Here is a 50,720-nt window from a genome sequence, read left to right as displayed (position 1 = left end):
CCAAATATCAAATCAATATCTTCAAGCATGAAGAAAAAAAGTGTGGAAAACTGATTTGCCGGACTGACAGAAGGACAGACAGACGGACAGACAGACGGACAGACAGACAGACAGACGGATGGAGTGCAAACCTAAAGACCCCTTCGACTTCGTCGGTAGGGGATTAATAACCAACAAGAGGCTGTCAGAGTGACAGCAAACCAGATTTTCCTGCAGAGGTCAAACCCTGAACAGTTGAGCAAGTATGGACACTTCATTTAAGCTTAAAACTGCTCTGAATTTGGATTGTGGTTGAATATTTGACACAGCATAGGTTTGTGACACAAAATGAATGTGGTCAAAGAACTGAAATATTTGAAATTGGACATTTATTTAATTACCTACTATGGTCCAATATCCAAAATCCAAGTACATTGTCAGAATCAGCATATCAAAGAACTCCAAAAATTCATTTTTCAATGAAATCAAACAAAAGATTAATTTAGGACCCTTTCGACCACAATGTAGACCAATTTGATAAAAGAGCTCACAATCCAAAATCTCTCAATACATGGTAAGATTCAGCATTTCAAGGAACCACATAAATTCAATTTTTGTGAATCAAACAAAGTTTAATTTTGGACCCTGATTTGGACCAACTTGAAAACTGGGCCCAAAAATCTAATTTTTAAATACAGGTTTAGATTCAGCATTTGAAAGAACCCTATATATATTTAATTTAAGTTGAAATGAAACACAATTTAATTTTATCCATATATTTTCTGTGCAAAGGGAAATAACTCAAACTTGATAAATAGATATGATTATAATGAATAAAGTGATGACTAAGTTCTATAAAATTTGATATGATGTAATTTTTCAAATTATAATCAATAGTATAATAACAACAACCAGTGATGACTAAGTTCTCTTAAATTAGTAATGATTAAACACTCAAACATTGTTAAAATCAGCATATCAAAGAACCCAAGAATTCAATTTTTGATTAAACAAAAGTTTAATTTAGGACCCTTAGTACCTCGATGTGGTATTATCTAACTAATAATGAAAATAAATACAGGTTTAGATTCAGCATTTCAAAGAACCCTATATATATTCAATTTATGTTGAAATCAAACACAGTTTAATTTTGGACCCTAATTTGGACCAACTTGAAAACTGGGCCCAAAATCAGAAATCTAAATATATGTTTATTAATAGACAATCTAAGCTAAGTTTTAAAAGGAGTTCACCTAATCCAAAAAATATATATAGCATTCAGAAAATTAGTTTTTACAGAATAACAAACAATTTACAATTTACCAAAGTAAAGAAAAAAAAATCAAAAATTGTATTTATCATTAATACAATGTCTTTTAAAAATCTATAAAACTTATCTGTAATTATCTTCAAAATGTCTAATAATGAACAGTACATTTCTAACTATATTTACTACTATATAGCTTTTAATCATCAACACTTAGAAAACAGAAAATTTTCAAATAAATCTGTCACTCAAGATAAGACATTAACCATATGTTTAGTAAACTGATTACAGGACTTATAAACAGGTGAAAATTTTCTATAAAGGCTTAGTGTAATCAAACTTAATGCATATAATTAACAATTTCTGTTCAAAGGAAAATAACTCAATCACAAAAAAGACCCCAGGGGACTCGACTTTTATTTCATTTGATTTGTTTTATTGTAATATACAAGAAGAAAAATGGTTTCAGGGTGGAGATCTTGACTGTTTACAAGTTTTCAAAAAAAAGAGGGTGAGGGTTACCCCAGGGGACTCACCTTTTATTTCATTTGATTTGTTTTATTGTCCCATAAAAGATTATATATGGTTTAGGGGTGGGGATCTCAACCGTTTACAAGTTTTCAAAAAGAAGGGGGTGGTGTTTACCCTCGCGGACTTCCCCTAAATTCATTTGATTTTTTTAATTGTCCCATACAAGAATATATATGGTTTAGGGGTGGGGATCTCAACCGTTTACAATTTCTCAAGCAGAAGGGGGTGGGGGTTACCCCAATGAACTTCCCCTATATTTCATTTGATTTGTTTTATTGTCCCATTCAAGAATATATATGGTTTAGGGGTGGGGATCTAGACCGTTTACAAGTTATCAAAAAGAAGGGGGTGGGGTTGACCCCAGGGGACTCCCCCTCAATTTCATTTGATTTGTTTTATTGTCCCATTCAAGAATATATATGGTTTAGGGGTGTGGATCTCGACTGTTTACATGTTATCAAAAAGAAGGGGGGTGGGGGTGACCCCCATGGACTTCCCCTATATATCATTTGATTTCTTTTATTGTCCCATTCAAGAATATATATGGTTTAGGGGTGGGGATCTCAACTGTTTACAAGTTCTTAAACAGGATGGGGTGGGGTGACCCCAGGGGACTCGCCTTTTATTTCATTAGATTTGTTTTATTGTCCCATACAACAATATATATGGTTTCGGGGTGGGGATCTTGACCGTTTACAAGTTTTCAAAAAGAAGGGGGGTGGGGTTGACCCCCATGGACTTCCCCTATATTTCATTTGATTTGTGTTATTGTCCTGTACAAGAATATATATGGTTTAGAGGTGGGGATCTCGACCGTTTACAAGTTCTCAAACAGGAGGGGGTGGGGGTGACCCCAGGGGACTCGCCTTTTATTTCATTTGATTTGTTTTGTTGTCACATAGAAGAATATATATGGTTTCAGGGTTGGGATCTTGACCGTTTTCAAGTTATCAAAAAGAAGGGGGGTGGTAGTTACCCCAATGGATTTCCCATATATTTAATTTGATTTGTTTTATTGTCCCATAGAGAACGAAAACCAATTTTGGGATATACAGCATACGTACTTACAGACAGACAAGTGTAAAACTTAATGCCCCCTCAACTACAGCGCAGGCATAAAAGTGTGGCAAACTGATTTGCCAAACTGAAGGACAAACAGACAGAGAGACAGACAGACAGACAGACAGACAGACAGACAGACACACAGCCTATCATTTATACAGTAATACTAGTAAGTTTCAAACTATATATACAGTCCTACAGATCTTATCAGAAAACATAAAATTTTCAAATAAATCTGTCACTCCAATGATTATCATATGCTAAAATATTTCAAAGATCTAATTAATATTGAAAATAAATCATTATCACATGCTGAAATATTTATAATATCTAATTGAACAGAACTATGGTTGTTTAACATATATATAGTACTCTAACATAATTAATAATGAAATAATCTTCAAAATGTCTAATGATATAGCTTATAATCATTACCACTTAGGAAATAGATAATTTTCAAATAAATCTGTCACTCCAATTTTTATTCGAAGATAAGACAAATCATAACATGTAAAAATTCTACTTTTGGATATTAAAAATGGCGATAACTCACAAAGGAGATATACTAAAATCTTGAAAATTAATAGAGACCTTCATTAAGTCCCAGGAAACATATTCAAATTTGAAAAAAATGTGTTAAAGCGTTTTCATGTTATTGTGCTGACGCTGTTTGGCAGCCGCCAGAAACGCCCAGCCGCCCGCCGTATATCACCATTTTAATAACCGATATTTCCTTCGAAAATCCGGTTAAAAACTGCAAAATTTCCTTAAAATTACTAATTCACGGCCAGCAACCCAACAACGGGTTGTCTGATTTGTCTGAAAATTAAATGGCAGATAGATCTAAACCTGATGAACATTTTTACCCCATGTCAGATTTACTCTAAATGCTTTAGTTTCAGAGATATAAGCCAATAAAATGCTTCGCTGGGGCGCAGCTTGATACGACCGCAGAGGTCGAACCCTGAACAGTTGGGGCAAGTATGGACACAAAATTCAAGCTTGATACAGCTATGACTTTGGATTGTCATTAAATATTTGACACAGCATAGGTTTCTGACACAGGATGAATGTGGTGTAAGAACTGGAAAAAATTTAATTTACCTATTATGGTGGAATATCCATAAACTAAATTGTTTGTTAATTTCAATATATCAAAGAATATGTAGAATTCAATGTTTGATGTAATGTAATAAAGTTGAAATTTGGACCGTTTTTGTTCAATGTGGACCAATTTGGTAACATGTATAAATAATCAAAAATCTAAATACATGGGAGCCCATTTAAATACATCATAAAGGTATTAAAATAGAAAGTGACATCATAGTCATGGCTAAAAATAAACAAAAATCCTTAATCAGCAACATTTAAAGTAATATCTAAAAATAAAATTCCTTTGTAACCATAAAAGCTCATTTAAATACATCATAAAGATATTAAAATAGAAAATGACATCATAGTCATGGCTAAACATAGCAAAAAACCCTTAATCAGCATCATTTAACAGTAATATCTAAAAATGGAAATTACACCATAAAGGTATTAAAATAGAAAGTGACATCATAGTCATGGCTAAAAATAAACAAAATCCTTAATCAGCATCAGCAACATTTTATAGTAATATCTAAAAATAAAATTCCTTTGTAACCATAAAAGCCCATTTAAATACATCATAACAGATATTAAAATAGAAAATGACATCATAGTCATGGCTAAACATAGCAAAAACCTTAATCAGCATCATTTAACAGTAATATCTAAAAATAAAAATTTCTTTGCAACCATAAAAGTAAAATAGAAAATGACATCATAATCATAGCTAAAAATAAACAAAAAATTTTTTTTATTGGCAAATTTTAAATGGAGTTTATTATACTAAAACAATAAATTTGCAACCATAAACATGATAAAACCCCATTTAAACACATCATAAAAGTATTAAATAATTCAACTACATCATAAGGCTATAAAAATAGAAAATGACTTCATAGTCAAGGCTAAAGGTAAACAAAAAACCTTCATCAGCAAAATTTTATATTGGCAAATTTCCAATGAAGTTTATTACACTAAAATTGTTGGCAAATTTCCAATGCATTTATTAACAATAAAGTTATTGGCAAATTTCCAATTTACATAATTTAAAAGCAGTGTAGATGAGATATTTAAATGAGTTTGAATTACCAACCTTACACTGCTTTTAAATAATGTTCTTTACTCAATTATTTGTCTATTAAAATGGAAACCCTTGTTTTTTAACCTTTTTTCCCCTTATTCCTTAAACATTAGAGCCATAACCACCACCCCCCCCCCCCCCAAAGCCAATTATTACTTTCCAATGTAACCTAAATTTCCAATATACATAATTTTAAATTTCAATTCCTCATGATATATAACCGTATCATTATTATTTTCTTTCATATATAAATCTGAAACAACCATCTTTAAAAGGAAAATTTTAAAGAAAAAAAAAGGAAAAAAAAAAACCTACCTCCCACACATTTTTTCAACCCCCTTTTGATTCATCATCCCCCACCTCAATCACAACCTTCAATATGTGGTATGGTACATTGCAATACAATTTCACAGAGATCCATACACTTGAACACAAGTTTTTGTTGCAAACTAAAAAAATCCTTATTTTTGACCAATATTTGGCCCCTTATTCATAAATGTTTGAGCAATTAACCCCAAAACTCAATTCCTACTTTCTCTTCGTGATAAAAAATAACTAACTTAAAATGTAAATTTTAAACAAAAAAAAAAGGAAAAAAAAAAATTACCCCTTTTTTGACCCCCGCCCCCCTTATGATTCATCACCCCCCACCCCCCTTTCCCCCCAAACCAAGCTCAATAACAGCCTTGCCTTTGTGGTATGGTACCTTGTAATACAATTTTAGAGAGATCCATACACTTGAACACAAGTTATTGTCTAGAAACTAAAAAATGCTTATTTTAAACCCCTTTTTAGGCCCCTTATTACTAAACGTTTTGGGCAATAACCACAACACTCAATTCCAGCTTTCCCTTTGTGAAATGGAACCTTGTAGTAAAATTTCAGAAAGATCCATACACTTACACACAAGTTATTGTCATGAAACTAGAAAAATGCTTAGAAAAATGCTTGTTTTTTGCCCCCTTTTGGCCCCTTATTCCTAAAATTTTGAGGCAATTAACCCCAAAATCAATCCCAGCATTGACCCTTTGTGATATGGAATCTTGTGGTACAATGTCAAAGAGATCCATATGCTAACACACAAGTTATGTCTGGAAGTTACAAAAATGCTTATTTTCGGCCCCTTTTTGGCCCCTAATTCCTTAACTGTTGGTACCATAACCCCCAAAATCAATCCCCACCTTCCTATTGTGGAATTGAACCTTATGGTAAAATTTCATAGAGATCCATTCACTTAAACTAAAGTTAGAGTGCGAAAACCATTGTGTATTCGGACGACGACGCCGGACGCAACGACGACGACGACGACGACGTCGACGCCAACATCATACCAATATACGACCTCAAAATTTGTTTGCGGTCGTATAAAAACTGCATTTTACCCTATGTTCTATGTTTAGCCATGGCGGCCATGTTGGTTGGCAGGTGGGGTCGTCAGACACATTAATTAAACTAGATACCCCAATAATGATTGTGGCTAAGTTTGGTTAAATTTGGCCCAGTAGTTTCAGAGGAAAAAATTTTTGTACAAGTTAACGGACGACGAAGACGACGGACAATGGACGCCGAGTGATGAGAAAAGCTCACTTGGCCTTTCAGGCCAGGTGAGCTAAAAATGAATTATATGGTACAATATGAAAATATGTGTCATGTTTACCCTGTGTCATATTCTTTTAGCTTCGGCAACCATGTTTGTTGGTAGGTAAGATCATAGGATTTTTTTTTTAAACAAGATACACTACGGATGATTGTGGTCAAGTTTGGTACCATTTGGCCCAGTAGTTTCAGAGGAAAAGATTTTTGTAAAAATTAAGGGATGACGACAGAGATTTTAGTTTGAATTATTTTAAAGTCTACAATGTTGGAGATTGCCATTGTTGAAGATACACTAAGATCCAGGTGAGCAACACAGGCTCTTTAGAGCTTCTAGTTAAGTATTTTAGAATCTTTACACCTCAAGCAGCCGTAGCAATGTTGTTGGCTGCTTTGTAAGTAGGAACAAACACAAAGAGTTTTCCATGAGTATTTTATTTGTGTCTCTTTGACTATGTTTTAACAGGCATACTCTAAAATACAGTTCAAAAACCCAACCTATGTGGTTTTATATTAATACAAAAACGGCTATAAATTAATAAATTCCTAGACAATGTAATAAAGATGATTTAGACTGTAAATAACTATTAAGTTTTTAAATCTCTGGTAAGAATATGGACTATGACAATATTGCAAAATAAACTGCTTCGCTGAGCGCAGCTGGATACGCCCACAGAGGTCCAACCCTGAACAGTTGGGGCAAAAATGGACACAATATTCAAGCTTGATACAGGTCTGAATTTGGATTGTAACAAGAAATGATTGTAACAGGATGCTGTTACGAAGTCTCCCAAACGAAGCTCCCATAATTCGTAATTCCCAGGGTCGCCTGACATTGGGCGAAGTCCAGTGAAAATTGGTTTGGTCCAGTAAAGTTATATGCATTAGTGATGCCTGTGGACTAACCCTGTATATCATTCAAATCATCTTGGCATGACATACCAGAATGTATATGGTTTAGGGGTGGGGATCTCGACCATTTACAAGATACTAGAACATTGGGGGTGGGGGAACCCCTGGGGACTGACCCTATACGTCATTCAAATCATCTTGGCATGACAAACCAGAATGTATATGGGTTAGGGGTGGGGATCTCGACCATTTACAAGATACTAGAACATTGGAGGTTGGGGAACCCCTGGGGACTGACCCTATACGTCATTCAAATGTTCGAGACATGACGAACAGGAATATATATGGTTTAGGGGTGGGGATCTCGACCATTTACAAAATATTAGAACATTGGGGATTTGGGGAACCCCTGGGGACTGACCCTATACGTCATTCAAATCATCTTGGCATGACAAACCAGAATGTATATGGTTTAGGGGTGGGGATCTCGACCATTTACAAGATATTAGAATTTTCTCAAATGGCAGGGGGTCGGGATGACCCCTGGGGACTAACCCTGTATATCATTCAAACCATCTTCGCATGACAAACCAAAATATATATGGTTTAGGGGTGGGGATCTTGACCACTTACAAGATATTAGAACTTTCTTAAATGGCAGGGGGTGGGGGTGACCCCTTGGGACTAACCCTGTATTTCATTTGATGTGCTTTATCATGACAAACCAGAATATATATGGTTTAGGGGTGGGGATCTTGACCACTTACAAGACATTAGAACTTTTTTAAATGGCATGGGGTGGGGGTGACCCCTTGGGACTAACCCTGTATTTCATTTGATGTGCTTTATCATGACAAACCAGAATATATATGGTTAAGGGGTGGGGATCTCGACCATTTACAAGATATTAGAACTTTCTCAAATGGTAGGGGGTCGGGATGACCCCTAGGGACTAACCCTGTATATCATTCAAACCATCTTAGCATGACAAACCAGAATATGTATGGTTTAGGGGTGGGGATCTTGACCACTTACAAGATATTAGAACTTTCTTAAATGGCAGGGGGTGGGGTGACCCCTGGGGAGTAACCCTGTATTACATTTGATGTGCTTTATCATGACAAACCAGAATATATATGGTTTAGGGGTGGGGATCTCTACCATTTACAAGATATTAGAACTTTCTCAAATGGCAGGGGGTCGGGATGACCCCTGGGGACTAACACTGTATATCATTCAAACCATCTTAGCATGACAAACCAAAATATATATGGTTTAGGGGTGGGGATCTTGACCACTTACAAGGTATTAGAACTTTCTTAAATGACAGGGGGTGGGGGTGACCCCTGGGGACTAACCCTGTATTCCATTTAATGGGCCTTATCATTTAGAACATTTTCAATTAAAAAGATTGTGTCTATCACAAAGAAGAAGAGAAGAAGAAGAAGAAGATTGTGTCTATCACAAAGAAGAAGAAGAAGAAGAAGAAGAAGAAGAAGAAGAAGAAGAAGAAGAAGAAGAAGAAGAAGAAGAAGAAGAAGAAGAAGAAGAAGAAGAAGAAGAAGAAGAAGAAGAAGAAGAAGAAGAAGAAGAAGAAGAAGAACTGAGCAAAAACAATAAGTCTCCCCAAACTTCGTTTGGGAGACTTAATTAAATATTTGACATATTTTAGGTTTCTGAATAAATGTATTCAAAGAACTTGAAATTGGTTATATGAATTTAATTTATATTAAATTAAAGATTTCTTGCTGTTGTGCAATACACTGTGCTGTTGTGCAATACTTAGTAAATCTGTTGTCAGACTATAAACAAATAAAGTTCAATTTATTCTCAATGTCATATTTGAAATTTATGAAAATCAATAGGGAGATTACATTAATAGCTATAAACAATTCACCAAAGTTTTATGAGAACTGCTGAAAGCATTTTTGAGTTATTGTCCAAAAACTGGAAAATCCCCCCTTTTTTAATGAATAAAACCCCATAACTCAGAAATGTAAAATATAAAATTTATAAAATTCTAAAGGGAGCTTACATCAACAGATATAAACAATTCACCAAAGTTTCATGAGAACTGCTGAAAGCATTTTTTAGATATTGTCTGAAAACTGGAAAATCCCCCTTTTTTTATAAATAAAACCCTGTTACTCGGAAACATAAAATCTAAAATTTATAAAAATCCAAAAGGGAGCTCATGTCAATAGATATAAACAATTCACTAAAATTTCTTGCAAGTTGGTGAAAGCATTCTTGAGTTATTGTTGGAAAACTGGAAAATCCCCCTTTTTTAATGAATAAAACCCCAAAACTCGGAAACGGTAAATCTGAAATTTAAAAAAAACGAAAGGGAGCTCACGTCAATAGATATTAACAATTCACTAAAGTTTCATACATACTGGTTAAAGCTTTTTTGAGTTAATGTCCGACATGTTGACGACTGACGGACGGACAGACGGTCAATGGTATACCATAATACTTCCGGTAAACGGGCGTATAAAACATAAAAACCAAAATTAAAATTATCAAACTAAAATCAAACACAAATATGATATGGATCCATTGTCAAAGTCATGATGAAGACAATTGAACTTCTAAGAGATGAAACCGACCTGAGAACAAACTTTGAACTCAGCTTTATTGTATAAAACCCCTTTAAAATTTTGGGCAACAGTTATTTTGCTCCATACACATCTCTTAATGGTCTTCTTCCATTGTATAAAGATTTATTGATATTCTTCACCATTTAGAAGGATGGATGGATGGATGTTGAACGTCCAGTGGCAAATTAAATGCATATTCAGGATGACCATTAAGAAGGAGTTATGCTTTATACAAGAAGACAGAAGGGTGATTCACCTATCCATCCCCACCTGGTCAACTCAAAAGAATATAAATAACAGTTACATTTTGATTTGATCAATCATGATCTAGTCCTCTAGAAGTGGTTCAAAGTCTTGTTTACTTTATTTGTCATATAATTTATGTTTATTTTTCTTTTAATTTAAATAAATTTAAAACTTTTACCAACACTTTAAGGTCGAGGTACAGTAAATGGGCTACATGTATGTCACAGTTTTTTTTGTAAAAATTTCATACAACTTATGCTTGTAGAACTGAAAATGAAAATTGAAAAAATTAATAGGTTGTTTATACATAATTGACCATTTTAAAGATGCAAAATAATAATTATAGAGTCACAGTGGTATTGTAGAGGAAATAAATGGGTATGTGTCCATGGGACATAGATGATGCCCACACTTGCATATAACATTATAAAGGGACACAACTCAAGAATAGTAAAAGTGACGCTACCCAAATTTGAACTTGATCTGAGTTTTGAGGTAATAAGCATTGTGCATAAGTTTCATAACATTTGGTTGAGGTAAACTAAAGTTAGAGAACAGAAACGAAAAAAATCAGCAATTTTTCCGTTTGTAAAGGGGCATAACTCTAGAATGGTAAAAGTGACGCCACCAAAATTCAAACTTGATCTGTGTTTTGTGGTAATAAGCATTGTGTATAAGTTTCATAACATTTGATTGAGGCAAACTAAAGTTAGAGAAAGGAAACCAATTTTCGGACGTACGTATGTACAGACAGACAAGGGTAAAACTTAATGCCCCCTCGCTAAGGCGGGGGCATAAAAATACCACAAAATGTTGAAATAAGCATTATGTCATCCCATTTCTAAGTTATAAAAGGTTGATTTTAGGGTTTTTTTCAACACCAACTAGATAACAGATGCACCAAAATCAAAGTCAGTGACCCTATGATTATTTTATATCAATAACATATCAATTTTTAAGAAATAAAATGCTTCGCTGGGCGCAGCTTGATACGACCGCAGAGGTCGAACCCTGAACAGTTGCGGCAAGTATGGACACAACATTCAAGCTTGATACAGCTCTGAATTTGGATTGTGATTAAATATTTGACACAGCATAGGTTTCTGACACAGAAAGAATGTGGTCTAAGAACTTGAATTTTTTTAATTTACCTATTATGGTACAATGTCCAAAATCAAATTACATGGTTAGATTCAGCATATCAAAGGACCCCATATATTCAATTTTTGTTGAAATCAAACAAAGTTTAATTTTGGACCCCAACTTGGACAAACTTGAAAACTGGGCCCATAATCAAAAATCTAAACACATGTTTAGATTCAGCATATCAAAGAACCCCAAGAATTCAATTTTTGTTAAAATCAAACTAAGTTTAATTTTGGACCCTTTGGACCTTAATGTAGACCAATTTAAAAAACGGGACCCAAAATTAAAAATCTAAATACACGGTTAGATTTGGAATATCAAAGAACCCCAATAATTCAATTTTTGATGAAATCAAACAAAGTTTAATTTTGGACCCTTTTGACCTCAATATGAACCAATTTGATAGTGGGGCCCACAAATAAAAAAACTAAATACATGGTTAGATTCAGCATATCGAAGATACCCATATATTCAATTTTTGTTGAAATCAAAAAAAGTTTAGTTTTGGACCCCAACTTGGACCAACTTGAAAACTGGGCCCATAATCAATAATCTAAACACATATTTAGATTCAGCATATCAAAGAACCCCAAGAATTCAATTTTTGTTAAAATCAAACTAAGTTTAATTTTTGACCCTTTGGACCTTAATGTAGACCAATTTAAAAAACGGGACCCAAAATTAAAAATCTAAAAACACGGTTAGATTTGGCATATCAAAGAACCCCAATAATTCAATTTTTGATGAAATCAAACAAAGTTTAATTTTGGACCCTTTTGACCTCAATATGAACCAATTTGATAGCAGGCCCACAAATAAAAAATCTAAATACATGGTTAGATTCAGCATATCAAAGAACCCCATATATTCAATTTTTGTTGAAATCAAACAAAGTTTAATTTTGGACCCCAATTTGGACCAACTTGAAAACTGGGCCAAAAATCTAAAATCTAAATACATGTTTAGATTCAGCATATCAAAGAACCCCATATATTCAATTTTTGTTGAAATCAAACAAAGTTTAATTTTGGACCCCAACTTGATCAACTTGAAAACTGGGCCCATAATCAATAAACTGCTTGCTGAGCGTAGCTAGATACGCCCGCAGAGGTCCAACCCTGAACAGTTGGGGCAAAAATGGACACAATATTCAAGCTTGATTCAGGTCTGAATTTGGATTGTAATTAAATATTTGACATATTATAGGTTTCTGAATAAATGTAGTCAAAGGACTTGAAATTGGTTATATGAATTGAATTTATATTCAATTAAAGATTTCTTGCTGTTGTGCAATACTTGGTAAATCTGTTGTCAGACTATAAACAAATAAAGTTCAATTAATTCTCAATGTCATATTAGAAATTTATGAAAATAAAAAGGGAGCTTACATCAATAGATATAAACAATTAACCAAAGTTTCATGAGAATTGGTGACAGCATTTTTGAGTTATTGTCTGAAAACTGGAAAATCACCCCTTTTTTTAATGAATAAAACCCCATAACTCAGAAATGTAAAATGTAAAATTTATAAAATTATAAAGGGAGCTTACATCAATACATACAAACAATTCACCAAAGTTTCATAAGAATTGCTGAAGCATTTTTGAGTTTTTGTCCAAAAACTGGAAAATCACCCCCCTTTTTTATGAATAAAACACTGTAACTCGGATACGTAAAATCTAAAATTTATGAAAATCAAAAGGGAGCTCATGTCAATAGATATAGACAATTCACCACAATTTCTTGCAAGTTGGTGAAAGCATTCTTGACTTATTGTCCGAAAACTGGAAAATCCCCCTTTTTTAAATGATAAAACCCCAAAACTCAGAAACGTAAAATCTAAATTTTATAAAAAACGAAAGGGAGCTCACGTCAAAAGATATAAACAATTCACCAAAGTTTTATGCAAATTGGTTAAAGCATTTTTGAGTTAATGTCCGACATGTTGACGACGGACAGACGGACGGACAGACGGACAGACGGACGGACGGACAGACGGACAACGGTATACCATAATACGTCCCGTAAACGGGCGTATAAAAATCTAAACACATGTTTAGATTCAGCATATCCAAGAACCCCAAGAATTCAATTTTTGTTAAAATCAAACTAAGTTTAATTTTTGACCCTTTGGACCTTAATGTAGACCAATTTAAAAAACGGGACCCAAAATTAAAAATCTAAAAACACAGTTAGCTTTGGCATATCAAAGAACCCCAATAATTCAATTTTTGATGAAATCAAACAAAGTTTAATTTTGGACCCTTTTGACCTCAATATGAACCAATTTGATAGCGGGGTCCACAAATAAAAAATCTAAATACATGGTTAGATTCAGCATATCAAAAAACCCCATATATTCAATTTTTGTTGAAATCAAACAAAGTTTAATTTTGGACCCCAATTTGGACCAACTTGAAAACTGGGCCAAAAATCAAAAATCTAAATACATGTTTAGATTCAGCATATCAAAGAACCCCATATATTCAATTTTTTGTTAAAATCAAACAAGGTTTAATTTCGGACCCTTTGGACCTTAATGTAGACCAATTTGAAAACTGGACCCAAAATTAAAAATCTAAATACACGGTTAGATTCGGCATAACAAATAAATAAATGTGGTCAAAGATTTTACAAATCTAATGCGCCATACTGTGCAATTAAAGATTACTTCTTGAAATTTTTCAATATTTGAAATTTGAAAAAAAAATAATATTTGAAGAATAATTCTTTTTAATTTCTGAAATCTGAAATGAGAAAAAAATGACCCCCCACAATTTCTTTTTACCCCCCCACCTTTTTTTCCCCCAAAAAATTCTTTCCCTCAAGATATGGTAATAATCTCAATTCAAATTTCCAATAATTACCCATTTAAATTTACCATAGTGCTAACTTAATCTATTTTATAATAGAATTTAAAATATAGTGTCAAATCTTTCATATGGATTCTTTTGTAAAAAAAAAAGATGCAACATTTGCAAATATTTTTACTGGTCTTCCTTTATAAATATGCATTTCTTTAAACATAATTTAAAAGCAGTGTAAGGGTAGTAACCATAACGTTGTATTTGGATTACCTCCCTTACACTGTTTTAAATTATCTTAATTGTTCATTAACCATTACTTTATACATAATTTAAAAGCAGTGTAAGGGAGATAATTTCAATGATGTATTTGATTTATCTCCCTTACACTGCTTTAAATTATGTTTTGTACTAAAGTATTTGTCCATTAACCAGGACAACCTTGTTTTTCCCCCTTTTTTGCCCCTAATTCCTAAACAGTTTGAGCCATAACCCCCCAAATCAAATCCTAACCATCCCTTTGTGGTATGGAAACTTGTAGTATAATTTCAGAGAGATCCATACACCGTTCCAGTTATTGTCTGGAAACTAGAAAATGCTTATTTTTGGCCCCTAATTCCTTAACTGTTGGTACCATAACCCCCAAAATCAATCCCCACCTTCCTTTTGTGGTATTGAACCTTATGGTAAAATTTCAAAGAGATCCATTCACTTAAACTAAAGTTAAGAGTGCGAAAACCAATGTGTCTTCGGACGACGACGCCGGATGACGACGACGCCAACGTCATACCAATATACGACCGCAAAAATTTTTTGCGGTCGTATAAAAATCTATGCATTTTTAATTGGAGATTTCATGATGCCCAAAGCATAAGCAGGGGCGGATCCAGGACATTTGAAAGGGATGGCGTAATTACTGTTTATTGAATATACATGTATACTATTGATGGGATTGAAGCGAAATTTTTTTGGATGATTTTTTTACTAAAACTTTATATATATTGTGTAAAACATGAGATTTTTAATTTTGTTACACTTCCTGGATTCGCCACTTACAAGTATTCAGTAAAAAGGATGTTGATGAGCAATGGATGCAAAAACGCATCACACTGTATACCATGCTCACAGGAGGCTTGATTCTAAATTAAGAGCCCTGATTGTAGTTCCTGAGATAAGTTCAACTAAAATTTCATTGGACAAAGGGATGGACGGATGACAGACTTGAACCAGTATACCTTCTCCTTTCGGAGCATGTATAATAACAATAAGGAATACTTAACAATAATTCAAATTGTAGAATAATTCTATACTGAGCATGTAGTTGCAGTGTTTTCTAACAGAATTTTCAGAGTTTTTGGACAATCAAAACAGTAATTTGTCTCAAAAATAAAAACTATCTTATTCTCCAAAAGTATATTTCTGAAAAGTTTGTGTCACCACATGACATATTTCTTTGTTTATTTTTGTTAATAATGTTTTTTTTAAATGCAAATCAAGCACACCTTTTTACTTGCATGCTTTCCAGTTATTGCAAAAAAATCCATTATTACCAGTAATATCTTTTCATACCTGTATTCTGTATTCAGATGTTGGATCCTGCATATGGCTAGTTGTATGGTTGTATCATTAGCTATATATTTACAGGTTGGTTTTTCTATTTCTTAGTTTTAAGGTTCAGTTCTAATATTTTCGTTTATAACTGTTTTAATTCTTTGAGTACTATTGTTCAATGGTATATTTATACTATTTGTAACTATCATTGAATATATGTTTACAGAAAAAATATTAGTGGGCACTTACAAATTACTTATATAGACATATGGGAAAAATACCCCGCGACATTTGGTCTGAATTTCAAGAAAAATTGAATCCAGAATATAACAACAAAGAGCTACAAATAAATATATATACAAAGAAAGATGACAATCAATAAACCCTAAACAATTTGAGCAAAAATGAAAAGGTAGGTTCTAAAATTGAAATATATTTACAAAAATGAACCTTGTTATGAAAGTAGACACCTATTCGCATAATTCAACTCTACCCTTTTCTTTGAATGAAACAACTTTAGCTGTATTTTAATGATTTATTTTAATGTTTTACTGAGTCACATGTAAAAAAACTAGAGGCTCCCAAGAGCCTGTGTTGCTCACCTGATTCTACATTGGTTTTGGAAATCATGTAAAAATAGATTAAAATCATAACAGATACCCTAATAATGATTGAAGCTAAATTTGGTTTAATATTGGCCCTGTAATTTAATCAAAAGCAGAAGACTTTTGTAAAGTTTACAGAAATTACCAATAAATTCATTGGAATTGTAAAAATGACTTTATAAGGACAATGACATATCAGCTACAAAATAACAACACTTGGTCAGCACCTCAAAAGAAACATTCATACCATGTTTGATTTCAATCCATAAAGCGGTTTTCTAGAAGAAGACATTTGTATATATTTCCCATAGGGTCCTTTGTTAAACTAAGTCCCCTGTTGGCAGCTATCTTGGTTGATGGATTTGCTACAAAGTAACAACACTTGGCCAGCACCTCATTAGGAACATTCATGCCATGTTTGCTTTCATTTTATTCAGTGGTTCTCTAAAAGAAAACATTTGTATGTATTTGCCATAGGGTCCTATGTTAAACTAAGTCCCCGCTGGCGGCCATCTTGGATGATTGATCGCCTACAAAGTTACAACACTTGGTCAGCACCTCATAAGGAACATTCATGCTATGTTTTATTTCATTCCATTCTGCGGTTCTCTAAGAGAAAACATTTGTATGTATTTCCCATAGGGTCCTATGTTAAACTAAGTCCCTCTCTGGTGGCCATCTTGGATAATGGATCGGCTTCAAAGTAACAACACTTGGTCAGCACCTCATAAGGAACATTCATGCCATGTTTGGTTTTATTCCATTCAGTGGTTCTCTAAAAGAAGACATTTGTATGTATTTCCCTTAGGGTCCTACGTTAAACTAAGTACCTCTCTGCCGGCCATCTTGGATGATTGATCGCCTACAAAGTTACAACACTTGGTCAGCACCTCATAAAAAACATCCATGCCATGTTTTATTTCATTCCATTTAGTGGTTCTCTAAAAGAAGACATTTGTATGTATTTCCTGTAGGGTCCTATGTTAAACTAAGTCCCCCTCTGGCGGCCATCTTGGATGATAGATCGGCTTCAAAGTAACAACACTTGGTCAGCACCTCATAAGGTACATTCATGCCATGTTTGGTTTCATTCCATTCAGTTGTTCTCTAAAAGAAGACATTTGTATGTATTGTCCATAGGGTCCTATATTAAACGAAATCCCCTGCTGGCAGCCGTCTTGGATGATGGATCGGCTTTAAAGTAACAACACTTAGTCAGCACCTCATAAGGAACATTCATGCCATGTTTGGTTTCATTCCATTCAGTGGTTCTCTAAAAGAAGACATTTGTATGTATTATCCATCGGGTCCTATGTTAAATGAAGTCCCCCGCTGGCGGCCATCTTGAATGATTGATCAGCTACAAAGTAACAACACTTGGTCAGCACTTCAAAAGGAACATTCATGCCATGTTTGGTTTCATTCCATTCAGTGGTTCTTTAGAAGAAGTTCAAAATGTAAAAAGTTAACAATGACGACGACGGACGACGATGGACGACGGACACCAAGTGATGAGAAAAGCTCACTTGCCCCTTTGGCCAGGTGAGCTAAAAATGTGTTTAATCATCATTAGCTGCCATATCATTGTCAAAATTTGAGCCATAATCTGATGTTCCTGAACTAAGTACATCTACTAACATATGTTTTGGTATTTCTGATCCTCGTACTTGTAATGTATAGCATGCTGTTTCTACTTTCTGAAGACTCTGTCTTAATGTGTGCAGTTTCCTTCCAATTTCACGTCCACAGTTTCCAAATGACACAAAGCCAGACTGCATCAATTGTAAAAAGTCACGAACTTGAAAAGGTGTATCTAAATCCCCCTTCCCTACACTTCCCACAGCAAGTCTCATTAACTCTCCTGTCAAATCAGCTAGCCCTAATATATACTCTGTTGGTGGTACATGTACTTGTACTTCTCTTGATTCTGTATCCATTTCAGATTCACTACAAATAACTTTACACTGTGTGTCCAGAGTTTCAGTCTTTTCAATTTTTTGTGTAGTGAGTTGTGAAAGTCCATTATCTATTCCATCCACAGATGAACAAGTAGTAATGAAAGTGAGGTCTTTTTGTACTTCTTCTAAAGTAACTAGTTTTTTGTTCTTTAGATAATGATAGAATGAAACTGCTTCAATGTATTCTTGTAATCCTACAACAAAGAAACATTAATATTGATCACATATATTTTGAATTATATATCATGAGTTTCATCTATATGTATGTATCACACAATTTTCTAAACAATTACTACCGTATCTATTCATATATATCTATAACAACCTATTCACTTTTTACACATGTTGAATTTTAAGCGTACACCTAAAAATGACACTTTTTTACTCTAGAAATTTTACACAGATATTAAGAATATGTTTTTGCAAAATAGAATGTAAAGGAATATCCTTAAACTTATTAACACTTCTAGTCCTACATTATGTTGATACAAATATTTTGGTCATGCTTTTCTCCGACAGCTTATGAAGTCTTTGCACTAAATAATCTTTTTACTAAAGCTTTCAGAGGTCCACTGATTGACATATATAAGCTTGGGAAAATATGATTTGTTTATTAGTTGAAATTGGGCTTTAACTAGCTTTCAATAACTGGGAATAATCTTAGATCGGTACTGTGTGTCTTTTATCATTTGTTTTAGTGCTATGTACTGATATGATGAGTCAAGCCCTTTCCAACAAATTATTACTACTGTTTCTTCACTTCTGTCCAAGATTAGAACCTTGTGAGAGGGGAGAGAGCTCATTCTTTGTGTGCCTGTCCCAAGCCTGGAACTTGTGAACCAGTTGTTGTTGTTAGTTGCTGTCTGTCATATGTTATTCATCCATTGTTGTAGTATAAATTCAGCCTTTGGATTTTCTCTTTTGAATTGTTTCACTTTTTATCATACCAGTGTTTTTTAAAGCTTATTAAATGTTATGAGTTTGCTTAATGTTGAAGGCCTTAAATGGTGACCTTTAATTGTTCACATCTTTGTCCTTTGGTCTATGGATAATCATCTCACTGGCAATCATACCACATCTCCTTATTCTTATACACATGATATTAGTGCAGTTTAATTAATCTGTGAAATTTTAAAATGTGACTTTAAGGCAATTGGATATCAAAATATCTATCAAAAGCAATAAGTAATTGATTAAATATACAATGCAAAAGTACTTTTTTTGCTTTGTGTTTTGCATTATACTCAAATGGTTACCATAAATCTGACTGACTGACTTCCCAAGCAGAAATTTGATTTATATGGAATTAAAAGAAAATGATGTTTCCATATTTTAATAATAATGTCATTGAAAGCAAATGGTTAAAAGTTGATACAGTTTGTTTTGATAATTGCAGTTTATGGATATCCCAGGATAAATAAATGATGCTTTATTTGATCACTTGACTGTGTTCTTCTACAGCAGTTTGTTAAAATTTCTGACCATTTAAACAATATGATTTGATAAAACAAACTGCAATTTTGTCAGAATTTTGAATAAACTGCTATCGATGGAGATAAATGCTTACAATCAAGTCACTGTTATATTGATTCACTAATTTACACCTAAAGCATTATAAAAAGATTCATCTATTTGTTTTAATTTTAAAAATTTTAGTGCAAAAAGTTACTTAAGACTACATGTAGCATAAGTAGATATAAGAAGATGTGGTATGAGTGCCAATGAGACAAATTTCCATCCAAGTCAAAATTTTTAAAAGTTAACCATTAAAGGTCACAGTACAGTCTTCAACACGGAGCCTTGGCTCACACTGAACAGTAAGCTATAAAGGGCTCCAAAAATTACTAGTGTAAAACCATTCATTCAAACGGGAAAACCAACGGTCTAATCTATATAAAAAACGAGAAACGAGAAACACTTATGAACCACATCAACAAACGACAACTACTGAACATCAGATTCATAAGTACATGTTCTTCTGCACTACTCATGGCATTGCTATTTGTTATCTACTTTTGACTACAATTTCTGAAGATGTATATGAGCCCTGCTGCATCATTATTGTTTATACCCACCTACTACCACTAAAACTAATGCAAATATGGACCGAAATATATTTTCCTAAGAAATACCTGGTGAATAAGCTCTCAGAAACTTGTATGGATCTTCTTGGTCTAGCTCCTTTGCTATTGACAAAAGTTTTATGTTCTCTATTGCCTTTAATTTCTCCCAAGCTTCTTCTAGTATTTTGATGTCTGGTGAGGACCTTGTTATAAAAGATAAACTAGCTATAAGATTTATTGAGTCCATCATGATAACTAGATAATACACTGTTAATACAACATTCATTTAAAATTGATATTACATTACTACTATATCTTGATATATAAAAGTTCCAATGTCCCCTGCGTTGCACATATTTTATCTATCCAAGGTACAAGAGCAATAACTATTAAAACACCTTTTTTTGGTTCTTTAAAACTTTTTATTAATATCTTAGCACAGGAATGAAGGCTTCAGAGCAAATGCAATGTGATTTGCATTATAATTAATATTTCCAATGGGCATAACTCGTTAAAAATATTTGATCAGAACAAACTTTCGAAAGTGTCAAAGACATTGCTGATATAAACCTATGATATAAGTTCATAAAATTCTGGCAAGAATTGAACACATGAGAGCGCTAACTATGCAATTTTCAATATAATCAATATTTCCAAGGGGCATAACTCTTTCAAAAATAATTAATTGGCACTGATTTTTGAACTCATCAAAGACATGCTGATATAAACCTCTTAAAATTTAATTATAAAGTTCATAAAAATCTGGCAGGAATTGTATACATTAGACGCTCATAAGGCAATTTTCCATATAATTAATATTTCCAAGGGACATAACTCTTTCAAAAATAATTTATCGGCACTGATTTTCCAACTTGTCCAAGATATTACTGATATAAACCTATGATATAAGTTTCTTTAAAATCTGGCAAGAATTGAACACATGAGAGCGCTAACAATGCAATTTTCCATATAATTAATGTTTCCAAGGGGTTCTTTTAAAAACAATTGATTGGCACTGATTTTCGAACTCGTCCAAGACATTGCTAATATAAACCTATGATATAAGTTTCATAAAAATCTGGTAAGAATTGTACAAATGAGAGTGCTAACGATGCAATTTTCCATATAATTAATGTTTCCAAGGGGCATTACTTTTTTAAAAATAATGGATTGGCACTGATTTTCAAACTTGTCCAAGACATTGCTGATATAAACCTATGATATAAGTTTCATAAAAATCTGGAGAGAATTGTACACATGAGAGCGCTAACAAGACTGGACGGACAGTCGGACAGACGCCCGGTATTTCTATGTCCCCTGCAACGCATTGTGCGAGCGACAGAAATTCCAGTGACTGATGAGTATGTGAAGATTTAAAGCAGATAAGTGTTAATAAAAAGGCATAAAAATAAAAATTAGATTGGAAGTTTAAATTTAAACAGAAATACTAAAATGTGGATAGTGTCCACATGTGGACACAGATGATGCCCCCGCTTGCATATCATATAGTTATAAAGGGACATAACTGAAGAACAGTAAGTGACGCTACCCAAATTTGAACTTGATCTGAGTTTTGTGGTAATAAGCATTGTCTGTAAGTCTGATAACATTTGGTTGAGGCTAACTTAAGTAGAGAACAGAGACTAAAAATTCAGCAATTTTTCTATTTGTAAACATGCATAACTCTAGAACGGTTGTGTATAAGTTTTATAATATTTGGTTGAGACAAACTAAAGTTAGAGAACGGAAACTAAAAATTTATCAATTTTTATGTTTATTAATGGACATAACTCAAGAATGGTAAAAGTGTCGCCACCAAATTTCGTACTTAATCTGTATTATGTAGTAATAAGCATTGTGTATAAAAGTTTCATAACATTTGGTTGAGGCAAACTAAAGTTAGAAAACAGACACAAAAAATTTGTACTTGATCTTAGTTTTGTGGTAATAAATATTGTGTATAGGTTTCATAACGTTTGGTTGGGGCAAACTTAAGTTACAGAATGGAAACTAGAAATTTTGCAATCTTTCGATTTATAAAGGGGCATAACTCAATAATGGCATACCTGTCAACTGACCCGGATCCTGCGGGTGTGACCCAAGATTTTCACAATTCTGAAGGGTCACCCGGAACACCTGCCGGGTGACCAAATAACCTGGGAATTCGGAAAATAACCCGTTCCCAAGCTTTCAGACTGATTAGATATAAACTGATTTCTTTAAAATACCGGCAAATTCGTAATTCTTCCTGGACAAGAAGTTCAACTCGCTGTGTAAACTCAGCTCAAGTGACCCATTTCAGTGTATGGCTTCACTTGACAGCTTTGATGTCAAACACACTGTTAATTAACACCAATTATCTTAGCTTTAGGTCGTAAATAATTTGTGTATTTCAAAGTTGTTTTAAAAACAATTTGAGTTACTTCCCCTTGTCAATTCACAATATACTCCTTAAACTTATGTTTTTTTTGTAAAAAGATTAAATCTAAAATGAATTGAATGCAAAAACATATTAGAATAATACTTTTACTTATTGTTCTACCTTAGAACAAAATTAAAAATTTTGAAAATTACTTTTTTCATCTATACCTCCTTTAATTGTTTAACTTTATTTTATTATACTCTAATATCAACCTCTGATATGTTCTATTGTTTAAAAGCTGCACAAATGTATGCAAAGAAAACACAAATAGGCACATTGTATGTCATGGACTGAATATGAACAGGAATAAAGGCAATGTAACACAAATCTATCAATGGCCTCCAAATGCAATGAAATAATAAAATGTACAATTTAAAATTACTTAACCATGTGGACATGTTTTGGAAACTTTGATATAAATTATAAGAAAAATGTCCCCTAAATACTGAAATTCAGCTTGAAAAAGTTCGTACGCGTTATGACCTGAGATTTCATTCTTTTATGCAGGTCATCACCTGCATTTTCATTGTCATAGGTTGACAGGTATGTAATGGTTAAAGTGACACTACCCAAATTCAACTTAATCTGTGTTTTATCAGTGGAAGTCAAAATTGAACATTGCATTGTATAAAGCATTGATTGTAGTTGATTCAACTATAATCATGGACAAAGGAAGATAACTCCAATTTAAAAAATTACTTGATATTTAGAAGAAAATAAAAATTTTGCAATTTTTCCATTTATAAACGAGCATAACTCTAGAACGGTTAAAGTTACTCCACCAAAATTCAAACTTGATCTGTGTTTTGTGGTAATAAGCATTGTGTATAAGTTTCATAACATTTGGTTGAGGCAAACTTAAGTTAGATAACGGAAACTAAAAATTTTGCAATTTTTCCATTTATAAAGGGGCATAACTCTAGAACGGTAAAAGTGACGCCACCAAAATTCAAACTTGATCTGTGTTTTGTGGTAATAAGCATTGTGTATAAGTTTCATAACATTTGGTTGAGGCAAACTTAAGTTAGATAACGGAAACTAAATATTTTGCAATATTTCCTTTTATAAAGGGGCATAACTCTAGATCGGTTAAAGTGACGCCACCAAAATTCAAACTTGATCTGTGTTTTGTGGTAATAAGCATTGTGTATAAGTTTCATAACATTTGGTTGAGGCAAACTCAAGTTAGAGAACGGTAGAATGGTTAAAGTGACGCCACCAAAATTCAACCTTGATCTGTGTTTTGTGGAAATAAGCATTGTGTATAAGTTTCATAACATTTGGTTGAGGCAAACTTAAGTTAGAGAACGGAAACCAATTTTGGGACGTACGTATGTACGTACGTACAGACGGACAAGGGTAAAACTTAATGCCCCCACCACTACGGCGGGGGCGTAAAAATATAGGATCATACACCTAATCATGCCTAAAGCACAGGGATACATTTTACTGTGTTTACACATTATTTTTAGGAGTTATACCACCAAAACATAGTATGTCACATCCGGTTTCATGTTATAAAGAGTCGACAAAAATACCCATGAATTTGACAGTTGTAGGAAATTAACCCTGCATTTTAGTGCAGGAAATATTTTCTGAGTCACAAACATATACCTTGTGTGTTTCAAAGCTTTTTTCATTAGATATATCAAATCTTGAGGCCTTCACAATAAAAGCCCAACCCAAATAGTCTTTTTTATCAAATAAATGTGGATAGTGTCCACATGTGGACACAGATGATGCCCCCGCTTGCATATCATATAGTTATAAAGGGACATAACTGAAGAACGGTAAAAGTGACGCTACCCAAATTTGAACTTGATCTGAGTTTTGTGGTTATAAGCATTGTGTATAAGTTTTACAACATTTGGTTGAGACAAACTAAAAAAAATTCAGCAATTTTTATGTTTATAAAGGGACATAACTCTAGAATGGTAAAAATGTTGCCACCTAATTTCGTACTTAATCTGTATTATGTAGTAATAAGCATTGTGTATAAGTTTCATAACATTTGGTTGAGGCAAACTCAAGTTAGAGAACTGAAACAAAAAAATTGTACTTGATCCTTACTGAGTTTTGTGGTAATGAATATTGTGTATAGGTTTCATAATGTTTGGCTGGGGAAAACTTCAGTTACAAAATGGAAACTAAAAAATTTTGCAATCTTTCTATTTATAAAGGGGCATAACTCAATAATGGTTAAAGTGACACTACCCAAATTCAACTTGATCTGTGTTTTATCAGTGGAAGTCTAAATTAAACATTGCATTGTATAAAGCATTGATTGTAGTTGATTCAACTATAATCATGGTCAAAGGAAGATAACTCCAATTTTAAAAATATATTATATAAACTTGATATTTAGAAGAAAATACGTACGTACAGACAGACAAGGGTAAAACTTAATGCCCCCTCCGCTACGGCGGGGGCATAATAAACTGTTGACACAGAGATATGGCATTCATGTATGTAATTTCAATGCATTTTGTATATGCAACTGACTATCATTGAAAAACAAAGGATATGGGGTATCCATCCATGACACAATATCAGTACATGCACCTCAAAAAACACACAAAAAAGTATTAGTATACTTGGCAAAATGAAAGGATGGGCATCTTGAATACAGTACAAATTACAATGAAAGTCTTAAGAAAAATTAATACAATGTTTTTAGTGTTTGATGTGCTAGAAACAAAATATACAAGGGTTAAAGAACAGAAGGTTCCAAAATTAGGAACATTCCAATATTTTGTAAAGGAATACTGTATGAGGACCAGTTAGGCAGTTACTGTTAGAAATTCATATTTTTTTCTGAAATAATTTTTAACATACAGAGGTTTACCAAAAGTTAGGTTTAGTAACATAGACTCTAACCTTAGTTCCTCTTATAAACAACAAATAGGGGGTTAATAGTATGCCGATTTTTGCAGAAAATTTTAGAGTAAGTTGACCAAACACATCCTGTTTATAACCATTAATTTTGAAGGTCTCCTTCTTGCTTTAAATGTGAACTTAATGTCATTTGAAATCAACTACTTACACAGTATTGAAGAGACATATAGACTTTAAGTTTGTAATTTATAAATCTTTTTAATTCCTTTGACAGAAACTTATATTCTAAAGAAAGATTAGAAATTGCTTTGTTTTAAAAAGGTAACTTGATGCTGTTACTTTGATGCATGAAAGACAAAAACGTGTTACACAGCATGTGCAAGTCTACATGAAATGCTTTACCCCGATAGTATCTTTTTTTTTACTTGTCACACAATCAGGGGCTGCTCTGGCTCCAAAAAAGATGAAGTCAGGAAAACGTCAGCTGCTACATTTTGTCAGCAGTTTGTAAAACTTTATTTGTATAGCTAGTTTGCCAAACAAAATTATATGGGGTCAAACATGATTGAAAGTACAGGAAACTGATGGAGAGTAGTCATCCATATGTTCAGTGTTGAATTTAATAGTACATTTTTTATAAACTTGTCACACAAATTGTCAATAGCCTTTAAAAGCAATGCTTTACCCAGTAAGTCTTTGTAGCAAGAAAATGGTTCGTTTACTTTCTATTGTGACATCTCTGCTTAGTTTAACCAATCTTTCATGTTTATCATGTTTGGTGTCCAGTTCTAACTGATATTGTCTAAACATAGCTACTGTTGGACAGTTTTCATCAACTGGTGTTGTAGCTTCTGCTTTTCTTTTTCTTTGTGCTAAAAAATAAAATATTACTTATCTAGGCCATCAACTTCCAAGTTAATAGAATTATTTTCTATTGAAAGCACAAAACTGCTTTGTCAACTAGGAAAATATAATCATTATTTATATATATTGTTGATATTGTTTGTAATAGGCCATATGTTATATATTATATACACCATCATGTATACTGCATTTGAATACAGAAATGAACTGTAATGTTCAAGGTTGATAGAGAATTTAAATTTGTATTCTGCTGTAGTGTGCTCAGAAGAAAGGTAGAAACTGAATGGTGAACTGTCAAGAATGGTAAGATGATCCAATGAAAATTACTCTCAATGCATAATATAAAATAATCAGTGTACAAATAACCTTAAAAAGTCATATTGCCCAGTAGTTCTTATTTTCTTGGGAGTATTGCCATACTCTGAAAAACTCTACCTGCCTAGATTAAACTTTGACAATCCTGAAAACTGCACTTATCTAAAAATTTCAACATACATGACATAGATTACTCACTTTCATTGACTTTTTGTCCATGATGTGCTAGCATTCATTGTTTACAAAAAGTCCTAAACAACCTTTACATTCGAAAAAACCGTGTGCAGAGTCACTAAAGTCGAGCACACCCTAGAAGGTGTGCTTGAATTGGTCCATATTTATATTTTTTATAACCAATATCTTAATTTATAAACTTGTTTTAAGGAAATCATTGCTAGCACTGTGCACATGCAATAATCCTCTATCTATCAAGCACCGAATTGTCAAATATTAGAGTACAAGGGGAAAGGCTGTGGATTTTCTATAAAGTTTCCATATGTGTAGCATTGAAGCAACAAAAGGGTACATAATCCTTAAAAGTGTGAATATAAAAATAAGAAGAATCAAGATGTGGTATGATTGCCAATGAGACAACTATCCACTTGACCAAACGACACAGAAGTCTATTTTAAGTGTGTGATGATACGGTAAAACTGAACATAACCCTGCCATACTCTTTATGTGCCTGTCCCAAGTCAGGACGACAGGACTCGGCTGACAGGAGCCTGTAGTTCAGTGGTTGCTGTTGGTTTATATCTGTTTTGCGTAAATTGTTTTGTCAAAAATTAGGCTGATAGTTTTCTCATGCTATGCTAAAATTTTCCCAGATGGTTTGTCTGCACTCAAAATAAATGTTGTGGTGTAAACAGCCAGTTTAGCCATAGTGGCATAGAGGGTCCGAATCCAAATGAACCTTTATAATATTTATAGACTAAGTACGATTCAAAGTATAACCGAGGAATAAAGCTTTGAAATGAAAAAGATTTTTTTAAGGAATTCAGCAGCTATTTAAAGAAATCTTTTTACTTCTTTATACCTGGCATTTCTTTTTTTTTCAATTTGGTTAATTTCCTATTGTTCTTTCCGGTTCACACTGTACTGCCCTCTGTTGGCAAGTTGTAAATTTGGATTAGTCGCCCTATTTACATGATTTAACTTTTCGCCCTCTGCATAACTAAACAGAGACTGCTGTGCTACTGTTTTACATTTTACATTTTTATTACTTATGCTAATTGACTATCAATGATAATTTATAAGAATTATTGCATATTAGTTTTAAAATAATCAAAGTTGTAAGTTAGCTCTTAAGAGCTCATGTTCCTTGTTATGCAACCCGACTTAAATAAAGATTACTTAGAAGATTAAACTTGGACTTAATAGATCATAATTATATTGAGTCTTACTGAGCGGCCTGTTAGTATTCTATCCCCAGGTTTAAAACATCGAAATTAACTGTCTCTCCGGTAATCTTTGAATTAGGAAAGTGTAAAGATGAAGACAATCAACGTTTGAGGGGGGGGGGGGGGGGCACCCCCACCCCCACGTTTGTAGAATAAATAAACACTAGTTTATTATATAAGAATTTCTATTTTGAAACATTTCGCGAGAACAAAACTTCCAACCACAAATCCCTTACCCCCACCTAACACATTCGTACTTAATATGCAAATAGACACAAAACTTTATTTAGTTAAATTAAAATTGTGTATAGAAGAGTTACATATATCAGAGACATATATAGCAATGAACATGCATGATATCATATATTACCGTAACATAATGACAGACCAGTCGGAAGATCTCAAACTTCATTCCTTGAAACTTGAATAGACAAGAGGACTAGAAATTATCTAGTATAATTACAATGCTCTATACCTGTGTGCCTCTTCGGGCTTGTAAGTCAAAAATTTTCATGAAAACCGTCAAAACTGATTAAAATTCCTTGATTTTTTCTTCAGAAATTCAAATTACACGACTATGATCTTGTTGATAATCGTACAAAGCATAAAGGAAATCACTTTATACTGTGAGACGAATCTAACTGTATAATCAAAAAAATATTCGCGGAAAATGCATTGTAGTTTTCCCTCAGTCTAACAAAGCAGCAAACATCATTGGTGGCGTTGTTTTCCGTAAGTAGTATGTACTAAACCATCATATAAATGAGGTCACAAACTCAAATGCATTCATACCTACAACTTCGACTACAGAAAAGATTGTAGAATTATGACCCTGCCGAGTTTGATCATGTTTCAACAACGACTGAACTGAAAGCTGCAATTGAACATCACAAGGTATCGGCTCCCTAAATTACTCAAGAAATTTGATAATTTCGTAGTACATCGACATCCAGTAAATTTAAACTTCAACTTGGTAATTTATTTTGACTTTCACTTTTTTGATTCAATCGTCACTGATGAGTCTTTGAAGACGAAACGCGCGTCTGGAGTACAAATTATAAGTCTGGACTTTGATGAATTTTTTTCACATGTTTAGGTTCTTCTGACCTATGTCAACCATTTTTAAGTACTCATTATGCAATACTGTATCAAACTCATATATTTCAAAAGGGGAATTAACTATTTCTGGAGTGTTGAATTAAAACTCTTTGGAAGTCTTTGGTAAGCTACGATCCCTTCAACTTGACAAGTGAAGGTCAGTTTGACACCACTGACCGCGAAGTATAAATTATATACCCTTTATAATGCACTACCACACAATCTTATTAAAGAGAAGTTTTTCTATCTGAAAAAAATTGTACAGTCATAAATCTAATAATAACTCTGTCGCAGTCGGTAAAAATCCTTTTTCAGTAAAAACCAACCTATAAAAAATACACAAATTGGACATTCAAAGATATGATAAGACCCATTAATGTTTTCCTTGTTTCTGTTTATGTTCGATTATGGAGTTAAAGGATACCGAAAAGTGTTGTTATTCCAATAGGAACATGCTGTGCTCCTATTATTGCAGATTTATTTCTGTATTGTCATGATTACCAATAAAAAAAAGTTATGACACATCTTCTTTACGACCAAACCTGATATATATTTTCAATAATGGTAACAAATATTTAGAGGCTATATTCTTGTAAAAATCCAGGTTTTGATTAAATATACTGAAACTGAAATTTACCCACATGCACTGATCTTGACTAAATCAAACATTGATGGAGACATATGTTCTTTTCTACGAGCTTGATATAAGAATTTCACGTCATCGGGTAATATCCATATTACATTTATAATCAAAGTACTGAAGTACTGAACATCGGATGACCACAAGTTCTTGAGGATGGTCAAAAGCACTTGTCTCAGAAAAAAACAACATATCTCTTTACCTGAAACTGAGGTTAATGTACAGAGATATATTTTTTTCTAAGACAAGTTCGTGCGATGATGATGAATAAATGACAGGAAATTCAACTTCACCGTAATAACTATTATATTGTAGTGATACAAATCAGTATACACTGATTTGTTGTTATATATTATATTAAAATAACAGTTACATATATATATGATTTGCATCCATTTGTATATCATTCTATTCTACTATTCTAACAATAGTGCAATGCAAGTGCATGGTGGACGCTTTTCTGTAAAAATTCGATTTTTCTAAGATTGGATACGAGTAGGCATTCATATTTTCCCGCAAAAACAATTACAGAGTTACCGGTCCTTGCCGGTATTGTCGCAAAACGTTCTTTGAGATATTCTTCCGCATGCTTTAACACAATTTTTCGGTACGTGTGCATTGATATTATCAATGATTTTTTACTTATATATATTTATATCTAACTACAAAACATTTTCACATTATTGATTTATGTTGTAAACAAAAATATTTTTATCAGTATTCATTGAAGAGATGTATTTATATCAAACGACAAGGAATGTTATTTTGCACTCGTTTATGTGCGCATATTTATCATGTTTATAGATCGGTTACAAACCCAAAACTAATTTACATAATGGAAATCTAGGCGATAGCAATACATCGGAATGACCTCAAGGTCATCGCGATGTAATAAATGGAACGACTTTTCCTTTTTGCTCATTGTCAACTATTAAAACATTTTTTCACTTATTTGCTATACAAGAAAATCAAAGAGAAAAATTATTTCAGATTTTATTTTTCACATGAAGTCCGGAAATGTATTTCATCTTCAGAAGAATGGTCATGGAACAGGCATCCTGATAGTGTGACAAAGGAGGGGCTGGCTGGGGTGTACTACATTATATAATATATCAGTGACCGCTGCAGTAAAAAATAACGGATTTTAGAAAAAAGGTAAGGGCTAAAAAAAATGTCCTGTCCCCAAGTACCTATGGACAAAAGGAACTCTGTGATATGCGCCACTCACTCATACATCAATATGAGGAACAATCCTGCTCTAAACCTCTAGATATCACGTCAGATGTGGTAGCTACAGCGATAAAAAAACTCAATAGTAGAAAAGCTGCCGATGAATTTGGAATTTCATCTGAACATCTTAAAAACTCTTCGTACTCTGTCACAACGTTTCTCACAAACCTATTTGGAAAAATTCTGAAAGAACGAAAAGTCCCTGGCAATCTCAAATCTGGAATTCTTACACCAGTATTGAAAACTGGAAAAGATGCATCTATTATGGACAATTACCGAGGCATTACAGTGACGCCTATTATCTCCAAGCTCTTTGAAAGCTCCATCCTCCCAGATCTCTCCAACATCTTCTTGCTTTCTACTCTCCAATTTGGCTTTACAGAGGGACTATGCATGTTAATGGCAGCTTTTATCACCAATGACGCGATCTGAAACCAAACATTAGATCAGTCATTATTTCTCATGTCAGTAGATAGTAAAAAAGCGTTTGATGTAGTGGACCACATTATAATGATGGATAAGTTCTATGAAAAAATCCCAAATTGCTCATTATGGACAGTTATCAAGGATTTCTATTCTGGTCTAACGTCAAAAGTCAAATGAAAAGGTATCCTCAGCCACTCTTTTGGCATCAAACAAGGAGTCAGACAAGGAGGAGTACTGTCACCCTTCTTATATAAAATGTATGTGAACGATCTCCTTGAGGACCTAAAATCACATAATATCGGCTTAAAAATTAGAACAACCTACGTAGGATGTCCAACATGTGCAGACGATATTGCTTTCTTGAGTAGCGACCCGACAGAACTTCAAACAATGGTATCTACCGCTATCTGGCATTCTAAACAGGACCGTGTAACGCTGCACCCTGAAAAAACTAAAGCTGTAATCCTAAATAAATCAGCAAAACTGGATAGATCAAAACTTAGTTGGACATTGGACAACACCATCATATACCCTTCCAAAGAAACAACCCATCTGGGAATAATAAGATCAGAACTAAAAGAAAACAACCTTAACATTGATGCTAGAATGGGCATAGCCAGGAGAACACTTCATTCTCTTATAAAAACTGGAGTGCATGGAACTAATGGATTAAACCCGGCAGCCTCCTTTAAAATCTACCAGTGCTATGTCTTGCCAAGAATGATTTATGGTTTGGAAATTTTACCAATAAACAATTCCCAGATGGATAAATTAAATAAATTTCATTTAAAGAACTTGAAGAGCCGCTTTCAATCTCTACCTATCAAAACAGCAAACTGTGCAGTACCACTACTTATTGGAGCATTGCCTCTCAGTGAGGCAGAAACTCATAAAAGGCAACTGACATTTCTTCATACTGTACTTTCATGCGAAAACAGTACAATTAGGGATCTCTCTGAGCGTCAAATCCTCATGAATATGCAAAATCCAACAAGCTTCTTTAACAAGATCGAGTGGCTTCTATTATTATATCAAATACCAAAAGATAACTGCTCTCCAACAATGCTTGCCCACCAAGCTTTCATAGAAATCTACAGTCAAATCACCTATTCGAGAGTTCTGGACTCAAAAATTAAAATCTGATGTCACAAAAATTTTCTTTGAAACATTTAAGTCAAAACTGCCTAACCTTTGGATCCACTCACCCATCTTGGAGCTGTCTAAATTCAACAATTTCGGATATAAAGAAAAGCACGTCTAATTACTAGAACATATCTCTTACAAAGTTTAAAATATAAATATTCTGGAGGGAAGGAAGCACCAACTTGTAAATGCTGTGGATTGAGCGACGAAGACGAGATTCATTTCTTGCTAGACTGTCCGGCTCTATTTAAGCAAAGAAAAGAAGCCTTCCAAGAACTGAAAATGTATACAATAAACATCATTGGGTCACAAGTTTGGAAAAACACTTTCTCAAATAAACAAGATCATGTGTTGTACAGCTTGTGATTGACTGTAGCCACTTCTATGCATTATTAAAAAAGGAGGACATTATAAATATCCATAATCTTTTGGCAAGTCTATGTTATAAACTGCATACACACAGAATCAGACTATTAAAGCTTTAACTCGGATATTATAGCATACAAGGAGATGATTATAAACTGACATTGTATATAAAGTGGCTACTGAAAAGTGCTCTGCCAAAAACTATTTTTTGCATGTATGTTTATAGATAAACAAGAAGAAACAGGGTATTCTTCCCGCTTAACATATACTGTATAAAGTAACCTTTTAGATTTGAAGCTGATCCTATCCTGATCCTGAGGTCAAAATTGAAACAACTAGTCTCTCTTCAACTCTTGTACTAATAACTTCCTCTTTTGGTACACCATTTCTCACGGTATTTCTCACATTACTTAGAAAGTTTGTTTAGACCAGGAACATATATATTATTAGATATACTGTTCCCAGTTTAGGCGCAGGATTGGGTTTCAGGGTTTGCTAGTTCTTGAAAACGCCCTGATCTAGAAGCTTATGCCCGCTTAACTTTTACTGTATAAAGTATCTTCTAGATTTTAAGCTTATTCCCGCTTAAATTTACTGTAAAAAGTATCCTCCTATCGATTTTAAATTTATACGTATATATATATATATATTTATCTAATTCTTCGTCAATTTATCCCTTTCTGCACCCATTGTATAAAAAAAATTTAATCAACGTGTGGTTCGTTTGATCTCAGTTCTTCATTGGTTAAAATCCGATTATGACGTCGAATTTTCTTGCTTTCCTCTGAATTTCCTATTGTGACGGCATGAAAAAAGGCGACCATGCCTGATGACGTCACATAGAAAGAACACATCTTTTTGCAGATCATTCGAAAAGAAGGAATACATTTGCCTGCGTATTGTTTGAAAATCATTAGAGAAACAGATTCCACCACCAAATCTCGTGTAATACGATATTTATCCACTCTCGACAGTTAAATTTTAAATATTTAAAACGCTCGGCGAGCCTCGCGTTTTAAATTTGAAAATTTAACTGTCTCGAGTGGATAAATATCGTATCACACTCGATGCAGTGGTAGAATCTATATTTCTCTAATTCTTCGTCAATTTATCCCTTTCTGCACCCATTGTATAAAAAAAATTTAATCAACGTGTGGTTCGTTTGATCTCAGTTCTTCATTGGTTAAAATCCGATTATGACGTCGAATTTTCTTGCTTTCCTCTGAATTTCCTATTGTGACGGCATGAAAAAAGGCGACCATGCCTGATGACGTCACATAGAAAGAACATATCTTTTTGCAGATCATTCGAAAAGAAGGAATAAGTTTGCCTGCATATTGTTTGAAAATCATTAGAGAAAAGATTCCACCACCAAATCTCGTGTATTACGATATTTATCCACTCTCGACAGTTAAATTTTAAATATTTAAAACGCTCGGCAAGCCTCGCGTTTTAAATTTGAAAATTTAACTGTCTCGAGTGGATAAATATCGTATCACACTCGATGCAGTGGTAGAATCTATATTTCTCTAATTCTTCGTATATTTTTATCCCTTTCTGCACCCATTGTATAAAAAAAATTAATCAACGTGTGGTTCGTTTGATCTCAGTTCTTCATTGGTTAAAATCCGATTATGACGTCGAATTTTCTTGCTTTCCTCTGAATTTCCTAAAGTGATGGCATGAAAAAAGGCGACCATGCCTGATGACGTCACATAGAAAGAACACATCTTTTTGCAGATCATTCGAAAAGAAGGAATAAGTTTGCCTGCATATTGTTTGAAAATCATGAGAGAAAAGATTCCACCACCAAATCTCGTGTAATACGATATTTATCCACTCTCGACAGTTAAATTTTAAATATTTAAAACGCTCGGCGAGCCTCGCGTTTTAAATTTAAAAATTTAACTGTCTCGAGTGGATAAATATCGTATCACACTCGATGCAGTGGTAGAATCTATATATATATATATATATATATAAATATATATAAGTTAAAAGTTATTCCCCATATTGATACTGTATAAAAGTGATCTTTAGATTTTAAACTTTTTTATTAGTATAAATAAGTTTTGAAATTGTGTGACGCGTTTCAATACACAATATCCATGTAATAGAATACGTAGGTGCGGAATATAGGGCCAATAAATTAAAGAACAGAGAAAAATTATAATAGGTAAAAATAAATCAAAGAATAGAGAATTGTGGGGTCATGATAAAATTTTTATATAAGTTTTCAAACAGTCCGATATGTGTCTTGGGTCGACTCGATATTTTTGTGCTGGTAACTAGCACTATTACGAAGAATAGGAATATCTTGATATGAACCAGTTTTCCTCATTTATATTGCAACATGACGTCAGTCAGACACCTACGCAAACCATTTCCTGTTGTTCATTCATAAAAATGAGAATCTAGTGAAACACGATGCCGGGAAAGGGTAGCGGTAAGTTTCACCTTACACATGTAGATTTATATTTCTGACAAAGTTTAGGATTAGAAGATGTTAGAAAAACTCACAGGTACAGTAAACTTCATAGCTAAAACAGTGATTCAACTGTCTGTCAGTCTGACTTGTTTATACTTGTGACTGTGCATATCCAGCCAAAAAGTATATGTTGGATAAACGTCAGCAGATGTTAAGGGGACAGCAAGGATTTGTATCTGACTATTCAAATCCTTGAGGGGACAGCAATCAACCAAGAAAATCAATTTATAATAAAACAATCTGCGGTTTACATTTACCTAATGTTAGATCTGTCAGAGAGCGGCTAAATCTGAAAATTGGTCCAGAAACAGAATCCCAAAAGGGATTACCTGCAAGTGATCCTAACCAAATCATATCTTCGTGTCATATGATTTTTTACATGTAGAATGTAACAAATGTACATCATATGTTTTCGAAGCATCCATATTCCATTGGTTTTAATTAACTCATATATAAAAATAAGAAGATGTGGTATGATTGCCAATGAGACAACTCTCCACCAGGGACCAAATGTTGTAGAAGTAAGCAATTAAAGGTCACCATAAGGTCTTCAACAATGAGCTAAACCTACACTGCATAGCAAGCTATAAAAGGCCCTGTATTGACAAATGAATGACGGGAAAAAAACATTAAGTCTTCCTGTATTTGGAACAACAACAACACTACAACATTATAAATGTCAAACTCATGCAAATTCGCTTTTAAAGACATACACCACAATTTTCATTAAACCTGCCTGTTCAGCCATTTTTTCTAATATAAAAATATGTGTCACTTAAAATTCTAAAGTGTTACATGAAACATCAACCTCAAGTTATTTAGTTAATTTTAGTACTGAAAAGTATTGGAATAAAAACTTTTTATGATTTACGAGAACTATGATTTTTGAAAACATTCATTTCCAGAATGTCCTAAGTCAGGAACCTGATGCTCAGTGGTTGTCGTTTGTTGATGTGGTTCATAAGTGTTTCTCGTTTTTTATATAGATTAGACCGTTGGTTTTCCTGTTTGAATGGTTTTACACTAGTCATTTTTGGGGCCCTTTATAGCTTGCTGTTCGGTGTGAGCCAAGGCTCCGTGTTAAAGGCCGTACTTTGACCTATAATGGTTTACTTTTACAAATTGTGACTTGGATGGAGAGTTGTCTAATTGGCACTCATACCACATCTTCTTATATCTATGTATTGTCATTTCCTATCTGCATATTAAATTATTATTATTAATCTTATTTGTGAGCCTGCGACTTCTATCGCAGAAAGCTCGACATAGGGATAGTGATCCGGCGGCGGCGGTGGTGGCGTTAGCTAACTTCTTAAAAGCTTTATATTTTAGAAGGTGGAAGACCTGGATGCTTCATACTTTGTATATAGATGCCTTATGTTATGAAATTTCCGTCTTTCATATGTCCATTGTCCTTGACCTTATTTTCATGGTTCAGTGACTACTTGAAAAAAAAGTTAAGAGTTTTTGTAATGTTAATTTCTTTCTTATTATGAGTAATAGGAGAACTATATTTAGTATGTGCATACCTTGCAAGGTCCTCATGCCAGTCAGACAGTTTTCATCTGACCTCGACCTCATTTCATGGATCAGTGAACAAGGTTAAGTTTTCATGGTCAAGTCCATATATCAGATACTTTAAGTAAAATATCTACTATTATTATTTGGTGTATGGAATGAGTGTAAGGTGTACATGTCCAACTGGCAGGTTTCATCTGACCGTGACCTCATTTTCATGGTTCAGTGGTCAAAGTTAAGTTTTTGTGTTTTGGTCTTTTTTTCTAATACTATATGCAATAGGTCAACTATATTTGGTGTATGGAAATAATTTATGATGTACATGTCAGTCTCACAGGTTTTATTTGACCTTGACCTTATTTTCATGGTTCATTACTCAGTGTTAAGTTTTTGTATTTTGGTCTGTTTTTATTAAACTATAAGCAATAGGCCTAGGTCAACTATTTGTGTTGTATGGAATGATTGTAAGGTGTACATGTCTATCTGGCATGGTTCATATGACCTTGACCTCATTTTCATGGTTCATTGGTCAATGTTAAGTTTTCATGGTTAAGTTTGTTTCTTAGATACTATAAGCAATAGGTCAACTATAATTAATGCATAGATTGATTGTAAGGTGTACATGTCTGTCTGGCATGGTTCATATGACCTTGACCTCATTTTCATGGTTCATTGGTCAATGTTTAGTTTTCCTGGTTAAGGCTGTTTCTTAGATACTATAAGCAATAGGTCAACTATATATTTGGTGTATTGAATGATTGTAAGTTGTACATGTATTTCCCGTTTGGTTTATCTGACCTTGACCTCATTTTCTTGGAAAATGTTAAGTTTGTGTGATACTTGTAGTAAAGCTTTATATTTTAATAGGACTATCAACATAAATTCAATGGTCAGTAAAGAAGGCGAGACATTTCAGCGTGTGCACTCTTGTTACTTTAAGAAAACATATATTAAATGCCATTTTAATAACATCCAAAAATCATGAAGTTGTAGGAAACAGTAAAAAAATATGCAGTAAGCGTTTACAAATAAATCTAGGCATATCAAAACATTCAAAAGAACATGCTTTTAAAATGCCAGTACATAAGTGAATAAACTCAACAATGGAAACCTTCAGCCATGAAAATTTTAATTAGGATGTATACGAAACATACATGTATCACACGAGAATACACAATCTTCTGATTAGTGCCTTTTCCCTAAAAAAATTGATGTCACATAAATGTCACCCAAAATATCAACGTCACAATGTCTTATGACAAGTTTTCCCTTTAATAATCCCTGGCAATTAATTCATAAAACTAAATGAGATTGGAAACTCATCTATCCAGATAGGTCAGGAATAAACTTTAAAAATATAAACATTTGGTGGATTATACTTTAGTTTATAAACATATGTTTTGTAATCAACCATTTGAAAATTACTTAGATTGACTAATTGAAATATTGTAGTTTTTTATAACTAGATCTTAAAATGATATTCATGCATCTTTTTGCACATACATTTACACTCCCGATCTATGACGACTACTTAATGATGAATTGTAATTGATTTTGACACCTCATGCTGCATTTTTTATGAAAAACTAAAAGACTGACTTACTTCATGGTCCAACCTGAAAATCATGACTTTTAAGCTCTCAATATTCATGATATTATTTTTTTCTGTGGTTTCTTACTGTCCCTTTTGATGACAATCCTGGTGGATAGTTGTCTCATTGGCAATCATACCATTACCACATATCCTTATTTATATATGGACTCAGCTGGTACTTAAATGCAGCATAATGAAAACCAGTCATGAATATCCAATATTTAGTGGATTATACCTCAATTCAGATACATAATTAGTCCACATTTTAAAAAAAATGCAGCAAAGGATGTCAGAAGCAATTACTTGTATGTCATTCTTGAGTACTCATCAAAGCTAAAGATGGTACAGTATACATGTACATTGTTTATGTGTAATACCATGCCTGAATTTTGTTTGAAAACAATGGTCTATATATCTATATACATCAAGTTGTGTATTTGGGGGTGGGGGCAGCATCCATGGAAAGGGACTTAATTGTCAAAATTCTGAGGGTGGCAAAACATTTTATTTTCCCAAACATACGCCTTTCCTGAATCCATCACTGGGATTACACATGAAATGAGGTACATTGTACAATGTATATTCCATGATTTAATGGTTATTATTGACATGTCAGGGGACACATTTCACACATAACCAGAATGATAAGTTATTATAAATCTACACTTCGAACATAGCTTGAATGCATGGGCTATATTAGCTCGATTGAGCAATTAAAAACACTTCCCATTGACATAATTAAAATGAAATACCAATTTTTGCATTAATACTTGGTAGTGTAGTGTAAAACTTTAAAGCCATATTAAAGAAACGTATTGAATACTACTGTGTATAAATTTTAACTTTTTTCATGAATTTTGGGAGGATTATTTAATTGATTTTTTTCAAATTAAAAGTACAATTTATTGCAAAATTTACTTGTCTGTTTCAAAGTATACTGTCATACTTTTATTATAAAACATATATATTCTAATTTTTGAAAATGTAATCATCTAGCTAGTGGGCTTTGAGAATCTAGAAATTATTAAAAACCTGTGTAATTTGCAATTGATAGCTAGCATATAGTCTCTGGATGAAAAGAGATGAAATTTTTAAAACAACATGAGTGCTATAAATTTATTATGTTATTACTAAACATCATCAATCATCACTATTCATTGTATTAAATTGTTTGAAATAAATCTGCCCTTTTGAGCAAGTTTAATTGACTAAAAGGTTTATTGAATTGAACATTGTATTACATGTATATATATTAAGGGTCCAGAAACAGCCAAATTTGCCAGACATAGTTGACAGATTCTGAAATGCAAAAGAATTATTTAATTAGTATTGGAATTTTTGTCCAGAAAAAAAAAAGTAACAAAAAAAGTTAATTCAGTCATCCCGATTTCATTGCAATTGAGGTTTTTAAACACCATTTTGAACTTATTATTGTGTGCAAAGTTTTCAGGTAAAGAAACTAAAACCCAAAGGGTCCCTCAACGACTGTTTAGATACCCTTGGGAGATATTGGTAATTATCCCTAATCACTTTTCTGTTTACCTGTGTTCACACCTGAGAAAATGTATAATTGATTAAGTTACTTGTTATTTAAAAACTTTTTAGCAAGTCTGCCTATAGTTCCAGTTTTAAACTTTCTGTAGAGAAAGAGGAAGTCGGAAAGAACAACATACCTTTGACAGGAAAACTGGCCATCCTAGTCAATAAAGATCGGAGTGGAATGCGCCTGTATAGGTTCAAAATCACAGTCTTGACAGACTTGCTGTATCATGTTTATAATGATGAACTACAGTAAATTGTACTTAGACCACTTTCTCACCCAGCCCCCCCCCCCCCCCCCCCCCCCCATTGTATACCTAATAAAAACAATCCCTGTATTGTATATTCGAATTCGTACTTTATAATCACTGATAATCAACATGAAACTTCAAGGTTTCATATGTTTTCTCAAAAATTGAAAGTAGTAATTTTAAGCTATTTATACTAGAAAATTAATTCCAATTTTAAGGCGTTTTAAAGGCATTCCACAAATCATTCTTAAACGCTTTTACAAAAAAAGTAAATCTTTTACATGTTTTAGTTGCCAACTTTCCCTATTGTTCTATTCTGCGGTCATCTATCCCTCTGAAACTTGCTATGTTGGAAATCACCATTAATTTATCAACAAAATGATGCATGATAGGCTTACCTTTATATTAGGATTTCATTTTATGGCAGGTCAGACAACCCCTGAATAATAAAATGCCAAATGTTAGGAACCGAATGGGTTTGAGGGTGGCCTGTTGCATGGTTAAATTTCTGTCTTTATCCAACATTCAATTGTTTTCCAGTGGCAGTCCAAATTTCCCTCTCTTCATCTCTGTTGTCCCACATTGCAAAACCCATCTATTGTGTTGCATATAAATAGTTTCTGGTCCTGAATATGCTTACATGTATAATTGCCACTGGATGTTAAGCTACGAACAATCAATTAATCATTCCCAAAAAAAATGAAAGATAAGTATGTTGTGTTAAGTTAAAGTATATAGATATATGCTTTACAGAGACAATCACTTGTAGTGGCAAAATTATATTTATCAGTTCTTCACTTCCAAATAATAAGCATGTGATGTGATAAGTGTCAAACTTAATTTTCATAAATCAAATAAAGTGAAAACAGAGTCTTACTTTACACAATTTTTCAAGTTCAAGTTAAAAAAATACAATGAAATTTTATGACAGAAGTGAGTGACCCATTTTACCCAATTTGAATCATAATGACTTGTAGTTAGTTATAGAATGAAAAGCTAATATATACCTTACATACACCCCTTATACTGATATATATGTCAACATGTAAGTATACCATAGATCAGGACACAATTGTAAAAGGCCAATAAGGATTTGGCCTACAAATGTTTTTTCTTTTGTCAGGTATACTTGTTTATAGTGATAATTTATGTTTAGAATGATTTGAAATTTAATTCAAATGTCAGCTTATATTTGCAATTGTGTCAGTTTTTCTTTGCAATAGCTTGATCATTTTGTTATATTTTCCTGTCAATGTATTTTCATTTTATACATTATTTTACCTCATTTGGGCATTTGTTGTGCATGAAATCTTTGTCAGTATCTTGATCAAAGGTATGAATATTTTTATTGGGATAAGCTTAGATGGGCTTTGCTCATTTTTGAAGGCTGTACAGTGACCTATAGAACTTAATTTCTGTGTCATTTGGTCTCTTGTGGAGAAGTGTTTCATTGGCAATCATACCACATCTTCTTATTTTTATATAAGATAAATGTGTTGACTTGATTGAATAGATATATTTTTGTGGGTGGGTTGCATAATGTCCATATAATAAGGATACAAACCAATGCTTGAAAAATGTCAAGCTAACACAAAAACATGGACCTGGGTGTTACCGTCATAGAGTAGGAGAAATATACAGATAACATAGCAGTGTGAAATCTTTATAGTTTCTTTCCCTTTTTATACGACCGCAAACAATTTTTGCAGTCGTATATTGGTATGACGTTGGCATCGTCGTCGTCCGAAGACACATTGGTTTTCGCACAATAACTTTAGTTTAAGTGTATGGATCTCTATAAAATTTTACCATAAGGTTCAATACCACAAAAGGAAGGTTGGGATTGATTTAAGGGGTTATGGTACCAACAGTTAAGGAATTAGGGGCCAAAAAGGGGTCAAAAATAAGCATTTTTGTTACTTCCAGACAATAACTTGTGTTTAAGTGTATGGATCTCTCTGAAATTATACCACAAGTTTCCATACTACAAAGGGATGGTTAGGATTGGCTTTGAGGGGTTATGGCTCAAACCGTTTAGGAATTAGGGGTAAAAAAGGGAAAAAAACAAGGGTTTCTTGGTTAATGGACAATTTAAAAGCAGTGTAAGGGAGGTAATCCAAAAACAAAATTGTACAATGTTGGATTACCTCCCTTACACTGCTTTTAAATCGTCTATTTAAGACTTTTATGATGTATTTAAATTGGTAATTATGGTTGCAAACTCCATTGGAAATTTGAATTGAGATTATGACCATATCTTGAGGGAAAGAATATTTTTTTTGGAAAGGGGGGGGGGGGGCAATTTTTATTTCATTTCAGATTTCAGAAATTAAAAAGAATATTTTTTTTTGTTCAAAAAAGGGGGGGGGGGGTAACAAAAATTTGGGGGTCAATGCGCAACAGCATAGTGTATTTCACAAAAGCAAAAAAAAAGGGGGGTAATTTTTTTGGTTTTTTTTGTTGGGGAGGGGGTCAATTCGCAACAGCATAGTGTATTGCACAAAAGCAAAAAATTGAATATAAATTCAAATCATATAACCAATTCTAAGTTCTTTGACTACAGTTATTCGGTGTCAGAAACCTACATGTAGGTTTTATATGAATTGTTAGTTTTAGGCATCGACCATTTATCTTTTGTGTTGAGGGGGATGAGTTTTCCTTCAGATCCACATAATTTTGCAACTTTAGAATTAATAAATAATAAGCACTAAAAGTCTATTGTTTTCAATAACATACAGGAACAAAAAATTTTGAAACGATCCAATGTTGAAGCAAACAAAAATAAGATTTTTCGCACAAGCTGAGACAAAATTAATAAACATAATTATGAACATTTAGCCAAAGGAAGTTATAAAAAGGGTCTGACAACGCACTGTTTTATGTTTTATTGTTTTTTTTTTCAGATTTTTTTGGGGGGGGGGGGGGGGGGGGGGGGGGGAGAGGGGATCAATATGGATTTGCTGTATTGTGTAACATACATGTTCAAAATTTTGAGGAATGAATTTCATAAGTCGAACCAGTGATTATAAAAACAGAAAGTAAAACAGAGCCTAATTAGCCTGGTGTGGAAACAGGATGTAAATTTCAATCAGATCTTTAACAATCAGATCTTTAAATTGTCAATGCAAATTTTCAACACAATGCTTATACTTTTCATTTTATATATATATTTATGACTTAATGATGTGGATTTATTGATATTTGTGGATTGAGGTAAAATTGTATTTTTGTGGATACTTGATTTTGTGACTTTGCCAAAAGTCTGCATAGTGCATACAAGCCTAAACCTTGTAGAAATGTGTACTTCATTGAACATGCAATTTGTTGTTCTCAGATACTCATAAAATCAGCAAAACTTGGTATCCCACTAAAAGCATAAAACTGAATATCTGGCGAGGAAGCAAGTACATGTATAGCATCTGCTGATAAAAAAAAATCAGAAATAAGCTTAAGTTGAATCTAGTTATATGTATGGAAAAAAAATCAAAATTGTCTACCTATCACAGACCAGACAAACAGATGTCTAAATGCAGAATCTACTTGAAACATTTAGTGACAGATGTTTTTCACATCAAGCACTTAAATAATAAGTGGAAAGCATTAAAAAAGTAAGACACAACTCTTTTAACCAATTATCCACCAAGAAAAATGACAAAGACATAATGTAGGAAATTGTTTCTTAAAAACCTAAGATGAGGTTAATTGAATTTACATGTCACATTTAATGAATATTTTGTATGTAAACAGGAAGTTTAGAGCAACTGGTACAGGAAATTAATAATTACTACAACATATGTCTGGGGGCAGTTATGATTTTGAAGTGAAGTGGGAAATAGTTAGTTTCCTATCTTGCCCTTTGTGTTAGTTAGTGATATTTATTTTGTACATTATTGGATTGCTTCATTATTACAATTGTAAATGGAAGGTTGTCATAATGAAAAGTGCTTTCAGAGAAAAAGGTAGGGCCACAGTTCTAATTTAATTTTCTTCTTGGTTACTTGATTACACACTGTGCACTATCAAATATTGATTTTTCTCAGGAAACTGAGTATTGACAACTGTACAGTGTAATTGCTTTCATTTACTTTTGCTTGCTTTTAGAATATACACTAGTTTTTGTAAAAGTAAAAAAAAATCCTTGGAAATTTATATTCCTGGAATCCAGAAGAGGTGCACATTTTAATATGCAATATTTATGCCCTCTTTGTTGAAAATGATGGGTTTTATGTTATCAACACTTCCTACTTTCATGACTTTATAATGATGAATTATTTCAAATTGTGATGAAAATTAATGAAATGATATACAACTTTCAAATACTATGAATTGACAATGATTAATGAGAATGATCAATTAAAATGCAAAATTGTATCAAGATGTCACTTTATGAAAGACTATTTTTCATTTTATGCTCATTAAAACAGTGATCTTTCCAGGCAGTACTTTCAAAATATAGCACCATGGAATGTGAAATAACACTTTTATCCTAGAATCATAGAACCATATTTTATTTTATAATACATTTTATTATGAAATCTTGCACCATGATACATACCATTGTGGTATAACGGCCTGGGAAGAACTGCTGGGAGAAAACTGATGTAAGAAAAAACAAAAATTAAAATTATGATGTGATTTAATGTACGGGCACAACAATTGTTGCCACACATTAACACAAACAAAAATGTTAATTTTGTATTTACAACAAAGCAGATAATATCAATACTCTGTATTTGTATAACATTGTTTGTCACCAAATAAGTTGGGATTGAACCCATTAATATTGTGTGTCAACATTTCCAGTAATCATTTTAATAGATTAACCAGATTAACTCACTTCCTGTGTTTAAACATTTAATATTTGTTTCTCTTTTAGGAGATGATAAGGCCGAATCAGATGATTCTGGCAAATTATCAGCCGTGAGAGATAACCAACCCCAGCAGAGAAACAGTGCAGTTATGAGTAATCATCGTTTATATCGTTCTGCAGTCAGACCATTCTTTTGTTGTGGAAGTCAGTTTTCACTTAACAGCATTTCTGAATTTATTGAAATTCCTACATCATCAATGGAAGCAGAGGAGACTGAATATGTAGATATAACAGATGATGAAGATGAAACAGAGTTGATGAACTCCTTATCTATAGAAGATGAGGATCAGGCAAGCATTAAAGTTGTCCCTGAGAAAGTTTCTCCTAGACAAACAAATTCAAGACGGAAAAAGTCAGAAAATACTCAAGATAAAGGAACTACGAGGAAGAAATTTTTTACATTAAAATTACGTGGGCGTCTTCAAGTGCCAAAAAACACCCGTAAAAATGATGAACAAGAGGAAATCAGTACTGAGAAGTGTGTTTGTACATCTTTTCGTAGAACAGATGAAGTAGGTGCTACAGCATCTGGTAGCTTGGGAGCTACAGGATCTTTAACTTGGACAAGTAATCCTTTTTATTCAGAAGAAAGGGTCCAGTCTCGTCCAAACTCTGTATGGGGTCAAACAGATCTTTTTCTCCTATCTCAAAGAATTAATTTTGATGAACTTTATCCAACAGAAGATATAGATGAACAACGTATCGCCCAAAGGGCGAGGGAAATGGAAGAAGGCATTGATGTTAATGACGTTTGGGTGAAAGCTCCTGTACTTGGTGCTGTAGGTGGCAGTGTTGAACCCTGTCACCATCGTGGATCTTGTTCAAGAATAAATAAAAAAAGAGAAGACTTTTATGGAGAAATATCATATCCTCAAGTAAGAGGAACATTCTTGCCAAGGACATTGATGACTTCAAGTGAGATGATGGCATCCCGTGAACTGTTGGCTAATCCACACTTAAATAGACCAAGAAGTCAACCACTACAGTCACATTCACAAGTTGATTTCATTCATTGTTTGGTTCCAGACATAAGTGCTATAACTAACTGCAGCTTTTACTGGGGTGTGATGGACAGATATCAAGCAGAGCAGCTGTTGGATAATAAACCAGAGGGTACATTCCTATTACGTGATAGTGCACAGGAGGATTACTTGTTCTCTGTCAGTTTCAGACGTTATGGTAGATCTCTACATGCTCGCATTGAACAATGGAATCATAAATTCAGTTTTGACAGTCATGATCCTGGAGTATTTGCTTCAGAAAGTGTATGTGGTCTCATTGAACACTATAAGGATCCTAATTGTTGTATGTTTTTCGAACCAATGTTGACTATTCCACTTCACAGAAATTTTCCATTTTCATTACAACATCTATGTCGTGCTACTTTAAGTGACAGAATTACATATGATGGCATTAATTTTCTTCCATTACCCAGATCTCTGAAAGAGTACCTCACTTATTATCATTACAAGCAAAAAGTGAGAATTCGAAGATTTGACTTGAATGCATGAGATTTATAGATTGGGTAATACCAAAAGATCTCTTAGCAATTGTATTCCATCATCCACACAATCACATTGATATTAAAAGTATGTTGATTTGAAATTTCTTGTTTAAGATTGAAATCATCGCTGGTAAAGCCCCAAAAATATATATGTCTGTTTCATGCCTCCAGATCAACCTTATGTTTGATTGTTGACCCTAATACTTTTTATTGCCTTGCTAAAAAAATATTCAAGAAATAGCATTTTGTGTCTTTTTCTGGAGACTCCAATTTTGTAATAAAATTAACCAAAATGACGTGAAAATGATGTCAAGATTGGAAATTGCAATGATGTTCATTATTATTATAAGGAATAAGATTGGGAGAACCAATGTTTTTCTTGATTTTGTGGATGAGAATTTTTGTTTTGTCCCAATGATCCATAAACATTGGTACTCGCAAAGTAAAGAAAAGTACTCCAGGCATGCCAGGCACACATTTTGTCTACTGTAGTACTTAAACCAGATGAGGGATACGAATTACTTGCATCTTATTTTTTACATGATATACTATTTTTCATCATTAAGATATTATTTTTCATAATCCTTATAACTTGAGGTTGTGATCACTTATTGTGTGTATATATTTACCTACTAAAGACAACTTTTCCCTATCTTTCTTTGCTAATAAAGGCCTTAAGAAATTATTCCTTGATTAATCTCTGATACTTTGAACATTTACCATCTACCTCAGTTTTTAGCTCATCTGGCCCTTGTGCTAATGTGAGCTATAAGCTATCATTTGCTGAACATTGTCTGGCAACTGCTGTCTGTTTTAAGGCAGTAGGCCTTGCTAATTAAAAATTTTTCCACTCGTTTAATTTTTCCTATATTTACACCATTGAAAGGGTATTAATGTGTCCTATTTTAATCAAAGTTTGCCAAAATGGTGTTTTGAAAGTCTTCATGAGTCAACAGAGGCAGTCATTGATTCAGATTGGAAGGAGCAAATAAAGGATAAGTTTCCCAGATCGGTGATCATGATGATTCAGGAATATTTCTAAACTTTTCAATACTACTTAAGTATATATTCAGGTAAATTTAAGAACACAAAGTCATATCAGCATTAAACTTAGTCTGAATCAAAATTTAATTTATATACATGTATTGTAAAATTTAAGTTATTCATTGTTATATAATTATACATGTACATATATTTATTATCAATTGTTTTAAAAGTTAATTTTGTACAGTGAATAGGCTGGACTGCATCAAAAGTATTTTCTATTTAATTTATAACAGTGTTATGAATGTTGGAAAATGTGAAACTGACTCCCTTTTCATAAACCTCAGATTTTTAACATGTTTAAGGAACCAGTTTTAGCACAATCATTTCTGTAATTCCTGTAAGGTCATAATCAAATCTATTTGGCTTTTACATGAAACCATTTGGAGAAGTACAATGCATGTATTAATTGTGTATATTAAGCTTTACTAAATTCATATTTTAGATTGTTTCCTCTATCTCCAAGGCAGTGTTTCTTTAAATTAAAAAATCCAGACTGTTTACTTTAATATGTGACCCTTTTGTTTTTCGGGCTGTTCCTTTAAGGTATACATATTAGATGACAATTGGTGAGAGAGAGACAAAATTTTTAAAAAATGTTAGTGGTGGTTGTTTTAGCTGAGAAATCTTCTGTTGATGTTTATTTGGAATTGTTGTAAAGCAGGGGCGGATTCAGGCAGGGGCGTGGTGGACATGCGTCCCCCTAAAATTTGCAAAGCATGGGTTGTCCTCAGCTTAAAGAATATTTCTTTAATTTTACCTCAAAAATAATTTAAGTTTGCGCATCCCCCCCCCCCCCCCCCCCCCCCCCCCCCAACCTAAAATCCTGGATCTGCCCCTGTAAACATTTTATAAAGGAATGTTGACTTACATTACTGTTAGAAGATCTGTTATGTCAAGGTTTCTTCAAAAAGAATATGTGATTTGAGCATTTTAAAAATCATGATTTTAGTCCTGTCAGAACAGATTTTTTTTTAACACTGAAAAAATTGAAGCTTATTACCTCAACATAAAAGAATGTAAATATCTTATTTTCTGTTTCCTAATTATTTCTATTTCTACATATGTATTGTTAAGTATTTACCTATCAGATTCTGCAAAATTATGTTTTTAAAACACCTGTAGTCATGGTAGTAATGGAACTAATTTAATGTATCATTTATAGTTTCCAACGGTATACTTCTTAAATTGTGACTTTTTAAGTCTATTGTGATTCAGTTTTCCCCATTAAATTTCACAAATGAAAATTTATGTCAATGTTTTTCAGCATTATTTGATTCATGTCTCATGGTTTCTAATCTATGGCCTGTGAGAGGTAAAATAAAAAGGTATTTTTAATTCATTATATTGGGCTCCACCTTTCAAAGAATTTCAGACCAGCAGATTTTGTGTAAATTTTCATATAAATGGTTGAAAAATTGCTGTAGTTGTATTATGTTACCCTTGGTGATATCCATTTATTGTAAACAGTGGTGCTTATTTGTTTTGTAGATTTAAATTCATTTCATTGTAAGTTGAAAGTTACGTATACATTTATTAAATTATATTATTTACAAGAGTTATCTTTCTTTCCATTAGGTAGTCAAACAAATGTACAACTTTATGGCACTTGATTAAACATTCCATACCATTTGGAAAAATCATCAATTTTTGCACTTTCAGTGATTTAAAATGGAATACTGTGTGGGCGTCATAGTTCTGTCAAATGTCATTTGATCTATCCAAAAGACATTTAAACTGTTTATTAGGGCCAGGTTAAAAACCTGGAATCTTTGATAAGTTTCTACACACAGTTCTGTAGTTATGGAGACACATATATCTACTGTTCACATTTCTACAACACATTTGAAGGTGATATTTTTGGTCGTTTGTATATTAAAAGGAACACCTGTGTACCATGCACCATGAATCCAAAATATTAATGCCGGTGTTTATCAATAACACTATAATCACACAAAAAGGTTTTCAGATCATGTACCAACAACCCAATCCAGATTAGAAATTTCTATGATGTATGTTAACAGTCTTCAATAATTAATATGACAGAGTTAAATTAGTTTGTTAAAGATTAGTCTTATTGGCAAGTAGCAACTATGAACTGTTGACCTCTTGCTATTATATCTGGGTTTTTTGTCAAGCCATCTTCACTAGCTAAGGGTTAAAGTCCATCCAAGAGGAGAGGGTTGGATCGTAACCCTTGGCTAACAAAGATGTTTTCAAGCCTGAGACAAATGTCTCAGAAAATGAGATGCTAATCTGGTGGTGTTGACATTAACTATTTTTGATAAAGCCTTTTATTTCAGAAGGTATAGTAGAGCTGGATAAGACACATGCCTTATGGTCTGCGGTTTCTGTCTTATACATGTTCATTGTCCATTATCTTATTTTCATGATACAGTGACTTCTTTCAAAAAATATACTAGTAGGTTCTTTATCTCATGATTTTTGGGTAAAGATTGCATGAAATGCAATTAAAACTCTATGGTACTGACTTTGATATCTATATCTTCCAAGGTTTATCACTAGCTTTGATAGTTCAACAAAATAGTGCAGTGAAGTGATCATTATTTAGATCCTATCCAGTCAATGTCATGCAATTTATTGATAATATGTTATACTTTGATATTTTAAGTTACAATATGATGTGTATTTGAATTACCATACTTGTCAAGAAAACATTTTATAGTCCCCTACCGACGAAGTCAAAGGGGACTTTAATTTTGCACTCCGTCTGTCTGTCTGT

General features: G+C 33.2%; 2 protein-coding genes and 1 long non-coding RNA gene across 5 annotated transcripts; 1 reads left to right on the top strand and 2 right to left on the bottom strand.

Moving 5' to 3' along the window:
* Window positions 1-7,024: 7,024 nt before the first annotated feature.
* LOC127698436 (uncharacterized) lies at window positions 7,025-13,853 on the bottom strand. Its single transcript, XR_007980836.1, has 2 exons — window positions 13,722-13,853; window positions 7,025-11,832 (listed from the first exon to the last, which is right to left on the bottom strand). It is a non-coding gene; the product is annotated as an uncharacterized LOC127698436 (long non-coding RNA).
* A 2,472-nt stretch (window positions 13,854-16,325) lies between these two features.
* LOC127698407 (translin-associated protein X-like) lies at window positions 16,326-27,974 on the bottom strand. Its single transcript, XM_052201874.1, has 4 exons — window positions 27,903-27,974; window positions 26,373-26,559; window positions 20,500-20,633; window positions 16,326-18,561 (listed from the first exon to the last, which is right to left on the bottom strand). Exons 1-4 carry the CDS (start codon window positions 27,907-27,909, stop codon window positions 17,969-17,971), a joined length of 921 nt encoding a protein of 306 aa, XP_052057834.1. The 5' UTR covers window positions 27,910-27,974; the 3' UTR covers window positions 16,326-17,968.
* A 7,557-nt stretch (window positions 27,975-35,531) lies between these two features.
* On the top strand, window positions 35,532-49,533 carry LOC127698394 (suppressor of cytokine signaling 5-like). 3 transcript variants are annotated; one of them, XM_052201847.1, is made up of 2 exons: window positions 35,532-35,615; window positions 45,436-49,533. In XM_052201847.1, the coding sequence occupies exons 1-2, from the start codon at window positions 35,597-35,599 to the stop codon at window positions 46,938-46,940; spliced, it is 1,524 nt and encodes a 507-aa protein (XP_052057807.1). In that variant the 5' UTR covers window positions 35,532-35,596; the 3' UTR covers window positions 46,941-49,533. The 3 variants fall into 3 exon arrangements, with proteins under 3 accessions (XP_052057807.1, XP_052057808.1, XP_052057806.1); XM_052201848.1 differs by lacking the exon at window positions 35,532-35,615 and adding an exon at window positions 35,651-35,691; XM_052201846.1 differs by lacking the exon at window positions 35,532-35,615 and adding an exon at window positions 43,666-44,518.
* Window positions 49,534-50,720: the final 1,187 nt, after the last annotated feature.

The sequence above is a fragment of the Mytilus californianus genome, unplaced genomic scaffold (genome assembly GCF_021869535.1).
Source record: "Mytilus californianus isolate M0D057914Y unplaced genomic scaffold, xbMytCali1.0.p SCAF_4, whole genome shotgun sequence".
NCBI lineage: Eukaryota > Metazoa > Mollusca > Bivalvia > Mytilida > Mytilidae > Mytilus > Mytilus californianus.
This window is presented reverse-complemented; position numbering and strand designations above follow the sequence as displayed.

What these genes read in the sequence shown, in the direction of transcription:
- LOC127698407 (XM_052201874.1), bottom strand. An exon ending in TTGCTACAAAGACTTACTGG is followed by an intron (nt 20,634 to 26,372) that starts GTAAAGCATTGC and finishes TTTTATAACAAG; the next exon opens with GTCCTCACCAGACATCAAAA. An exon ending in TCTGAGAGCTTATTCACCAG is followed by an intron (nt 18,562 to 20,499) that starts GTATTTCTTAGG and finishes TCTTTGTTGTAG; the next exon opens with GATTACAAGAATACATTGAA.
- LOC127698394 (XM_052201846.1), top strand. Translation starts at nt 44,494, where the DNA reads ATGAAAAGTGCTTTCAGAGAAAAAG. An exon ending in AAGTGCTTTCAGAGAAAAAG is followed by an intron (nt 44,519 to 45,435) that starts GTAGGGCCACAG and finishes TTTCTCTTTTAG; the next exon opens with GAGATGATAAGGCCGAATCA.